The 61,085-nt window shown below is 40.8% G+C and overlaps 2 protein-coding genes across 2 annotated transcripts in view; both read right to left on the reverse strand.

Moving 5' to 3' along the window:
- Window positions 1-8,859, reverse strand: part of Zn72D (Zinc-finger protein 72D) — a 362,702-nt gene extending 353,843 nt beyond the window's left edge. Inside the window, exon 1 of the mRNA XM_071686208.1 lies at window positions 8,709-8,859. Coding sequence (XP_071542309.1) covers window positions 8,709-8,728 — 20 coding nt within the window. The 5' untranslated portion in view covers window positions 8,729-8,859. The remainder of the gene's footprint in view (window positions 1-8,708) is intronic.
- A 25,538-nt stretch (window positions 8,860-34,397) lies between these two features.
- On the reverse strand, window positions 34,398-60,548 carry LOC139761753 (RNA-binding protein with serine-rich domain 1-B-like). The gene is made up of 4 exons (XM_071686187.1): window positions 60,315-60,548; window positions 47,317-47,547; window positions 47,032-47,193; window positions 34,398-34,566 (listed from the first exon to the last, which is right to left on the reverse strand). Exons 1-3 carry the CDS (start codon window positions 60,323-60,325, stop codon window positions 47,064-47,066), a joined length of 372 nt encoding a protein of 123 aa, XP_071542288.1. The 5' UTR covers window positions 60,326-60,548; the 3' UTR covers window positions 34,398-34,566; window positions 47,032-47,063.
- Window positions 60,549-61,085: the final 537 nt, after the last annotated feature.

The raw sequence follows: 61,085 nt of genomic DNA on the forward strand, positions 1-61,085 counted from the left end.
GGTGTGAGGTGGTTTGATCGAGTGAGTAACGTAAGGGTAAGAGAGATGCGTGGAAATAAAAAGAGCGTGGTTGAGAGAGCAGAAGAGGGTGTTTTGAAGTGGTTTGGGCACATGGAGAGAATGAGTGAGGAAAGATTGACCAAGAGGATATATGTGTCGGAGGTGGAGGGAACGAGGAGAAGAGGGAGACCAAATTGGAGGTGGAAAGATGGAGTGAAAAAGATTTTGTGTGATCGGGGCCTGAACATGCAGGAGGGTGAAAGGAGGGCAAGGAATAGAGTGAATTGGAGCGATGTGGTATACCGGGGTTGACGTGCTGTCAGTGGATTGAATCAAGGCATTGAAGCGTCTGGGGTAAACCATGGAAAGTTGTGTAGGTATGTATATTTGCGTGTGTGGACGTATGTATATACATGTGTATGGGGGGGGGGGCCATTTCTTTCGTCTGTTTCCTTGCGCTACCTCGCAAACGCGGAGACAGCGACAAAGTATAATAAATAAAAATATAATAAACCAATATACAATATACTGTTGTAATCAACCCCAATATACATTATATTGTAGTAATCAACCCCAACATATAATATATTGCAGTAATCAAGCCCAGTATACAATTTAATGTAGTAATAAACCAATATACAATATATTGTTGTAATCAACCCCAATATACATTATATTGTAGTAATCAACCCCAACATATAATATATTGCAGTAATCAAGCCCAGTATACAATTTAATGTAGTAATAAACCAATATACAATATATTGTAGTAATCAACCCCAATATACATTATATTGTGGTAATCAACCACAATATACAATACAATGTACTAATCAACTCCAATATACAATATATTATAGTTATCAACCCCAATACACAATATATTGTAGTAATCAACACCAATATACAAAATTTTGTAGTACTCGACCCCATTACACAATATATTGTAGTAATCAACCCCATTACACAATATATTGTAGTAATCAACCCCAATATACAAAATAACGTAGTAATCATCCCAATAAACAATATATTGGAGTTATCAACCCAAATATACAATATAATGTAGTAATCAACCCATATGCAATACACTGTAGTAATCAACCCCAATATACAATATATTATAGTAATCAACCACAATATACAATATAATGTACTGATCAACTCCAATATACAATACAATGTAGTAATCAACCCCAATATACAATATATTGTTTTAATCAACCCCAATATACAATATATTGTAGTAATCAACCCCAATATACAATATACTGTTGTAATCAACCCCAATATACAATATATTGTAATTAACCACAATATACATCTTATCAAAATCAATATACAATACATTATAGTAATCAACCCAAATGTACAATATAATGCAGTAACCAACACCAATATACAATATATTGTAGTAACCAACCCCAATATATAATGTATTGTAGTAATCAACCCCAATATACAATACATTGTAGCAATCACCCCAATATACAATATATTGTAGTAATTAACCACAATATACGTTACCAACCTCAACATACAATATACTGTAGTAATCAACCCCAATATATAATACATTGCAGTAATCAACCCCAATAAACAATAAATTGTAGTAATCAACCTCAGTATACAATATATTGTAGTAATCAACCCCAATATACGTTATATTCCAGTAATCAACCCCAATATACAATATATTGCAGTAATCAGCCCCAATATACAACAATGTAGTAATCAACCTCAATATACAATATATTGTAGTAATCAACCCCAATATACAACATATTGTATTATCAACATGTGTACAATATATTGTAATAATCAACCCCAATATACATCATATTGCAATAAATAACCCCAATATACAATATATTGTAATCAACCCCAATATACAACATATTGTATTATCAACATGTGTACAATATATTGTAATAATCAACCCCAATATACATCATATTGCAATAAATAACCCCAATATACAATATATTGTAATCAACCCCAATATACAATATAGTGATCAACTGCAATATACAATATAATGTAGTAATTGACCCCAATATACAATACATTGTAGTTATCAACCCCAATATACAATATATTGCGATAAATAACCCCAATATAAAACATATTGTAGTAATCAACACCAACACACAATATATTGCAGTAATCAACCCCAATATACAATATATTGCAGTAATCAACCCCAATATACAATATAATGTAGTAATCAACCCCTATATACAATATATTGTATTATCAACCCCAATATACAACATATTGTATTATCAAATGTGTACCATATATTGTAATAATCAACCCCAATATACATTACATTGCAATTATCAACCCCAATATACAATATATTGAAATATTCAACCCAATATACAATATATTGTAGTTATCAACCCCAATATACAATACATTGTAGTAATCAATCCAAATATACAATATATTGTAGTAATCAACACCAATATACAATGTATTGTAGTAATCAACCCTAATATACAATATATTGTAGTTAACCCAATATACAATATATTGTAATAATCAACTCCAATATACAATATAGTGTATTATCAACCCCAATATACAATATATTGTAGTAATCAATCCCAATATACATCATACTGCATAATTAACCCCAATATACAATATATTGTAGTAATCAACCCCAATATACAATATAATGTAATCAACCCCAAAATACAATATATTGTAGTCTTCAACCCCAATATACAATATATTGCAGTAATCAACCCCAATATACAATATATTGGAGTTATACACCCCAATACAAAGTATAATGTAGTTATCAACCCCAATATACGATATATTGTAGTTATCCACCCCAATATACAGTATAATGTAGTTAACCCCAATATACAATATATTGTAGTTACCAACCCCAATATACAGTATAATGTAGTTATCAACCCCAATATACAATATATTATAGTAATCAACCCCAATATGCAATATATTGTAGTTATCAACCCTAATATACAATACATTGTAGTAATCAACCCTAATATAAAATATATTGTAGTTATCCACCCCAATATGCAGTGTAGTTATCAACCCCAATATACAATATATTGTAGTTAACCACCCCAATATACAGTATAATGTAGTTAACCCCAATATACAATATACTGTAGTTATCAACCACAATACACAGCATAATATAATTATCAATCCCAATATAAAATATATTGTAGTTATCAACCCCAATTTGTAGTATAATGTACTTATCAACCCCAATATATAATATACAGTAGTTATCCACCCCAATATGCAGTATAATGTAGTTATCCACCCCAATATACAATATATTGTAGTTATCCACCCCAATATGCAGTATAACGTAGTTGTCAACCCCAATATGCAGTATGTAGTTATCCACCCCAATATACAATATATTGTAGTTATCCACCCCATATGCAATATGATGTAGTTATCCACCCCAATGTGCAATATATTGTTGTTATCCACCCCAATATGCAGTATAATGTATATATCAACCCCAATATGCAGTATAATGTAGTTATCCACCCCAATATACAATATATTGTAGTTATCCACCCCAATATACAATATATTGTAGTTATCCACCCCAATATGCAGTATAACGTAGTTGTCAACCCCAATATGCAGTATGTAGTTATCCACCCCAATATACAATATATTGTAGTTAACCACCCCATATGCAATATGATGTAGTTATCCACCCCAATGTGCAATATATTGTTGTTATCCACCCCAATATGCAGTATAATGTATATATCAACCCCAATATGCAGTATAATGTAGTTATCAACCCCAATATGCAGTATAATGTAGTTAACCCCAATATGCAGTATAATGTAGTTCTCAACCCCAATATGCAGTAATGTAGTTATCAACCTCAATATGCAGTACAATGTAGTTCTCAACCCCAATATGCAGTAATGTAGTTATCAACCTCAATATGCAGTAACGTAGTTATCAACCTCAATATGCAGTAACGTAGTTATCAACCTCAATATGCAGTATAATGTAGTTATCAACCCCAATATGCGGTATAATGTAGTTCTCAACCCCAATATGCAGTATAATGTAGTTATCAACCCCAATATGCAGTATAATGTAGTTCTCAACCCCAATATGCAGTATAATGTAGTTTTCAACCCCAATATGCAGTATAATGTAGTTAACCCCAATACAGTATAATGTAGTTAACCCCAATATGCAGTATAATGTAGTTATCAACCCCAATACACAGTATAATGTAGTTAACCCCAATATGCAGTATAAAGTAGTTAACCCCAATATGCAATATATTGTAGTTATCCACCCCAATATGCAGTATAATGTAGTTATCAACCTCAATATGCAGTAATGTAGTTGTCAACCTCAATATGCAGTATAATGTAGTTATCAACCCCAATATGCAGTATGATGTAGTTATCAACCCCAATATGCAATATACTGTAGTTTTCCACCCCAATATGCAGTATGATGTAGCTATCAACCCCAATAAGCAGTATGATGTAGTTATCAACCCCAATAAGCAGTGTATTGTAGTTATCCACCCCAATATACAATATATTGTAGTTCTCCACCCCAATATACAATATATTGGTTATCCACCACAATATACAATATATTGTAGTTCACCCCAATATACAATATATTGTAGTTATCAACCCCAATAAGCAGTATGTGTAGTTACCCACCCCAATATGCAATATATTGTAGATATCAACCCCAATATACAATATATTGTAGTTCACCCAATATACAATATATTGTAGTTATCCACCCAATATACAATATATTGTAGATATCAACCCCAATATACAATATATTGTAGTTCACCCCAACATACAAGATATTGTAGTTCGCCCCAATATGCAATATATTGTAGTTCTCCACCCCAACATACAATATATTGTAGTTCTCCACCCCAATATACAATATATTGTAGTTCTCCACCCCAATATACAATATATTGTAGATATCAACCTCAATATACAATATATTGTAGTTATCCACCCCAATATACAAAATATTGTAGTTCTCCACCCCAATATACAATATATTGTAGTCATCCACTCCAATATACAATATATTGTAGATATCAACCCCAATATACAATATATTGTAGTTCACCCCAATATACAATATATTGTAGATATCAACCCCAATATACAATATATTTTAGATATCAACCCAATATACAATATATTGTAGTTATCCACCCCAATATACAATATATTGTAGATATCAACCCCAATATACAATATATTTTAGATATCAACCCAATATACAATATATTGTAGTTCTCCACCCAAATACAATATATTGTAGATTCAACCCCCAATATACAATATATTTTAGATATCAACCCAATATACAATATATTGTAGTTATCCACCCCAATATACAATAAATTGTAGATATCAACCCCAATATACAATATATTGTAGTTCTCCACCCCAATATACAATATATTGTAGTTCTCCACCCCAATATACAATATATTGTAGTTCTCCACCCCAATATACAATATATTGTAGTTCTCCACCCCAATATACAATATATTGTAGTTCACCCCAATATACAATATATTGTAGTTCTCCACCCCAATATACAATATATTGTAGTTCTCCACCCCAATATACAATATATTGTAGTTCTCCACCCCAATATACAATATATTGTAGTTCTCCACCCCAATATACAATATATTGTAGTTCTCCACCCCAATATACAATATATTGTAGTTCTCCACCCCAATATACAATATATTGTAGTTCTCCACCCCAATATACAATATATTGTAGTTCTCCACCCCAATATACAATATATTGTAGTTCTCCACCCCAATATACAATATATTGTAGTTCTCCACCCCAATATACAATATATTGTAGTTCTCCACCCCAATATACAATATATTGTAGTTCACCCCAATATACAATATATTGTAGTTCTCCACCCCAATATACAATATATTGTAGTTCTCCACCCCAATATACAATATATTGTAGTTCTCCACCCAATATACAATATATTGTAGTTCTCCACCCCAATATACAATATATTGTAGTTCTCCACCCCAATATACAATATATTGTAGTTCTCCACCCCAATATACAATATATTGTAGTTCTCCACCCCAATATACAATATATTGTAGTTCTCCACCCCAATATACAATATATTGTAGTTCTCCACCCCAATATACAATATATTGTAGTTCTCCACCCCAATATACAATATATTGTAGTTCTCCACCCCAATATACAATACATTGTAGTTCTCCACCCCAATATACAATATATTGTAGTTCTCCACCCCAATATACAATATATTGTAGTTCTCCACCCCAATATACAATATATTGTAGTTCTCCACCCCAATATACAATATATTGTAGTTCTCCACCCCAATATACAATATATTGTAGTTCTCCACCCCAATATACAATATATTGTAGTTCTCCACCCCAATATACAATATATTGTAGTTCTCCACCCCAATATACAATATATTGTAGTTCTCCACCCCAATATACAATATATTGTAGTTCTCCACCCCAATATACAATATATTGTAGTTCTCCACCCCAATATACAATATATTGTAGTTCTCCACCCCAATATACAATATATTGTAGTTCTCCACCCCAATATACAATATATTGTAGTTCTCCACCCCAATATACAATATATTGTAGTTCTCCACCCCAATATACAATATATTGTAGTTCTCACCCCAATATACAATATATTGTAGTTCTCCACCCCAATATACAATATATTGTAGTTCTCCACCCCAATATACAATATATTGTAGTTCTCCACCCCAATATACAATATATTGTAGTTCTCCACCCCAATATACAATATATTGTAGTTCTCCACCCCAATATACAATATATTGTAGTTCTCCACCCCAATATACAATATATTGTAGTTCTCCACCCCAATATACAATATATTGTAGTTCTCCACCCCAATATACAATATATTGTAGTTCTCCACCCCAATATACAATATATTGTAGTTCTCCACCCCAATATACAATATATTGTAGTTCTCCACCCCAATATACAATATATTGTAGTTCTCCACCCCAATATACAATATATTGTAGTTCTCCACCCCAATATACAATATATTGTAGTTCTCCACCCCAATATACAATATATTGTAGTTCTCCACCCCAATATACAATATATTGTAGTTCTCCACCCCAATATACAATATATTGTAGTTCTCCACCCCAATATACAATATATTGTAGTTCTCCACCCCAATATACAATATATTGTAGTTCTCCACCCCAATATACAATATATTGTAGTTCTCCACCCCAATATACAATATATTGTAGTTCTCCACCCCAATATACAATATATTGTAGTTCTCCACCCCAATATACAATATATTGTAGTTCTCCACCCCAATATACAATATATTGTAGTTCTCCACCCCAATATACAATATATTGTAGTTCTCCACCCCAATATACAATATATTGTAGTTCTCCACCCCAATATACAATATATTGTAGTTCTCCACCCCAATATACAATATATTGTAGTTCTCCACCCCAATATACAATATATTGTAGTTCTCCACCCCAATATACAATATATTGTAGTTCTCCACCCCAATATACAATATATTGTAGTTCTCCACCCCAATATACAATATATTGTAGTTCTCCACCCCAATATACAATATATTGTAGTTCTCCACCCCAATATACAATATATTGTAGTTCTCCACCCCAATATACAATATATTGTAGTTCTCCACCCCAATATACAATATATTGTAGTTCTCCACCCCAATATACAATATATTGTAGTTCTCCACCCCAATATACAATATATTGTAGTTCTCCACCCCAATATACAATATATTGTAGTTCACCCCAATATACAATATATTGTAGTTCTCCACCCCAATATACAATATATTGTAGTTCTCCACCCCAATATACAATATATTGTAGTTCTCCACCCCAATATACAATATATTGTAGTTCTCCACCCCAATATACAATATATTGTAGTTCTCCACCCCAATATACAATATATTGTAGTTCTCCACCCCAATATACAATATATTGTAGTTCTCCACCCCATATACAATAAATGTAGTTCTCCACCCCAATATACAATATTGTAGTTCTCCACCCCAATATACAATATATTGTAGTTCTCCACCCCAATATACAATATATTGTAGTTCTCCACCCCAATATACAATATATTGTAGTTCTCCACCCCAATATACAATATATTGTAGTTCTCCACCCCAATATACAATATATTGTAGTTCTCCACCCCAATATACAATATATTGTAGTTCTCCACCCCAATATACAGTATAATGTGGCTCGTGGCATCAAAGTTAATCCGTAATCAATAAGTTTGGATCACTAAGTTATTTAGTTGGTTTGTAGCATCGTGTATCATGTGTGAGCTTCTTGTCTTGATGCATTATAATGTATGAGCCACCAGGCAGGAGGAGTAACCTTTCCTGCTGGCTGGTGGCTTTGGTAGTTGTAATAAATGGAAGAAGAAGGTGCGCACCACAAGCAAGGCCATTGCGCAGGACTCATGCTCCCGGTCTCTTAATATTACTAGCTTTTTCTCTGAGAATATAATAGCTTATAAGTAAGTACAATGTGACATATCAACCTGTACATACCTTAGTCCACTCCAGTACATTTCAACGGCTTACTGATAATCACTAAAGATAAAAATCACCAAATAAGTCTGGAGTCAGGTAGGTAGAGTCAAACCATCAGGAGCGGCGAGCAGGAGCCGGAGCTGACCGCACAACACACTGTCATGGCCGACCTCCGCCCACACTAATATCAAGTAGTTCCCAACCTTCATTATGTATTATAACCTTAATTGTGTTTTTAGCTTTCTAGATACCATATGTTTTACATTATATGCAAAGAAAGCTTTGTAAATCATTTGACAAAAAACTTTATCATTCTCAGGGTTTCACATCTTTTGGGTCAAACCATTTCTTTCTCTGTGTTTACTATATTGACGTGTGTATATACCAACATTTATAATGTCTATATTTTCACAAAAAAACGATGTAAAAAACTATACATCATTCATATATTACCATCATCTTAAGATGGGCACCTCTTAGTTATTATCTAACTTTTGCATGTTATCATGTACAAAAAAAACATCATAATATCAACCTTTCAATTGTATATACAAGTGTTCTGAACAGAAATGTATTATAATATTATCTCCTATATAAAACTGTCATATATCATCATTATAATCATGGTATTATAACAGAAATGTATTATAATATCATCTCCTATATAGAACTGTCATATATCATCATTATAATCATGGTATTATAACAGAAATGTATTATAATATCATCTCCTATATAGAACTGTCATATATCATCATTATTAAATGGTATTATAACAGAAATGTATTATAATATCATCTATATAGAACTGTCATATATCATCATTATAATCATGGTATTATAACAGAAATGTATTATAATATCATCTACTATATAGAACTGTCATATATCATCATTATAATCATGGTATTATAACAGAAATGTATTATGATATCATCTCCTATATAGAACTGTCATATATCATCATTATAATCATGGTATTATAACAGAAATGTATTATAATATCATCTACTATATAGAACTGTCATATATCATCATTATAATCATGGTATTATAACAGAAATGTATTATAATATCATCTCCTATATAGAACTGTCATATATCATCATTATAATCATGGTATTATAACAGAAATGTATTATAATATCATCTACTATATAGAACTGTCATATATCATCATTATAATCATGGTATTATAACAGGAAATGTATTATAATATCATCTCCTATATAGAACTGTCATATATCATCATTATAATCATGGTATTATAACAGAAATGTATTATGATATCATCTCCTATATAGAACTGTCATATATCATCATTATAATCATGGTATTATAACAGAAATGTATTATAATATCATCTCCTATATAGAACTGTCATATATCATCATTATAATCATGGTATTATAACAGAAATGTATTATAATATCATCTCCTATATAGAACTGTCATATATCATCACTACAATCATGGTATTATAACAGAAATGTATTATAATATCATCTCCTATATAGAACTGTCATATATCATCATTATAATCATGGTATTATAACAGAAATGTATTATAATATCATCTCCTATATAGAACTGTCATATATCATCATTATAATCATGGTATTATAACAGAAATGTATTATATATCATCTCCTATATAGAACTGTCATATATCATCATTATAATCATGGTATTATAACAGAATGTATTATAATATCATCTCTATATAGAACTGTCATATACATCATTATAATCATGGTATTATAACAGAATGTATTATAATATCTCTCCTATTAGAACTGTCATATATCATCATTATAATCATGGTATATAACAGAAATGTATTATAATATCATCTCTATATAGACTGTCATATATCATCATTATAATCATGGTATTATAACAGAAATGTATTATAATATCATCCTATATAGAACTGTCATATATCATCATAAATCATGGTATTATAACAGAAATGTATTAACATACACTCCACATAAACTGTCATATATCCTCATACAATCATGGTATTATAACAGCAATGTATTTATTTCATCTACATATAGAACACATTCACATTATACATCATGGTATTATACAGAAATGTTTATAATTCATCTCTAATAGAACTTCAATACATAATCGGATTTCATTTTATTCATCCATAGAACGTATATCATCATAACTTAACAGAAAGTATTATACATCTCCTATATAGACCTGTCATATATCACATAATCAGGTAATACAGAAGATTAATATCACTCTATAGAACTGTCCTATACCATATAATCATGATTATAACAGAAATGTATCTGATTCATCCCTAAATAGAGTCATATTCATCATTATAATCATGGTATTAAACAAAAAGTATTATAATATCATCTCTCTATAAACTATCAATCATCATTATACATGTATATAAACAGCAAATGTATTCTCATTCTCACATATAGAACTAGTCATATCATCCTTCTACATGTCACTTATAACAGAATGTATCTAAATCATCTACTATAAAACAGCATATACATCATTTAACATGGTATATAACAAAATGTACATAATATCATCTCATAAGAACATCATATCTCAATAATCATGTATTAAACAGAAATGTTAAGATCTCTCTATATAGAACTGTCAAATCTCATACTACAGCGTAATCACTCTTCCTGTCTCACCAACACAGCAGTGCATTCATCTCCATTCCACCAACATGCCTAATAACTCTATCCTGCACATCACATACTACACAGTATGATCTCTCCTATGACACCAATACACGACATTCATACCATGCAACACAGCAGTAAACCTCTACTTCCTGTCCACCAACACCAGCAGATAACACCTCTCTCCTGTCCACCAACACCAGCAGTACATCTCTCTCCTGTCCACCAACACCAGCAGTAGCACCTCTCTCGCCCCAACACCAGCAGTAACACCTCTCTCCTGTCCCCAACACCAGCATAGCACTCTCTCCTGTCCACCAACACCGCAGTAACACCCTCCCCTGTCCCACCAACACCAGCAGTAGCACCTCTCTCCTGTCCACCAACACCAGCAGTAGCACCTCTCTCCTGTCCACCAACACCAGCAGTAGCACCTCTCTCCTGTCCACCAACACCAGCAGTAGCACCTCTCTCCTGTCCACCAACACCAGCAGTAGCACCTCTCTCCTGTCCACCAACACCAGCAGTAGCACCTCTCTCCTGTCCACCAACACCAGCAGTACACCTCTCTCCTGTCCACCAACACCAGCAGTAGCACCTCTCTCCTGTCCACCAACACCAGCAGTAACACCTCTCTCCTGTCCACCAACACCAGCAGTAGCACCTCTCTCCTGTCCACCAACACCAGCAGTAGCACCTCTCTCCTGTCCACCAACACCAGCAGTAGCACCTCTCTCCTGTCCACCAACACCAGCAGTAGCACCTCTCTCCTGTCCACCAACACCAGCAGTAGCACCTCTCTCCTGTCCACCAACACCAGCAGTAGCACCTCTCTCCTGTCCACCAACACCAGCAGTAGCACCTCTCTCCTGTCCACCAACACCAGCAGTAGCACCTCTCTCCTGTCCACCAACACCAGCAGTAGCACCTCTCTCCTGTCCCCCAACACCAGCAGTAGCACCTCTCTCCTGTCCACCAACACCAGCAGTAGCACCTCTCTCCTGTCCACCAACACCAGCAGTAGCACCTCTCTCCTGTCCACCAACACCAGCAGTAGCACCTCTCTCCTGTCCACCAACACCAGCAGTAGCACCTCTCTCCTGTCCACCAACACCAGCAGTAGCACCTCTCTCCTGTCCACCAACACCAGCAGTAGCACCTCTCTCCTGTCCACCAACACCAGCAGTAACACCTCTCTCCTGTCCACCAACACCAGCAGTAGCACCTCTCTCCTGTCCACCAACACCAGCAGTAACACCTCTCTCCTGTCCACCAACACCAGCAGTAACACCTCTCTCCTGTCCACCAACACCAGCAGTAGCACCTCTCTCCTGTCCACCAACACCAGCAGTAACACCTCTCTCCTGTCCACCAACACCAGCAGTAGCACCTCTCTCCTGTCCACCAACACCAGCAGTAACACCTCTCTCCTGTCCACCAACACCAGCAGTAACACCTCTCTCCTGTCCACCAACACCAGCAGTAGCACCTCTCTCCTGTCCACCAACACCAGCAGTAGCACCTCTCTCCTGTCCACCAACACCAGCAGTAACACCTCTCTCCTGTCCACCAACACCAGCAGTAGCACCTCTCTCCTGTCCACCAACACCAGCAGTAACACCTCTCTCCTGTCCACCAACACCAGCAGTAGCACCTCTCTCCTGTCCACCAACACCAGCAGTAACACCTCTCTCCTGTCCACCAACACCAGCAGTAGCACCTCTCTCCTGTCCACCAACACCAGCAGTAGCACCTCTCTCCTGTCCACCAACACCAGCAGTAGCACCTCTCTCCTGTCCACCAACACCAGCAGTAACACCTCTCTCCTGTCCACCAACACCAGCAGTAACACCTCTCTCCTGTCCACCAACACCAGCAGTAGCACCTCTCTCCTGTCCACCAACACCAGCAGTAGCACCTCTCTCCTGTCCACCAACACCAGCAGTAGCACCTCTCTCCTGTCCACCAACACCAGCAGTAGCACCTCTCTCCTGTCCACCAACACCAGCAGTAGCACCTCTCTCCTGTCCACCAACACCAGCAGTAACACCTCTCTCCTGTCCACCAACACCAGCAGTAACACCTCTCTCCTGTCCACCAACACCAGCAGTAGCACCTCTCTCCTGTCCACCAACACCAGCAGTAGCACCTCTCTCCTGTCCACCAACACCAGCAGTAGCACCTCTCTCCTGTCCACCAACACCAGCAGTAGCACCTCTCTCCTGTCCACCAACACCAGCAGTAACACCTCTCTCCTGTCCACCAACACCAGCAGTAGCACCTCTCTCCTGTCCACCAACACCAGCAGTAGCACCTCTCTCCTGTCCACCAACACCAGCAGTAGCACCTCTCTCCTGTCCACCAACACCAGCAGTAGCACCTCTCTCCTGTCCACCAACACCAGCAGTACACCTCTCTCCTGTCCACCAACACCAGCAGTAAGCACCTCTCTCCTGTCCACCAACACCAGCAGTAGCACCTCTCTCCTGTCCACCAACACCAGCAGTAGCACCTCTCTCCTGTCCACCAACACCAGCAGTAGCACCTCTCTCCTGTCCACCAACACCAGCAGTAGCACCTCTCTCCTGTCCACCAACACCAGCAGTAGCACCTCTCTCCTGTCCACCAACACCAGCAGTAACACCTCTCTCCTGTCCACCAACACCAGCAGTAGCACCTCTCTCCTGTCCACCAACACCAGCAGTAACACCTCTCTCCTGTCCACCAACACCAGCAGTAGCACCTCTCTCCTGTCCACCAACACCAGCAGTAACACCTCTCTCCTGTCCACCAACACCAGCAGTAGCACCTCTCTCCTGTCCACCAACACCAGCAGTAGCACCTCTCTCCTGTCCACCAACACCAGCAGTAACACCTCTCTCCTGTCCACCAACACCAGCAGTAACACCTCTCTCCTGTCCACCAACACCAGCAGTAGCACCTCTCTCCTGTCCACCAACACCAGCAGTAGCACCTCTCTCCTGTCCACCAACACCAGCAGTAGCACCTCTCTCCTGTCCACCAACACCAGCAGTAGCACCTCTCTCCTGTCCACCAACACCAGCAGTAGCACCTCTCTCCTGTCCACCAACACCAGCAGTAGCACCTCTCTCCTGTCCACCAACACCAGCAGTAGCACCTCTCTCCTGTCCACCAACACCAGCAGTAACACCTCTCTCCTGTCCACCAACACCAGCAGTAACACCTCTCTCCTGTCCACCAACACCAGCAGTAGCACCTCTCTCCTGTCCACCAACACCAGCAGTAACACCTCTCTCCTGTCCACCAACACCAGCAGTAGCACCTCTCTCCTGTCCACCAACACCAGCAGTAACACCTCTCTCCTGTCCACCAACACCAGCAGTAGCACCTCTCTCCTGTCCACCAACACCAGCAGTAGCACCTCTCTCCTGTCCACCAACACCAGCAGTAGCACCTCTCTCCTGTCCACCAACACCAGCAGTAGCACCTCTCTCCTGTCCACCAACACCAGCAGTAACACCTCTCTCCTGTCCACCAACACCAGCAGTAGCACCTCTCTCCTGTCCACCAACACCAGCAGTAGCACCTCTCTCCTGTCCACCAACACCAGCAGTAGCACCTCTCTCCTGTCCACCAACACCAGCAGTAGCACCTCTCTCCTGTCCACCAACACCAGCAGTAGCACCTCTCTCCTGTCCACCAACACCAGCAGTAGCACCTCTCTCCTGTCCACCAACACCAGCAGTAGCACCTCTCTCCTGTCCACCAACACCAGCAGTAGCACCTCTCTCCTGTCCACCAACACCAGCAGTAGCACCTCTCTCCTGTCCACCAACACCAGCAGTAGCACCTCTCTCCTGTCCCCAACACCACAGTAGGCATCTCTCTCCTGTCCACAACACCAGCAGTTAGCGACCTCTCTCCTGTCCACCAACACCACAGTAGCACCTCTCTCCTGTCCACCAACACCAGCAGTAGCACCTCTCTCCTGTCCACCAACACCAGCAGTACACCTCTCTCCTGTCCACCAACACCAGCAGTAGCACCTCTCCTGTCCACCAACACCAGCAGTAACACCTCTCTCCTGTCCACCAACACCAGCAGTAACACCTCTCTCCTGTCCATCAACACCAGCAGTAGCACCTCTCTCCTGTCCACCAACACCAGCAGTAGCACCTCTCTCCTGTCCACCAACACCAGCAGTAGCACCTCCTCCGTACCACAACACCAACAGTAGCACCTCTCTCCTGTTACCAGTACCAGCAGTAGCACCCTCTCTCACCTACCCAACACCAACAGTAGCCCTCTCTCCTGTTACCAGTACCCAGCAGTAGCACCTTCTCCTGTACTCACACCAGCAGTACACTCTCACCTCTCCTGTACCACCAGTACCAGCAGTAGCACCTTCTCAAGTACCCAACACCAACAGGAGCACCTCTCTCCTGTTACCAGCACCAGCAGTAGCACCCTTCTCAAGTACCCTACACCAACAGGTAGCACCTCTCTCTGACCCACCACAGTAGCACCCTCTCAGTACCCAACACCAGCAGGAGCACCTCTCTCTGTTACCCAACACCAACAGGAGCACCTCTCTCCTGTTACCCAGTACCAGCAGTAGCACCTCTCTCCTAGTACCACACCAACAGGAGCACCTCTCTCCTGTACCCAGACCACAGTAGCACCTCCTCAAGTTACCCAACACCAACAGAGCACCTCTCTCCTGTTACCAGTACCAGCAGTAGCACCCCTCTCAAGTACCCCAACACCAACAGGAGCACCTCTCTCCTGTTACCCAACACCAACAGGAGCACCTCTCTCCTGTTACCCTAGTACCAGCAGTAGCACCCTTCTCAAGTACCCAACACCAACAGGAGCACCTCTCTCCTGTTACCCAGTACCAGCAGTAGCACCCTCCTCAAGTACCCAACACCAACAGGAGCACCTCTCTCCTGTTACCCAGTACCAGCAGTAGCACCCTCCTCAAGTACCCAACACCAACAGGAGCACCTCTCTCCTGTTACCCAACACCAACAGGAGCACCTCTCTCCTGTTACCCAGTACCAGCAGTAGCACCCTCCTCAAGTACCCAACACCAACAGGAGCACCTCTCTCCTGTTACCCAGTACCAGCAGTAGCACCCTCCTCAAGTACCCAACACCAACAGGAGCACCTCTCTCCTGTTACCCAACACCAACAGGAGCACCTCTCTCCTGTTACCCAGTACCAGCAGTAGCACCCTTCTCAAGTACCCAACACCAACAGGAGCACCTCTCTCCTGTTACCCAACACCAACAGGAGCACCTCTCTCCTGTTACCCAGTACCAGCAGTAGCACCCTCCTCAAGTACCCAACACCAACAGGAGCACCTCTCTCCTGTTACCCAGTACCAGCAGTAGCACCCTCCTCAAGTACCCAACACCAACAGGAGCACCTCTCTCCTGTTACCCAGTACCAGCAGTAGCACCCTTCTCAAGTACCCAACACCAACAGGAGCACCTCTCTCCTGTTACCCAGTACCAGCAGTAGCACCCTTCTCAAGTACCCAACACCAACAGGAGCACCTCTCTCCTGTTACCCAGTACCAGCAGTAGCACCCTTCTCAAGTACCCAACACCAACAGGAGCACCTCTCTCCTGTTACCCAGTACCAGCAGTAGCACCCTTCTCAAGTACCCAACACCAACAGGAGCACCTCTCTCCTGTTACCCAACACCATCAGGAGCACCTCTCTCCTGTTACCCAGTACCAGCAGTAGCACCCTTCTCAAGTACCCAACACCAACAGGAGCACCTCTCTCCTGTTACCCAGCATTAGCAGTGGCTACTCTCTCCTGTTCCCAGCACCAGTAGTAGCACTTCTCTCCAGTACCCAACACCAGCAAAATGCACCTCTCTCCTGTCAACCAGCACCAGCTGTAGTAGCTCTCTCAAACAGGATGTTAGGATTTATTAACAGAAACTCTACGTATGGAAGCAAGGATGTGATATTGCCACTGGGGCAAATCAATATATTGTTTCAAATACTTAAAGGATTCAATGTTGATATTGAAAATTTCTTTACAGTAGCACCGGCATTATCGACAAGAGAAAATGGATTAAAATTTAGAGGTCATCAAGTTAATCTGGACTGTGCAAAATAATTCTTTACCAATGACATTATAATGCATGGAATAATCTCCAAAAAAGTGCTGTTCAGAGAAACACCCTTGATATCTTCAAAATCAGGCTCAACCATCACTTGTCACTCTCCAGTATTGCATAATTCATTTAATAAGTCATCATAATGCACTGGTATATTATGCTAGCTCCTCAAACACTGATCTTTCCCTAGCCATGCTACAGTAACATTCCAACATTGATTTACCCATGTCACTTGCTTTGAGAGAATACATAAGAATTATTGTAACATTCTTCAACACCAGGAATAATATAGGAATGGTAAGCCAAGAGGCAGGAGCCCAAGCGTATCCTTATAACTACATGTGAAGGGATGCATATATTCATGTTCATTCTACCTTAAGACTTTCCTATAAAAATTTCCTTCAGGCTTATCAATCCTGCAAGGTATTTTTTCTACCTTTTTTCCATTCAGTGTGTGCTGGAGGGAATAGAGGGTGGGGAGAGAGCCTTAGCTTTGCTATCCTTTTCTTCTACTTTTTGTTTTAAAGTAGCATCAAGGCCAGACCACCTCACTTATCCTTGGGTCTGTGTATCTATGTACCTCTCCCGTGTTCAACACCAGCAGTAGCAGCTGTTTCCAGTCCCCCAGCACCAACAGCTCTCTCCAGTATCCAGCAGCAGCACTTTTCTCGTCCCAAGCACTAGCAGAAGCAGCTCCCTTCTCCCAGCACCAGCAGGAACAGCTCCAGTAACCAGCACCAAAAAAAGCAGCTCTTCTGTCACCCAACACCAGCAGCAAGAGTTCTTTCCAGTATCCAGCAGCAGCACTCCTCTCCAGTACCAAGCACCAGCAACTCTCTCCTGTTCCCCAGCACCAGTCTTATTCTATTGATTTAAACTCCTCAGCTTCTGATACCTTTCTGCTCACACCATATATTCTAAATCCCTTCCACAATCTCTATCAACACTATCAAATGCTTTCTCCAGATCCATAAGTGCAACTTGTAAATCTTTATCTAAGTATTTTTCACATGCATTCTTCAAAGCAAACACACCACCCATACATATGTCATCCTTTCTCATTTTGTTTTTATGATGCACTTCTGTTGATATCCAAATTTCTCCACCAGCTTTTTAGTTCATTTGTTTCCGTATTTTCTTCTCTGGTTCAGATCTTTCCTCAAGTCTATCTCTGTATCGTTGGTGATCACCATTTCCTTTCCTTTCTTCACTTTCATTTTTTCTTTAAGCTGACTCTCAAATTTTCATAAATATCCATTGGTATTGGAAGTATAGATTTAAATTTTGCCTTTTTCTTAACTACTGATCATTCATGAAAACAAATATCCACTTGGGATATGCTTTATAGGTATATGAACATTGGTTCCCCTTCCCAGTTGCACATATGAAATCTATTTATTTTCATTTCTTATTATATTTTGTTGCTGTCTCCCACGTTAGCAAGGTAGCGCAAGGAAACAGATGAAAGAATGGCCCAACCCACCCACATACACATGTATAGATATACACGTCCACACATGCACATATACATACCTATACATCTCAATGTATACATATATATACATACACAGACATATACATATATACACATGTACATAATTCATACTGTCTGCCCTTATTCATTCCCGTCAAAGCCACCCCGCCACACATGAAATAAAAACCCCCTCCCCACAAATGTGCACGAGATAGCGCTAGGAAAAGACAACAAAGGCCCCATTCGTTCACACTCAGTCTCTAGCTGTCATGTATAATGCACCGACCCCACAGCTCCCTTTCCACATCTAGGCCCCACACAACTTTCCATGGTTTACCCCAGACGTTTCACATGCCCTGGTTCAATCCATTGACAGCACGTTGACCTCGGTATACCACATCGTTCCAATTCACTCTATTCCATGCACGCCTTTGACCCTCCTCCATGTTCAGGCCCCGATCACTCAAAATCTTTTTCACTCCATCCTTCCACTTTCAATTTGGTTTCCCACTTCTCCTCGTTCCCTTGACCTCTTACATATATATCCTCTTTGTCAATCTTTCCGCACTCATTCTCTCCATGTGACCAAACCATTTCAAAACACCCTCTTCTGCTCTCTCAACCACACTCTTTTTATTACCACACATCTCTCTCACCCTTTCATTACTTAATCAAACCACCTCACACCACATATTGTCCTCAAAAATCTCATATCCAACACATCCACCCTCCTCTGCACAACTCTACCTATAGCCCACGCCTCGCAACCATACAACATTGTTGGAACCACTATTCCTTCAAACATACCCATTTTTGCTTTCCGAGATAATGTTCTCGACTTCCAAACATTCTTCAAGGCTCCCAGGATTTTTGCCCCCTCCCCACCCTATGATTCACTTCTGCTTCCATGGTTCCATCCGCTGCCAGATCGACTCCCAGATATCTAAAACACTTTACTTCCTCCAGTTTTTCTCTATTCAAACATACCTCCCAATTGACTTGACCCTTAATCCTACTGTACCTAATTACCTTGCTCTTATTCACATCTACTCTCAACTTTCTTCTTTCATGCACTTTACCAAACTCAATCACCAGCTTCTGCAGTTTCTCACATGAATCAGCCACCAGCGCTGTATCATCAGCGAACAACAACTGACTCACTTCCCAAGCTCTCTCATCCACAACAGACTGCATACTTGCCCCTCTTTCCAAAACTCTTGCACTCACCTCCCTAACAACCGCATCCATAAACAAATTAAACAACCATGGAGACATCACACACCCCTGCCGCAAACCTACATTCACTGATAACCAATCACTTTCCTCTCTTCCTACACGTACACATGCCTTACATCGTCGATAAAAACTTCACTGTTTCTAACAACTTGCCTCCCGTACCATATATTCTTAATACCTTCCACAGAGCATCTCTATCAACTCTATCATATGCCTTCTCCAGATCCATAAATGCTACATACAAATCCATTTGCTTTTCTAAGCATTTCTGACATACATTCCTCAAAGCAAACACCTGATCCACACATCCTCTACCACTTATGAAGCCACACTGCTCTTCCCCAATCTGATGCTCTGTACATGCCTTCACCCTCTCAATCAATACCCTCCCATATAATTTACCAGGAATACTCAACAAACTTATACCTCTGTAATTTGAGCACTCACTCTTATCCCCTTTGCCTTTGTACAGTGGCACTATGCAAGCATTCCACCAATCCTCAGGCACCTCACCATGAATCATACATACATTAAATAACCTTACCAACCAGTCAACAATACAGTCATCCCCTTTTTTAATAAATTCCACTGCAATACCATCCAAACCTGCTGCCTTACCAGCTTTCATCTTCTGCAAAGTTTTTACTACCTCCTCTCTGTTTACCAAATCATTTTCCCTAACCCTCTCACTTTGCACACCACCTTGACCAAAACACCCTATATCTGCCACCCTATCATCAAACACATTCAACAAACCTTTAAAATACTCGCTCCATCTCCTTCTCACATCACCACTACATGTTATCACCTCCCCATTAGCCCCCTTCACTGAAGTTCCCATTTGCTCCTTTGTCTTACGCACTCTATTTACCTCCTTCCAAAACATCTTTTTTATTTTTATTATTTTTTTATTTTGCTTTGTCGCTGTCTCCGACGTTTCTGAGGTAGCGCCAAGTAAACAGATGAAAGAAATGGCCCAACCCACCCCAATACACGTGTATATACATGCATGTCCACACACGCAAATATACATACCTATACATCTCAATGTACACATATATATACACACACAGACATATACATATATACACATGTACATAATTCATACTGTCTGCCTTTATTTATTCCCATCGCCACCTCGCCACACATGGAATAACATCCCCCTCCCCACTCATATGTGCGAGGTAGCGCTAGGAAAAGACAACAAATGCCCCATTCGTTCACACTCAGTCTGTAGCTGTCATGTAATAATGCACCGAAACCACAGCTCCCTTCCCACATCCAGACCCCACACAACTTTCCATGGTTTACCCCAGATGCTTCACATGCCCTGATTCAATCCATTGACAGCACATCGACCCCGGTATACCACATCGATCCAATTCACTCTATTCCTTGCCCGCCTTTCACCCTCCTGCATTTTCAGGCCCCGATTACTCAAAATCTTTTTCACTCCATCTTTCCACCTCCAATTTGGTCTCCCACTTCTCCTCGTTCCCTCCACCTCCGACACATATATCCTCTTGGTCAATCTTTCCTCACTCATTCTCTCCATGTGCCCAAACCATTTCAAAACAACCTCTTCTGCTCTCTCAACCACGCTCTTTTTATTTCCACACATCTCTCTTACCCTTACATTACTTACTCGATCAAACCACATCACACCACATTTGTCCTCAAACATCTCATTTCCAGCACATCCACCCTCCTGCGCACAACTTGATCCATAGCCCACGCCTCGCAGCCATACAACATTGTTGGAACCACTATTCCTTCAAACATACCCATTTTTGCTTTCCGAGATAATGTTCTCGACTTCCACACATTCTTCAAGGCTCCCAGGATTTTCGCCTCCTCCCCCACTCTATGATGCACTTTTGCTTCCATGGTTCCATCTGCTGCCAGATCCACTCCCAGATATCTAAAACACTTTACTTCCTCCAGTTTTTCTCCATTCAAACTTACCACCCAATTGACTTGACCCTCAACCCTACTGTACCTAATAACCTTGCTCTTATTCACATTTACTCATAACTTTCTTCTTTCACACACTGTACCAAACTCAGTCACCAGCTTCTGCAGTTTCTCACATGAATCAGCCACCTGTGCTGTATCATCAGCGAACAACAACTGACTCACTTCCCAAGCTCTCTCATCCACAACAGACTTCATACTTGCCCCTCTTTCCAAAACTCTTGCATTCACCTCCCTAACAACCGCATCCATAAACAAATTAAAAAACCATGGAGACATCAAACACCCCTGCCGCAAACCTACATTCACTGAGAACCAATCACTTTCCTCTCTTCCTACACATACACATGCCTTACATCCTGGATAACAACTTTTCACTGCTTCTAACAACTTGCCTCCCACACCATATATTCTTAGTACCTTCCACAGAGCATCTCTATCAACTCTATCATATGCCTTCTAGAGATCCATAAATGCTATATACAAATCCATTTGCTTTTCTAAGTATTTCTCACATACATTCTTCAAAGCAAACACCTGATCCACACATCCTCTACCACTTATGAAACCACACTGCTCTTCCCCAATCTGATGCTCTGTACATGCCTTCACCCTCTCAATCAATACCCTCCCATATAATTTACCAGGAATACTCAACAAACTTATACCTCTGTAATTTGAGCACTCACCCTTATCCCCTTTGCTTTTGTACAATGGCACTATGCAAGCATTCTGCCAATCCTCAGGCACCTCACCATGAATCATACATACATTAAATATCCTTACCAACCAGTCAACAATACAGTCACCCCCTTTTTTAATAAATGCCACTGCAATACCATCCAAACCTGCTGCCTTGCCGGCTTTCATCTTCCGCAAAGCTTTTACTACCTCTTCTCTGTTTACCAAATCATTTTCCCTAACCCTCTCACTTTGCACATCACCTCGACCAAAACACCCTATATCTGCCACTCTATCATCAAACACATTCAACAAACCTTCAAAATACTCACTCCATCTCCTTCTCACATCACCACTTCTTGTTATCACCTCCCCTTTGCCCCCTTCACTGAAGTTCCCATTTGCTCCCTTGTCTTACGCACTTTATTTACCTCCTTCCAAAACATCTTTTTATTCTCCCTAAAATTTAATGATACTCTCTCACCCTAACTCTCATTTGCCCTCTTTTTCACCTCTTGCAAATTTCTCTTGACCTCCTGCCTCTTTCTTTTATACATCTACCACTCATTTGCAATTTTTCCCTGCAAAAATCATCCAAATGCCTCTCTCTTCTCTTTCACTAGTAATCTTACTTCTTCATCCCACCACTCACTACCCTTTCTAATCAATCCACCTCCCACGCTTCTCATGCCACAAGCATCTTTTGCACAAGCCATCACTGCTTCCCTAAATACATCCCATTCCTCCCCCACTCCCCTTACCTCCTTTGTTCTCACCTTTTTCCATTCTGTACTCAGTCTTTCCTGGTACTTCCTCACACAAGTCTCCTTCCCAAGCTCACTTACTCTCACCACCCTCTTCACCCCAACATTCTCACTTCTTTTCTGAAAACCTCTACAACTCTTCACCTTCGCTTCCAGAAGATAATGATCAGACATCCCTCCAGTTGCACCTCTCAGCACATTAACATCCAAGAGTCTCTCTTTTGCTCGCCTATCAATTAACACGTAATCCAATAACGCTCTCTGGCCATCTCTCCTACTTACATATGTATATCTATGTATATCTCTCTTTTTAAACCAGGTATTCCCAATCACCAGTCCTTTTTCAGCACATAAATCTACAAGCTCTTCACCATTTCCATTTACAACACTGAACACCCCATGTATCCCAATTATTCCCTTAACTGCCACATTACTCACCTTTGAATTCAAATCACCCATCACTATAACCCGGTCTCGTGCATCAAAACTACTAACACATTCATTCAGCTGCTCCCAAAACACTTGCCTCTCATGATCTTTCTTCTCATGCCCAGGTGCATATGCACCAATAATCACCCATCTCTCTCCATCAACTTTCAGTTTTACCCATATCAATCTAGAGTTTACTTTCTTACACTCTATCATTTCCTCCCACCACACACACAGACATATACACATATATATATATACAAATGTACATAATTCATACTATCTGCCTTTATTCATTCCTGTCACCACCCCGCCACACACGAAATGACAACCCCTTCCCCCCGCATGTGCACGAGGTAGCGCTAGGAAAAGACAACAAAGACCACATTCGTTCACAGCTCTCTAGCTGTCGTTTATAATGCACCGAAACCATGGCTCCCTTACCACATCCAGGCCCCACACAACTTTCCATGGTTTACCCCAGACGCTTCACATGCCCTGGTTCAATCCAATGACAGCATGTCGACCCCAGTATAGTACATTGTTCCCATTCAGTCTATTCCTTGCACACCTTTAACCCTCCTGCATGTTCAGGCCCGATCACTTAGAATCTTTTTCACTCCATCCTTCCACTTCCAATTTGGTCTCCCACTTCTTGTTCCCTCCACCTATGACACATATATCTTTTTTGTCAATCTTTCCTCACTCATTCCCTCCATGTGTCCAAACCATTTCAATACACCCTCTTCTGCCCTCTCAACTACACTCTTTTTATTACCACACCATCTCTCTTACCCTTTCATTACTTACTCGATCAAAGCACCTCACACCACATATTGTCCTCAAACATTTCATTTCCAACACATCCACCCTTCTCCAAACAACCCTATCTATAGCCCATGCCTCAACCATATAACCCTGTTTTAACTACTATTCCTTCAAACATACCCATTTTTGCTCTCGAGATAATGTTCTCACTTCCAGACATTCTTCAACGCTCCTAGAACCTTTGCCCCCTCCCCCACCCTGAGACTCACTTCCGCTTCCATGGTTCCATCCGCTGCCAAATCCACTCCCAGATTTCTAAAACACTTCACTTCCTCCAGTTTTTCTCCATTCAAACTTACTTCCCAATTGACTTGTCCCTTAACCCTACTAAACCTAATAACCATGCTCTTATTCACATTTACTCTCACTTTCTTTTTTCGCACACTTTACCAAACTCAATCACCTGAACCAGCCACCAGCGCTGTATCATCAGCAAACAACATTTGACTCACTTCCCAAGCTCTCTCATCCACAAAAGACTACATATTTGTCCCTCTCTCCAAAACTCTTGCATTTACCTCCCTAACAACCACATCCATATACAAATTAAAGTACCATGGAGACATTATGCACCACTGCCGCAGACCGACATTCACTGGGAACCAATCACTTTTCTCTCTTCCTACACGTACACATGCCTTACATCATCCTTGATAAAAACTTTTCACTGCTTCTAGCGACTTACCTCCCACACCAAATACTCTTAATACCTTCTAAAGAGCATCCCTATCATTTTTATCATATGCCTTCTCCAGATCCATAATTGCTACATACAAATCCATCTGTTTCTCTAAGTATTTCTCACATACATTCTTCAAAGCAAACACCTGATCCACACATCCTCTACCACTTCTGAAACAACGCTGCTCTTCCCCAATCTGGTGCTCTGTACATGCCTTCACCCTCTCAATCAATACCCTCCCATATGATCTCCCAAGAATGCTCAACGAAGCTTATACCTCTGTAGTTTGAAAACTCACTTTTATCCCCTTTGCCTTTGTACAATGGCACTATACATGCATTCCACTAACCCTCAGGGACTTCCCTATGAACCATACATACATTGAATATCCCATCAACCAGTCAACGATACAGTCACCCCCTTTTGAAATAAATTCCATTGCAATACCACCCAAACCCAACGCCTTGCTGGCTTTCATCTTCCCAAAAGCTTTCACTGCCTCTTCCTTATTTACCAAAACATTCTCCCAGACCCTCTCACTTTGCACACCACCTCGACCAAAACACCCTATATCTGCCACTCTGTCATCAAACACATTCAACAAACCTTCAAAATACTCACTTCATCTCCTTCTCACTTTACCACTACCTGTTATTATGTCCCCATTAGCCCCCTTCACCGATGTTCCAATTTGTTCTCTTGTCTCACGCACTTTATTTACTTCCTTCCAAAACGTCTTTTTATTCTCCCTAAAATTTTATGATCCTCTCTCACCCAAACTCTCATTTGCTCTCATTTTCACCTCTAGCACTTTTCTCCTGACCTCTTGCCTCTTTCTTTTATGCACCTCCCAGTCATTTCCACCACCTCCCTTCAAAAATTGTCCAAATGCCTCTCTCTTCTCTTTCACTAATAATCTTACTTCTTCATCCCACCACTTACTACCCTTTCTAATCTGCTCAACTCCCAGCTTTCTCATGCTACAGGCATCTTTTGCACAAGCCATCACTGCTTCCCTAAATATATCCTATTCCTCCCTCACTCCCTTTATGTCATTTGCTCTCACCTTTTTCCATTCTGCACTCAATCTCTCCTGGTACTTCCTCACACAAGTCTCCTTTCCAAGCTCACTTACTCTCACCACCCTCTTCGCCCCAACATTTTCCCTTTTCTGAAAACCTCTACAAATCATCACCTCGCCACCACAAGATAATGATCAGACATCCCTCCAGTTGCCCCTCTCAGCACATTAACATCCAAAAGTCTCTCTTTCAAGCACCTATCAATTAACACGTAATCCAATAAAGCTCTCTGGCTATCTCTCTTACTTACATACGTATGCTTATGTATATCTCTCTTTTTAAACCAGGTATTCCAAATCACCAGTCCTTTTTCAGCATGCAAATCAACAAGCTCTTCACCATTTCCATTTACAATACTGAACACCCCATGTACACCAATTATTCCCTAAACTGCCACATTACTCACCTTTGCATTCAAATCACCCATCACTATAACCCGGTGGCATGCATCAAAGCTGCTAATACACTCACTCAGCTGCTCCCAAAACTCTTGCCTCTCATGATCTTTCTTCTCATGACCAGGTGCATAGGCACCAATAATCACCCAGCTCTCTCCATCCACTTTCAGTTTTACCCATATCAATCTAGCTTACTTTCTAACACTATCACATACCCCTACAACACGTGCTTCAAGAGTAATGCTACTCCTTCCTTTGCTCTTGTCCTCTCACTAACCCCTGACTGTACTCCCAAGGCATTCCCAAACCACTCTTCCCCTTTACCCTTGAGCTTCATTTAACTCAAGAGCCAAAACATCCAGGTTCCTCCCCTCAAACATACTACCTAGCTCTCCTTTTTTCTCATCTTGATTACATCCACGCACATTCAGACACCCTAATCTGAGCCTTCAAGGAGGATGAGCACTCCTCATATGACTCCTTCTGCTTCCCGTTTTAGAAAGTTAAAATACTAGGAGGGGAAGGTTTCTAGCCCCCCTCCCGTCCCCCTCAGTCACCTTCTATGACATGCAGGGAATGCATGGGAAGTACTCTTTCCCCCTGTCCCCTATATATGAAATAAAAGTCAACCCTAATAAGGATGTAAAAAGTTTTTGAAAAATTTCTCATTATTCTATTTTCTTTTGTTTTTATCAGTCTTTATATTACTCACATCCAATTTCTAATTTCACCAATGTAAAGCTTGAAAATGTTGGTAGCTTTTGTTATATAACACTTATTGTGCTTGCTGAGCTTATTGAAAACATGAGTTGATTATATCAAATACTAAACCAAACAATTTACAGCCAATTTTTCTTTTTTTTGGTTTTAAGTGAAAGATCAACCAATTTTGCACAGAATGTTGTTGGTTAAAAAGAAAAGAAAAGAAAAAAAAAGAATCTGATGCTGAAAAATTTCTCTGGAAAAGCAGTACAGTACATATATTCTATGGCAGAAAGTCACAACCAACTCTGTCCATGGAAGGAAGTAATGTTATTAGTAAGTTAGTGAGGAAGGGTGTTAACAATCTCTCTATATGTCTATTGTACATGTTTGTTTATTTGTTTAACTCTTTGTTCTTTATCATCTTCTTGTTCTACATCAATTTCATCATATTCTTCCTTCCCTGTCCTATAAAATTTTGTCCACCCTTTTTTTTCATTTGTATCATTACAATGCCTTAAATAACCATAGTCTTAATCATATATTTCCAGTTGGCATTCATGTATTCCTTGTTTACAGTCTGCATATTTTGTTTCAGGTAAAATCTCTCTACTCACTGCATACCACATTTTACAATTTCTACATATGCTATGAAGAGACTTTACAATTTTTTGTATGAGCAATGTAAATTTTTTTTTCTATCTCTGTTCTATTTACCAAAGTGCTTTCGGAATCAATTTTTATCAAAACTCTTTGCAATAACCCTTTTGCTTATCATCACTTCAATTTTCAGCTTAACACCATATCTTACTTGTTGAGAGAAAGAGGGAACTTACCCACAATGAGATTTTGCAGAGCTATTAATTAGCAGTAGGTGCCTATTTTGCTTGTTTGGAGCAAGAGGCTCCTACATAAAACACATGCTTTACATTATAAGTTTAAGCTTCAAAATCATGCATGGACAGATAATTGTATAAGAAATGTGCCACTGGTCTTCAACTGCAAGTGGTAACACCACAAACGAAATTGTCATCTTTATTATGGCTGTATCATCATTAGCAGACGAAAAAAGAGTTCAGCATCACTGAGAATCTTCTCACTCCAAAGATGCCCATCTTACCCTACTCCTACATAATGTACACCCTTGAAGGTGCAGGAGCCTTATAAAAAAAAGTACCCTAAGGTTACATAATAATAAAGTTACGAGAAAACTTTTATTAAATATTCCTACCACTTTAGTAGATACAAAACTGATTTCATGAATCACTGTTATAAGTAAAAACACAGTATTCTAAACATATTCTTATCATTCTAAGGGTCATCTTCATGTCACTTAACACCCATTTGTTTCTGAAAACTGCTCTGGACGCTGAAAAGACAAAGTATATATGTGAGTATCTATAAACATCACTGCAATAAAAAATCAACAAATAAATCATCATTACTATCATCCTTATACCAAATTGTTGTTTCCTGTGTCAGAGGTAGCACCAGGAAACAGACAAAGAATAGCCCATTCACTCACATACACACATAATATATCTTTTCTTTCTTTCATAATATTCGCCATTTCCCACCTCAGCGAGGTAGCATTAAGAACAGAGGACTGGGCCTCTGAGGAAACATCCTCACCCAGCCCCCGTCTCTGTTCCTTCCTTTGGGAAAAAAAAAAAGAAAAAAGAAAAAGAGAGGGGAAGATTTCCAGCCCCCTGCTCCCTTCCCTTTTAGTCGCCTTCTACGACACGCAGGGAATACGTGGGAAGTATTCTTTCTCCCCTATCCCCAGGGATAACATAATATATATCATATTTATTATACTTATCTGCCATCTCCCTGTTAGCTAGGAAGAGCTAGGAAACAGACAAGGAATGGCCCAACCCACCCATATACACATATATATATATATGCATAAACCACCACACACGCACGCACATATACATACATATACATTTCACCATATACATACATATACATACACAGACATATACATATTCACGTGTACATATTCATACTTGCTGCCTTCATCCATTCCCGTTGCCACCTCACCACACACAAAATAGCATCCCCCCCTCATCTCCAGCGAGGCAGTGCCAGGAACAGATAAAAAAAGGCCACATTCATTCACACTCAGTCTCTACCTGTCATGGGTAATGCATCGTAACCACAGCTCCCCCTCCACATCCAGGCACCACAGACCTTTCCATAGTTTACCCCTGATGCTTCACATACCCTGGTTCAATTCAATGACAGCATGTCCACCCCGGAATACCACAGCATTACAATTTACTCTATTCCTTGCACGCCTTTCAACCTCCTGTATGTTCAGGCCCCGATCACTCAAAATCTTTTGCACTCCATCCTTTAACCTACAATTTGGTCTCCTGCTTCTCCTCCTTCCCTCCACCTCTTACATATATATCCTTTTTGTCAATCTTTCCTCACTCATTCTCTCCATGTGTCCAAACCATTTCAATACACCCTCTTCTGATCTCTCTCAACCAAAATCTTTTTATTACCACACATCTCTCTTACCCTTTCATTACTTACTTGATCAAACCACCTCACACCATATATTGTCCTCAAACATTTCACATACAACACATCCACCCTCCTCCGCACAACCCTATCTACAGCCCAAGCCTCACAACCATGTAACATTGTTGGAACCACTATTCCTTCAAACATACCCATTTTTGCTCTCCTAGATAACGTTCTTGTATTCTACACATTCTTCAATGCTCCCAGAACCTTCGCCTCCTCCCCCACCCTACGACCCACTTCCATGGTTCCATCCGCTGCTAGATCCACTCCCAGATATCTAAAACGCTTCACTTACTCCAGTTTTTCTCCATTCAAGCTTACCTCCCAATTAACTTGTCCCTCAACTCTACAGGACCTAAAATCCTTGCTCTTTTTCACATTTACTCTTAACTTTCTTTTTTCGCACACTTTACAAACTCAATCACCTGAACCAGCCACCAGCGTTTGTTTCATCAGCAAAAAAACATTTGACTCTTCCCAAGCTCTCTCATCCTCAAAAAGAATACATTTTGTCCCTCTCTCCAAAACTCTTGCATTTTCCTCCTTTAACAACCACAATCCATATACAAATTAAGTACCATGGGAATTATGCACCACTGCCGCAGCCCGGACATTCACTGGGGAACAATCACTTTTCTCTCTTCCTAACCGTTACACTTGCCTTACATAAATCCTTGATAAAACTTTTCACTGCTTCTAGCGACTTACCTCCACACCCAAAATATTTTAATCCTTCTAAAGGAGCATCCCTATAAATTTTTTATCATTGCCTTCTCCAGATCCATAAATTGCTACATACAAAATCCTTCTGTTTCTCTAAGTATTTCTCACATACATTTTCAAAAGCAAACACCTGATCCACACATCCTTTACCACTTCTGAACAACGCCCCCTTTTCCCCCCAATCTGGTGCTCTGTAATGCCTTCACCCTCTCAATAAATTTACCCTCCCATTTGTTTCTCCCAAGAATGCTAAACGATGCTTATACCTCGTAGTTTGAAAACTCACTTTTATCCCCTTTGCTTTGTACATGGCCTATACTTTTGGGGCTTCCACAAAACCCCCCGGGGACTTCCCTTTTACCATACATATCATTGAATATCCCATCAACCAGTCAACGATACAGTCCCCCCCTTTTGAAATAAAATTCCCAATTGCAATCCACCCAAACCCAACGCCTTGCTGGCTTTCATTTTTCCAAAAAGTTTTTCACTGCCTCTTCCTTTTTTTCCAAAAACTTTCCCCCAGACCCTCTCACTTTGCACACCACCTCGCCAAAACACCACAAATATCTGCCCCACTCGGTCATCATAACACATTTCACAACCTTCAAAATACTCACTTCAATTCTCCTTTCACTTTACCACTACCTGTTATTATGTCCCCATTAGCCCCCTTTCCCCGGGATGTTCCAATTTGTTCTCTTGTCTCACGCATTTTTACTTCCTTCAAAATACTCTTTTTATTCTCCCTTAAAATTTTATGATCCTCTCTAACCCCAAAAATCTCATTTTGCTCTCTTTTTCACCCCTAGCCTTTTTTTTCCTGACCTCTTGCCTTCTTTCTTTTATGCACCTCCCAAATCATTTTTCCCCCACCTCCCTTCAAAAATTGTCCAAATGCCTCTCTCTTTCTTTCACTAATAATTTTTACTTCTTATCCCCCACTTACTACCCTTTCTAATCTGCTCAACTCCCCGCTTTCTCATGCTCAGGCATCTTTTGCACAAAGCCATCCACTGCCCTTTCCCCAAAATTATCCTATTTTCCCCCCTCACTCCCTTTATGTATTTTGCTTCACCTTTTTCCATTCTGCCCCTCCCCAATTTTTCCTGTACTTCCTCACACAAGTTCCCTTTTCCCAAACTCACATTTCCTCTCACCACCCTCTTCGCCCCAACATTTTTCCCTTTTCTGAAACTCTACAAATCATCACCTCGCCTACCACAAGTTAAAGATCAGGACATCCCTCCAGTTGCCCCTCTCAGCACTATAACATCCAAAAGTCTCTTCTTTCAAGACCTTTCAATTAACTCGTAATCCCTAGCTCTTGGCTATCTCTCTTACTTACAACGTTATGCTTTTGTAAAATCTCTCTTTTTAAACCAGGTTTTCCAAATCACCAGTCCTTTTTCAGCATGCAAATAACAAGCTCTTCACCATTTCCATTTACAATACTGAAACCCCCTGTACACCAATTATTCCCTAAACTTGCCACTTTATCACCTTTGCATTTTTTAAAAACCCATCACTTTTAAACCCCGGTGGCATGCATCAAAGCTGCTAATACACTCACTCAGCTGCTCCAAAACTCTTGCCTCTCATGATCTTTTTTCTCTTGACAGGTGCATAGGCCACCAATTTAAACCCCAGCTTCTCCATCCACTTTCAGTTTACCCATATCAATCTAGCTTACTTTCTAACACTATCACATACCCCTACAACACGTGCTTCAAGAGTAATGCTACTCCTTCCTTTGCTCTTGTCCTCTCACTAACCCCTGACTGTACTCCCAAGGCATTCCCAAACCACTCTTCCCCTTTACCCTTGAGCTTCATTTAACTCAAGAGCCAAAACATCCAGGTTCCTCCCTCAAACATACTACCTAGCTCTCCTTTTTTCTCATCTTGATTACATCCACGCACATTCAGACACCCTAATCTGAGCCTTCAAGGAGGATGAGCACTCCTCATATGACTCCTTCTGCTTCCCGTTTTAGAAAGTTAAAATACTAGGAGGGGAAGGTTTCTAGCCCCCTCCCGTCCCCCTCAGTCACCTTCTATGACATGCAGGGAATGCATGGGAAGTACTCTTTCCCCCTGTCCCCTATATATGAAATAAAAGTCAACCCTAATAAGGATGTAAAAAGTTTTTGAAAAATTTCTCATTATTCTATTTTCTTTTGTTTTTATCAGTCTTTATATTACTCACATCCAATTTCTAATTTCACCAATGTAAAGCTTGAAAATGTTGGTAGCTTTTGTTATATAACACTTATTGTGCTTGCTGAGCTTATTGAAAACATGAGTTGATTATATCAAATACTAAACCAAACAATTTACAGCCAATTTTTCTTTTTTTGGTTTTAAGTGAAAGATCAACCAATTTTGCACAGAATGTTGTTGGTTAAAAAGAAAAGAAAAGAAAAAAAAAGAATCTGATGCTGAAAAATTTCTCTGGAAAAGCAGTACAGTACATATATTCTATGGCAGAAAGTCACAACCAACTCTGTCCATGGAAGGAAGTAATGTTATTAGTAAGTTAGTGAGGAAGGGTGTTAACAATCTCTCTATATGTCTATTGTACATGTTTGTTTATTTGTTTAACTCTTTGTTCTTTATCATCTTCTTGTTCTACATCAATTTCATCATATTCTTCCTTCCCTGTCCTATAAAATTTTGTCCACCCTTTTTTTTCATTTGTATCATTACAATGCCTTAAATAACCATAGTCTTAATCATATATTTCCAGTTGGCATTCATGTATTCCTTGTTTACAGTCTGCATATTTTGTTTCAGGTAAAATCTCTCTACTCACTGCATACCACATTTTACAATTTCTACATATGCTATGAAGAGACTTTACAATTTTTTGTATGAGCAATGTAAATTTTTTTTTCTATCTCTGTTCTATTTACCAAAGTGCTTTCGGAATCAATTTTTATCAAAACTCTTTGCAATAACCCTTTTGCTTATCATCACTTCAATTTTCAGCTTAACACCATATCTTACTTGTTGAGAGAAAGAGGGAACTTACCCACAATGAGATTTTGCAGAGCTATTAATTAGCAGTAGGTGCCTATTTTGCTTGTTTGGAGCAAGAGGCTCCTACATAAAACACATGCTTTACATTATAAGTTTAAGCTTCAAAATCATGCATGGACAGATAATTGTATAAGAAATGTGCCACTGGTCTTCAACTGCAAGTGGTAACACCACAAACGAAATTGTCATCTTTATTATGGCTGTATCATCATTAGCAGACGAAAAAAGAGTTCAGCATCACTGAGAATCTTCTCACTCCAAAGATGCCCATCTTACCCTACTCCTACATAATGTACACCCTTGAAGGTGCAGGAGCCTTATAAAAAAAAGTACCCTAAGGTTACATAATAATAAAGTTACGAGAAAACTTTTATTAAATATTCCTACCACTTTAGTAGATACAAAACTGATTTCATGAATCACTGTTATAAGTAAAAACACAGTATTCTAAACATATTCTTATCATTCTAAGGGTCATCTTCATGTCACTTAACACCCATTTGTTTCTGAAAACTGCTCTGGACGCTGAAAAGACAAAGTATATATGTGAGTATCTATAAACATCACTGCAATAAAAAATCAACAAATAAATCATCATTACTATCATCCTTATACCAAATTGTTGTTTCCTGTGTCAGAGGTAGCACCAGGAAACAGACAAAGAATAGCCCATTCACTCACATACACACATAATATATCTTTTCTTTCTTTCATAATATTCGCCATTTCCCACCTCAGCGAGGTAGCATTAAGAACAGAGGACTGGGCCTCTGAGGAAACATCCTCACCCAGCCCCCGTCTCTGTTCCTTCCTTTGGGAAAAAAAAAAAGAAAAAAGAAAAAGAGAGGGGAAGATTTCCAGCCCCCTGCTCCCTTCCCTTTTAGTCGCCTTCTACGACACGCAGGGAATACGTGGGAAGTATTCTTTCTCCCCTATCCCCAGGGATAACATAATATATATCATATTTATTATACTTATCTGCCATCTCCCTGTTAGCTAGGAAGAGCTAGGAAACAGACAAGGAATGGCCCAACCCACCCATATACACATATATATATATATGCATAAACCACCACACACGCACGCACATATACATACATATACATTTCACCATATACATACATATACATACACAGACATATACATATTCACGTGTACATATTCATACTTGCTGCCTTCATCCATTCCCGTTGCCACCTCACCACACACAAAATAGCATCCCCCCCTCATCTCCAGCGAGGCAGTGCCAGGAACAGATAAAAAAAGGCCACATTCATTCACACTCAGTCTCTACCTGTCATGGGTAATGCATCGAAACCACAGCTCCCCCTCCACATCCAGGCACCACAGACCTTTCCATAGTTTACCCCTGATGCTTCACATACCCTGGTTCAATTCAATGACAGCATGTCCACCCCGGAATACCACAGCATTACAATTTACTCTATTCCTTGCACGCCTTTCAACCTCCTGTATGTTCAGGCCCCGATCACTCAAAATCTTTTGCACTCCATCCTTTAACCTACAATTTGGTCTCCTGCTTCTCCTCCTTACCTCCACCTCTTACATATATATCCTTTTTGTCAATCTTTCCTCACTCATTCTCTCCATGTGTCCAAACCATTTCAATACACCCTCTTCTGATCTCTCTCAACCAAAATCTTTTTATTACCACACATCTCTCTTACCCTTTCATTACTTACTTGATCAAACCACCTCACACCATATATTGTCCTCAAACATTTCACATACAACACATCCACCCTCCTCCGCACAACCCTATCTACAGCCCAAGCCTCACAACCATGTAACATTGTTGGAACCACTATTCCTTCAAACATACCCATTTTTGCTCTCCTAGATAACGTTCTTGTATTCTACACATTCTTCAATGCTCCCAGAACCTTCGCCTCCTCCCCCACCCTACGACCCACTTCCATGGTTCCATCCGCTGCTAGATCCACTCCCAGATATCTAAAACGCTTCACTTACTCCAGTTTTTCTCCATTCAAGCTTACCTCCCAATTAACTTGTCCCTCAACTCTACAGGACCTAAAATCCTTGCTCTTTTTCACATTTACTCTTAACTTTCGCCTTTCACACACTTGACCAAACTCAGTCACCAGCCTCTACAGTTTCTCACCCGAATCAGCCACCAGTACTGCATCATCAGCCAACAATAACTAACTTCCCAAGCCCTCTCATCCAGAACAGACTGCATACTTGCCCCTCTTTCCAAAACTCTTGCATTCACCTCCCTAACCACCCCATCCATAAACAAATTAAACAACCATGGAGACATCACACACCCCTGCCACAAACCAACATTCACTGGGAACCAATCACTTTCCTCTCTCCCTACTTGTACACATGCCTTACGCCCTTGGTAGAAACTTTTCACTACTTCCAGCAACTTACCTCCCACACCATATACTCTTAAAACCTTCCACAAAGCATTTCTATCAACCCTATCATATGCCTTCTCCAGATCCATAAATGCTACATACAAATCCCTCTGTTTTTCTAAGTATTTATCTCCAACATTCTTCAAAGCAAACACCTGATCCACACATCCTCTACCACTTCTGAAACCACACTGCTCTTCCCCAATCTGATGTTTGTACATGTCTTTACCCTCACAATCAATATCCTCCCATATAATTTCCCAGGAATACTCTAAGAAAGTTATGTCTGTAATTTGAACACTCACCTTTATCCCCTTTGCCTTTGTAAAAAGGCACTATGCATGCATTTCACCAATCCTCAAGCACTTCACCATGATCCATACATATAATGAATATCCTTACCAACCAATCAACAACACAGTCACCCCCTTTTTAATAAATTCCACTGCAATACCATCCAAACCTGCTGCCTTTCCAGCTTTCATCTTCTGCAAAGCTTTCACTACCTCTTCTCTTTTTACGAAACCATAATCCCTGACCCTTTCACTTTGCACACCACCCCAACCTAAACACCCTACCCTATATCTGCCACTCTACAATCAAACACATTCAACAAATCTTCATAATACTCACTCCATCTCCTCACTTCATCACTACTTGTTATCACCTCCCCATTTGCCCCCTTCATCGATGTTCCCATTTGCTCTCGTCTTACGCACTTCATATACCTCCTTCCAAAACATCTTTTTCTTTCTTTTCTTTCTTTTAAAGTATTCGCCATTTCCCGCGTTAGCGAGGTAGCTTTAAGAACAGAGGACTGGGCCTTTGTGGAATATCCTCACCTGGCCCCACTCTGTTCCTTCTTTTGGGGAAAAAAAAAAAAAAAAAAAAAAAAATCTTTTTATTCTCCCTAAAATTTAATGCTAATCTCTCAACCCAACTCTCATTTGCCCTCTTTTTCACCTGTTGCACCTTTCTATGGACCTTCTGCTGCTTTCTTTTATGCATCTGCACTACCTCCCTGCAAGTATCGTCCAAATGCCTCTCTCTTCTCTTTCACTAACAATTTTACTTCTTCATCCCACCACTCACTACTGTTTCTAATCTGCCCACCTCCCATCTTTCTCATGCCACATGCATCTTTTGCACAAGCCATCACTGGTTCTTTATATACATCGCATTTCTCCCCCACTCCCCTTATGTCATTTGCTCTGACCTTTCAACATTCTGCACTCAATCTCTCCTGGTGCTTACTCACATAAGTCTCCTTTCCAAGCTCACTTACTCTCACCACTGTCTTCTCCCCAACATTCTCTCTTCTTTTCTGAAAACCTCGACAAATCCTCACCTTCACCTCCTCAAAATAGTGATCAGACATATGGAAGGTGAAAATGTGATCTTGGAGAGCAAAAATATGTATGTTTGAAGGAATAGTGGTTCCAACAATGTTATATGTTTGCGAAGCATGGGCTACAGATAGTGTTGTGCAGAGAAAGGTTGATGTATCAGAAATGAAATGTTTAAAGACAATGTGGTGTGAGGTTGTTTGACCAATCAATTAATGTGGAGGCTATGGTGAAGATTTGTATAGGTTTCCAGAAAAGAAGAGTGAATGTTGGGGTGAAGAGGGTGGTGAGAGTAAGTGAGCTTGGGAAGGAGACTTGTGTGAGGAAGTACCAGGAGAGACTGAGTACAGAATGGAAAAAGGTGAGAACAATGGAAGTAAGGGGAGTGGGGGAGGAATGGGATGTATTTAGGGAATCAGTGATGGATTGCGCAAAAGATGCTTGTGGCATGAGAAGAGTGGGAGGTGGGTTGATTAGAAAGGGTAGTGAGTGGTGGGATGAAGAAGTAAGAGTATTAGTGAAAGAGAAGAGAGAGGCATTTGGATGATTTTTACAGGGAAAAAATGAAATTGAGTGGGAGACGTATAAAAGAAAGAGACAGGAGGTCAAGAGAAAGGTGCAAGAGGAGAAAAAAAGGGCAAATGAGAGTTGGGGTGAGAGAGTATCATTAAATTTTAGGGAGAATAAAAAGATGTTCTGGAAGGAGGTATATAAAGTGCGTAAGACCAGGGAGCAAATGGGAACTTCAGTGAAGGGCGCAAATGGGGAGGTGATAACAAGTAGTGGTGATGTGAGAAGGAGATGGAGTGAGTATTTTGAAGGTTTGTTGAATGTGTTTGATGACAGAGTGGCAGATATAGGGTGTTTTGGTCGAGGTGGTGTGCAAAGTGCGAGGGTTAGGGAAAATGATTTGGTAAACAGAGAAGAGGTAGTAAAAGCTTTGTGGAAGATGAAAGCCGGCAAGGCAGCAGGTTTGGATGGTATTGCAGTGGAATTTATTAAAAAAGGGGGTGACTGTATTGTTGACTGGTTGGTAAGGTTATTTAATGTATGTATGACTCATGGTGAGGTGCCTGAGGATTGGCGGAATGCGTGCATAGTGCCATTGTACAAAGGCAAAGGGGATAAGAGTGAGTGCTCAAATTACAGAGGTATAAGATTGTTGAGTATTCCTGGCAAATTGTATGGGAGGGTATTGATTGAGAGGGTGAAGGCATGTACAGAGCATCAGACTGGGGAAGAGCAGTGTGGTTTCAGAAGTGGTAGAGGATGTGTGGATCAGGTGTTTGCTTTGAAGAATGTATGTGAGAAATACTTAGAAAAGCAAATGGATTTGTATGTAGCATTTATGGATCAGGAGAAGGCATATGATAGAGTTGATAGAGATGCTCTGTGGAAGGTATTAAGAATATATGGTGTGGGAGGCAAGTTGTTAGAAGCAGTGAAAAGTTTTTATCGAGGATGTAAGGCATGTGTACGTGTAGGAAGAGAGGAAAGTGATTGGTTCTCAGTGAATGTAGGTTTGCGGCAGGGGTGTGTGATGTCTCCATGGTTGTTTAATTTGTTTATGGATGGGGTTGTTAGGGAGGTGAATGCAAGAGTTTTGGAAAGAGGGGCAAGGATGAAGTCTGTTGGGGATGAGAGAGCTTGGGAAGTGAGTCAGTTGTTGTTCGCTGATGATACAGCGCTGGTGGCTGATTCATGTGAGAAACTGCAGAAGCTGGTGATTGAGTTTGGTAAAGTGTGTGAAAGAAGAAAGTTAAGAGTAAATGTGAATAAGAGCAAGGTTATTAGGTACAGTAGGGTTGAGGGTCAAGTCAATTGGGAGGTGAGTTTGAATGGAGAAAAACTGGAGGAAGTGAAGTGTTTTAGATATCTGGGAGTGGATCTGGCAGCGGATGGAAACATGGAAGCGGAAGTGGATCATAGGGTGGGGGAGGGGGCGAAAATTCTGGGAGCCTTGAAGAATGTGTGGAAGTCGAGAACATTATCTCGGAAAGCAAAAATGGGTATGTTTGAAGGAATAGTGGTTCCAACAATGTTGTATGGTTGCGAGGCGTGGACTATGTATAGAGTTGTGCGCAGGAGGATGGATGTGCTGGAAATGAGATGTTTGAGGACAATGTGTGGTGTGAGGTGGTTTGATCGAGTAAGTAACGTAAGGGTAAGAGAGATGTGTGGAAATAAAAAGAGCGTGGTTGAGAGAGCAGAAGAGGGTGTTTTGAAATGGTTTGATCACATGGAGAGAATGAGTGAGGAAAGATTGACCAAGAGGATATATGTGTCGGAGGTGGAGGGGACGAGGAGAAGAGGGAGACCAAATTGGAGGTGGAAAGATGGAGTGAAAAAGATTTTGTGTGATCGGGGCCTGAACATGCAGGAGGGTGAAAGGAGGGCAAGGAATAGAGTGAATTGGAGCGATGTGGTATACCAGGGTTGACGTGCTGTCAGTGGATTGAATCAAGGCATGTGAAGCGTCTGGGGTAAACCATGGAAAGCTGTGTAGGTATGTATATTTGCGTGTGTGGACGTATGTATATACATGTGTATGGGGGTGGGTTGGGCCATTTCTTTCGTCTGTTTCCTTGCGCTACCTCGCGAACGTGGGAGACAGCGACAAAGTATAATAAAAAATATAAAAAAAATATTTATGGATCTGGAGAAGGCATATGATAGAGTTGATAGAGATGCTCTGTGGAAGATATTAAGAATATATGGTGTGGGAGGCAAGTTGTTAGAAGCAGTGAAAAGTTTTTATCAAGGATGTAAGGCATGTGTATGTGTAGGAAGAGAGGAAAGTGATTGGTTCTCAGTGAATGTAGGTTTGCGGCAGGGGTGTGTGATGTCTCCATGGTTGTTTAATTTGTTTATGGATGGGGTTGTTAGGGAGGTGAATGCAAGAGTTTTGGAAAGAGGGGCAAGTATGAAGTCTGTTGTGGATGAGAGAGCTTGGGAAGTGAGTCAGTTGTTGTTCGCTGATGATATAGCGCTGGTGGCTGATTCATGTGAGAAACTGCAGTAGCTGGTGACTGAGTTTGATAAAGTGTGTGAAAGAAGAAAGTTAAGAGTAAATGTGAATAAGAGCAAGGTTATTAGGTACAGTAGGGTTGAGGGTCAAGTCAATTGGGAGGTAAGTTTGAATGGAGAAAAACTGGAGGAAGTAAAGTGTTTTAGATATCTGGGAGTGGATCTGGCAGCGGATGGAACCATGGAAGCGGAAGTGGATCATAGGGTGGGGGAGGGGGCGAAAATCCTGGGAGCCTTGAAGAATGTGTGGAAGTCGAGAACATTATCTCGGAAAGCAAAAATGGGTATGTTTGAAGGAATAGTGGTTCTAACAATGTTGTATGGTTGCGAGGCGTGGGCTATGGATAGAGTTGTGCGCACGAGGGTGGGTGTGCTGGAAATGAGATGTTTGAGGACAGTGTGTGGTGTGAGGTGGTTTGATCGTGTAAGTAACGTAAGGGTAAGAGAGATGTGTGGAAATAAAAAGAGCGTGGTTGAGAGAGCAGAAGAGGGTGTTTTGAAATGGTTTGGGCTCATGGAGAGAATGAGTGAGGAAAGATTGACCAAGAGGATATATGTGTCGGAGGTGGAGGGAACAAGAAGTGGGAGACCAAATTGGAGGTGGAAAGATGGAGAGAAAAAGATTTTGTGTGATCGGGACCTGAACATGCAGGAGGGTGAAAGGAGGGCAAGGAATAGGGTGAATTGGATCGATGTGGTATACCGGGGTTGATGGGCTGTCAGTGGATTGAATCAGGGCATGTGAAGCGTCTGGGGTAAACCATGGAAAGCTGTGTAGGTATGTATATTTGCGTGTGTGGACGTGTATGTATATACATGTGTATGGGGGTGGGTTGGGCCATTTCTTTCGTCTGTTTCCTTGCGCTACCTCGCAAACGCGGGAGACAGTGAAAAGAAAAAAAAAAAAAAACGTATATGTGTATATGTGTATGTCTCTCTAGTAAAAAAAGCTACTCTCTTTGGTTCCCATTTCTCCCCTAACTCCACACTGGATAACTAATATTTTTGCAGGGAAGTAGTGCAAACAACTGGGAGATGTAAAAAAAGAAAGCAGCAGGAGGTGAAGAGAAAGGTGCAAGAGGTGAAAAAGAGTAAAAATGAAAGTTGAGGTGAGAGTATCATTAAGTTTTAGGGAGAAAAAAAGGTGTTTTGGAGGGAGGTAAACAAAGTGCATAAAACAAGAGAACAAATGGAAACATTGGTAAAGAAAGCAAATGGAGAGGCAATAAAATGTAGTGATGAAGTGAGAAGGGGATAGAGTGAGTATTTTGAGGGCCTGTTGAAGATGTCTGATGATAGAGTGGCAGATGTTGGGTGTTCCAGTTGGGGTGGTGTCCAAAGTGAGAGGGTCAGGGATTATGGTTCGGTAAAGAGAGAAGAGGTAGTGAAAGCTTTGTGCAAGATGAAAGCTGGCAAGGTGGTGGGTTTGGATGGTATTGCAGTGGAATTCATTAAAAAAAGGGGGTGACTGTTTTGTTGATTGGTTGATAATGATATTCAGTGTATGTATGGATCATGGTGAAGTGCCTGAGGATTGGCAGAATACATGCATAGTGCCTTTTTACAAAGGCAAAGGGGATAATGGTGAGTGTTTAAATTACAGAAGCATAAGTTTGTTGAGTATTCCTGGGAAATTATATGGGAGGGTATTGATTGAGAGGGTAAAGGCATGTACAGAGCATCAGATTGGGGAAGAGCAGTGTGGTTCCAGAAGTGGTAGAGGATGTGTGGATCAGGTGTTTGCTTTGAAGAATGTTGGAGAGATATACTTAGAAAAACAGAGGGATTTGTATAGAGCATTTATGGATCTGGAGAAGGAATATGATAGGGTTGATAGTGATGCTTTGTGGAAGGTTTACGAGTATATGCCATGGGAGGTAAGTTGCAAGAAGCAGTGAAAAGTTTTTACCAAGGATGTAAGGCATGTGCACAAGTAGGAGGAGAAGAAAGTGATTGGTTCCCAGTGAACGCATGGGTGCATGATGTCTCCATGTATGTTAAATTTGTTTATGGATGGGGTTGTTAAGGAGGTGAATGCAAGAGTTTTGGAAAGAGGGGCAAGTATGCAGTTTGTTCTGGATGAGACAGCTTGGGAAGTGAGTCAGTTACGCTGATGATACAGCACTGGTGCAGTCACCAGTGCTGTATCATCAGTGAGAAACTGCAGAAGCTGGTGACTGAGTTTGGTTAAGTGTGTGAAAGAAGAAAGTTGAGAGTAAATGTGAATAACAGCAACGTTATTAGGTTCAGCAGGGTTGAGGGACAAGTTAGTTGGGAGGTAAGTTTGAATGGAAGAAAACTGGAGGAAATGAAGTATTTCAGATATCTGGGAGTGGACTTAGCAGCAGATGGAACCATGGAAGCGGAAGTGAGTCACAGGGTGGGGAAGAATGTGTGGAAGGCAAGAACGTTATCTCGGAGAGCAAAAATGGGTATGTTTGAAGGAATGGTGGTTCCAACAATGTTATATGGTTGTGAGGCATGGGCTACAGATAGGGTTGTGCGGAGGTTGGATGTGTTGGAAAAGAAATGTTTGAGGACAATATGTGATTTGACTGAGTAAGTAATGAAAGGGTAAGAGAGATGTGTGGTAATAAAAAGAGTGTGGTTGAGAGAGCAGATGAGGATGTGTTGAAATGGTTTGGACACATGGAGAGAATGAGCGAGGAAAGATTGACAAAGAGGATATATGTGTCAGAGGTCCTTTTTTGTCTTTTCCTGGCATTACTCGTTTTGTTTTTTTTGGAGGGGGGTGTTTGCTCTTTCATGTGTGGCAAGGTGGTGATGAAAATGGATGAAGGGAGCACATATGAATATGTACATGTGTACATATGTATATGTATGTATTTGTTGAAATGTATATGTATGTATATCGAAAAGGATCACAATTTTGCTCATGATCAAGGATATTCCTGAGTCCACGGGGAAATGAAACACGATAAGTTCCCAAGTGCACTTCCATGTAATAATCACATCGTCAGGGGAGATACAAGAAAGAAATATAAGTCAGCTGATATACAATGAAGAGACGTAGCAAGGATGCCATCTGGTAAACAAGTGACTGTCCAAGGCAGACAACGAGCATATCATAAACTTATTACGTGGACATGAAGGGGAATTAGTTTACAAATCTTATCAACAATAAAGCTATCCAGTTTGTACAGATTTTCACTAATATTTAGGTTATAATTGCATTAAAAAGTAAAATATTCTTTCATAATTTCAATGCAATTTGGTTTAGGTATGTAGAAGATTTTCACTAATAATAAGGTTATAATTGCATTAAAAAGTAAAATATCCTTTCATAATTTCAATGCAATTTGGTTTAGGTATGTAGATGATGTTCTTTGTGTTTGGCCAACAAATGAAAATTTACTTGACAATTTAGTACCTTCCATCAAATCTACTGTAGAAAATGAAAATAATGGTATGTTTTCATTTTTAGATTGCATGATCCATAGGCAAGGAAACAAGTTTAAGTTTAGCATATACAGAAAACCTACCAATGTATGCTCATATGTCCATTATTACTCATCTCAACATGACAGAGTTAAATTATCATCATTTCAATCTATGTACCTTAGGGCATTACGTCTTTGTAGTCCACAGTTTATTAATAATGAGTATGAGAAGATATATTCTACTGGATCTATGTTAATGTACCCTAGATCTTTCATTGATAAATCCCTTAAGTTAGCAAAGAAATCATTTTATAGAGTTGAACCCAAACCTCCCATTTTAGTTCTATCTTTTAATAATAATTTTACTTTACTTCCCATGTTGCTTAAATCCTTTAATGTAAATGTTGCCTTCAGCAACAATAATACTATAAAGAATATCTTAATCAGGGACTCAACAGAAAATTCTCCCGGATGTATCTATAAAGTGCCATGTAGAAATTGTGATAAGTTTTACACTGGGCAGACTGGTAAGGATCTTTCTGTTAGACTTAAGCAACATAAATATAGTATAAGAACAGGAGGAGTGTTTACAGAAAAAGTGCTGACATGTGTGAGAGAAGTATGTGGCATGTAAGAGGTGGAAAGTTAAAAAGGATAGTGAACGGTTGGATGCCAGAGTAAAGTTGCTAATGAAAAAAAAGAAAAGAAAAGGGGGGTATATGGGTGGTACTTACAGGGAAAGGGTGCATATGACAGGAAGATGTATATGAGAAGGCAGCAAGAGGTCAGGAAGAAGGAATAAGGATTGAAAGAGATGGCAAACAAGAGATGGGGTGAGTGAGTATCAGGAAACTTCAGGTAGAATAAGATGTTTACGAAGGATGTTTATTGTGTGAGAACAACAAGCAATATTAGTGAAGAGGATGAATGGGGAAGTGGTAACTGGTAATGATGAGGTGAGCTGGGGATGGAGTGAGTATTTTGAAGGAATGCTGAATGTGTTTGATGACAGCATGGCAGATGCAGGGTGTTTGGGTTGGGGAGGTATGTACATTGATAGTCATGGGAAGTGGTTGGGTGAAAAGAGATGTGGTGAAAACCTTTTGTAAGGTGAAATGTGGGAAGGTGGGTGAGGTGGGTGGCACTGCAGTTCGACTTCTTAAGGAAGAGGGTGACTGTGCAGTTGAAATGGATAGTTATGAGTTTCAATGTATGGAATGGTGTCTGAGGAGTGGAGGAATGCATGTATAATGCCAGTGTATAAAGGTAACTACAAACGTCTGTGGAGTGTACCAAGAAAGACGTATGAAAGTGGTGAATATGATGGTTAAGGCATGTACAGAACATCAGATTTGGGGAGGAACAATGTGGTTTCAGAAGTGGGAGAGGATGCATGAAATGAACCAGGGTATTGAAGTGGCCACAGAAAACCATGGAAAGGTCTGTGAGGCCTTTTTGTGGATAGGGGGCTGTGGTTTCAGGGCACTACACATTACAGACAGAGAATGGATGTGAGCAAACAGGGCTTTCCTATGCCTGTTCTTGGCTGCATTCTGCTTTAAATTAAAGACTGAGTGTGGGAAATGGAGAAAGAGAAAGATGTGTATGTGGCAGTTATTGAGTTGGAGAAAGCATATAAAGGACTGATAGGGATGCCTAATGGAAGGTCTTACGTACATATGGTATGGGAGCTGCGAGAAGCAGAGTAGTTTTTACCATGTACAGGTCTGCAGCAGGTGGGTGTGATGTCAAAATGGCTGTTTAATTTAATTATGGATGGGTTGGTGAAGGAGGTATACGCAAGAGTCTTCGAGGAAGGTGTGAGTAAGTAGTCTGTAGGTGGTCTGGGCCTAGGAAGTGAGTCAGCTGTTGTTTGCTGATGACATAGCACTGGTGGCAGATTTGAATGAGAAACTGCAGAAGTTGGTCATTGAGTTTGGAAGAGTATGTGAAAGGAGGAAGTTGAGAGTAAATCTGAATAAAATCAAAATTATTAGGTTTAGCAGAGCATAGGAAAAGAAAGAAATGAGTCATAGGGTGAGTGAGGTGAATGTTCTGGGAACATTGAGGAATTTGTGAAGGTCATTATCTGGGAGGGCAAAAATGGATATGTTTGAAGGTACAGTAGACCCAAAAACGTATAGGATGTGAGGCAAGGGATATAAATAAGGATATGCAAAGGAGGGAGGATGGGTTGGAAATGACATGTATGAGGTCGGTATGTGGTGCAAGGTTGAATAAGTTACAAAAGAGTTAAGAGAAAGGTGTGGAAATAAGGACAGTGGCTAAGATATGCAGAGAATGTGCTAAAATTGTTAGAACATATGGAAAGAAAGAGGTAGAAGAGGTTGAAAAAGATGATATATATGTGTCAGAAGTGGATGGGACGAGGAGAAAGGGGAGAGAAAATTGGAGATGGATGGATGGAGTGAATAGGATTTTGAGAATGTGGCCTGAACATGCAGAAGGGTGAAAGGAATGCACATATCAAAATGAATTAGAATGTGGCCTGAACATGCAGAAGGGTGAAAAGCATGCACAGATCAGAATGAATCAGAGTGTAAAATGGTCAACATGCTGTGAATGAAACAAACAAGGGTATTGAAGTGGCTACAGAAAACCATGGAAAGGTCTGTGAGGCCTTTTTGTGGATAGGGGGCTGTGGTTTCAGTGCACTGCACATTACTGATAGAGAATGGATGTGAGCAAATGAGGCTTTCCTCTGTCTCTGTTCTTGGCTGCATTCTGTTAATGCAGAAAATAGTGAACAAGTATATAAAAAAGAAACATATCTGACTGCATATTACATACACAACTATTTGTTCAGCCTCTGTAGAACAGGTTCAACGTGAAGAGGAAGAAGATGAACGTGAATATCTCCTGCGTCTAGGGGGACTACGTGAACGTGACCGAGGAGATCTCCGACGTGGTGGAGTACGCCGGCGCATTGGTGGAGGTGATCGGCGGCGCATCCTGGGGAAAATAGTCATAAACTAGAACTAAAAAGAAATTGCCAAGTTATATAAATATCATGAGACAATTTCAGACTCATCATCAACATACTTTTTAAGGGCTTAGCATTACAAGGGTACTTACATGTTATACCTAGGAGGAGTCCGCCATCGTGGTAGCGGACCTCTCCGAGGAGGCATAGGAAGGGGAGAACGTCGACGAGGAGGAACCTGGCGAGGTATCAGCACAGGAGCAGCAGTGATCTCCTGACCATCTATTTGACCTCCATCCATGTGCTTCATAGCATTCTCTGCATCCTCTGGTTTCTCAAAGTCAATGTATCCATAACCTCGATTTAGTGAAGAATTAACTCGGCTGAAAAATATTAATGTCTGAGCCTTTACATTCAATATTAATATAACTTGTTCATACTTCATTACATACCTCAGTCCTCTGGCAATGAATCTATCTCTAAGCACAGTCCCTTAAAAAGCTATTGCTGTTTTTTCACACAAGCACAGGAAAGAACATTTATCAAATATATCTCTACCCTTCAATAACTGGAATGTGTGGGTTACATGATTAAATGAAAAATCTGGACAAAAATAAATATGCTTTTTAAGTATATGATGTGATGTCACCATGGTTGTTTAATGGTTTATGGATGGGATGGTGAGGGAGGCAAATGTGTGAGTCTTAGAGAGAGAGGCGAGTATGCAGTCAATAGGGGATGAAAGGCCTGAGAAGTGAGTCAACTGCTGTTTTTTGATGAAGCAGCACTAGTGGAAAATTCAAGAGAGAAACTGCATAAGTTGGTGACTGAGTTTGGAAGTTTGTGTGTGAAAGGAGGAAGTTGAGAGTAAATATGAGTAAAAGCAAAATCATTATGTTTAACAGGGGTGAGGAACACCTAAGTTGGGGGTATGAGTATCAACAGAGAAAAATAGGAGAAAGTGAAGCATTTTAGACCCTGGGAGTGGAAATGTCAACAAATGTAATGATGGAAGTTGAAGTGAGTCATAGGATGGGTTAGGGGGCAAAGGTTCTGGAAACACTGAAGAATGTGTGGAAAGAGAGACTGCTATCTGGGAAGGCAAAAATGGTTATGTTTAAAGGTATAGCTGTCCCAACAATATTACATAGATGTGAGGCATAGGCTACAGGTAAGGCTGTGTTGAGGGTGGATGCGATGGAAATGAAATGTTTGAGGACATTAAGTGGTGTAAGGTGGTTTGATTGAATAAGTAATGAAAGGGTAAGAGAGAGGTGTGATAATAAAAAAACTTAGTGTGGTTGAGAAAGCTGAAGAGGGTGTACTGAAATGGTCTGGACTTATGACAAGAATGAATGAGGAAAGGTTGACAAAGAGGATATATGTGTAAGAAGTGGAAGAAACAAGGAAAACAGGGAGACCAGATTGGAGATGGAAGGGTGAAGAGAAAAGGATATTGAGTGAGTAGGGCATGAACATGCAGGAGGGTGAAAGGCATGCACAGGATGAAATGAATTGGAATGACATGGTATACATGGGTTAACATGCTGTCACTGTACTAAACCAAGGTATGTGAAGTGTCTGGGGTAAATCAGGGAAAGGTCTGGTTGTGGTTATGGAGCTGTGGTATTATTGCATTACACAAGAGATAGAGAACAGATGGGAGTGGATGAGGCCCCCTTCATCTGTTCCTGGAGCTACCTCGCCAATGTGGGAAACTGTGATCAAGCATGAAAATAAAAGCACACACCATGGTAAAAAATCAAAGCGAAGTGACTTTGTCCCTGCCTCATTGAATTTCTGTCTCTACAAAACTGAGACTGTCACTCTTACTCATTTACATACATTCATATGGTATACAAATTGAGATCAATCACCTTAAGAAACAATAAAGGGAAATTAATGTCTGTTCCTCCCCTCTTTTTTGTGCGTGAAGTGAGTAAGCTTGGAAAAGAGACATCAAGTGTGAAATAACAGGGGAAACTGGGTGTAAACTTGACAAAGGTGAGAGTAAATGAAGCAAGAGAAAGTGAATGAGGAATGGGAGATATTTAGGAAAACAACTCTGGCATGTACAGCATAAATGTGTGGCATGAAGATGGGGAAATCAGCAGGTTAGAAAGGGTAGTGTAAGTGGTGGAATGATAAAGAAATTTACCAGAGGAAATGAAAAGAGAGGCACATAAGAGATACTAAGGAGAGAGGGAAAAGAGGTAAACATTAGATGTACAAAGAAAACAGCAGGTCAAAAATGGTAGAGTAATAGCAAGATGTAGTAGGTATGATGAATAGCTATGAAGTGGCAGGTTGGAACATTAAGTAGAAGCCTCTAAAATCACTGAACTAGAGTTGTACCATCGTCCTGAGTAAGGTGTGTTAAAGTGGTGCCCAGGACCATCTCACACTCACCATGCAAGGAATACTAGTCTTACCTTCTTTCTCATCAAAATGGGATTACCAGGCTAGTCCTGTCATCTCCTTACAAGCAAACCTCACTTATTTCTTCACATCAATTCTCTTGATAGTGGGTAGCAGGCAGGCAATGACCAGGAAGGTATATTATCAGTGCTGGGTATTGGGAGGGTTAGTGATGGCAGCAAAGTGAGCCAGCACTTCAGTGCTTGTCATATTACACTCCTCTGACTTAGGTAGCAGTCTTTTCTTTCCACCTCACCCACACATGGACTACTTGTATTCTGTCCACAAACATACAATCTCTCCTTGTTACACAAAACACTTGACAATACTTAACACATACAACTCATTTTTCATAACTCTAGACTTTCCTGTGGTGTGAACTACGCACTAGCCCTGCCTTTTGGCAAAATGGTAGAAGCAAAAGATACAAGTAGGTAGGAGCATTTATGCAAGAGGATTAGGTAGATACATGGGTAGAAGTAGTAGGTAGGAACATTAGGCAGAAGCATTATGTAAGAGTGGTCAGTAAGAACATTAGGTAGGAGCCCCTGCAAACAATGCACAAGAGTTGCCCTCTGTCAGTGGCCTGTTAAGAAAGAGGCATTAAAGGCTAAGCAGCAGCACTGGAGTTCACTACTTATAGAGACTCAATTGCTGTGGGGAACAGGCGTCAGAGATATAGGTTGACAGAAGTTTTCTTGTCATCTCCTGTCTGCATGATCGCTTTTTTTCCTTAGCTGACAGACCTTCCTATCACTATTCACTATACCATTATTTGTGGCCCCTCAAGTAATCTCTCTTCTGTTGAATATCATCTCTCTAGTACTTCTAATATCTTACATCTCTCTAAGGCCCAATCATCTAATGATGTTCTCACTGGCCCTTTTCCATATCCATCTATAAACTCCACTCACGATCCTGGCTCAAAAGTGGTCTGTGCTTATTCCAACATCAGCACACAACTCCAAAATCTCTTCACCATTTTAATTCACAACACTGAATACCCTATGTGTCCCAATCATACACTCAACTACCACACCACTCACATTTAAATCGCCCATCAATAATATGTGGCCTCTTCAACTGGTCCCAAAACACTTCCTTCTCATGATATTTCTCTTCATGCCCAGGTGCATAGGCACTAATAATCACCTATCTCTCATCAAACACTCATTTTTACCCACATCACTCTAGAATTTACTTTCTTACACTCTATCACACACTTCCACAAATCCTGCTTTGGGAGAAGTGCTACTCCTTACTTAGCTCTTGTCCTCTCACTAATGCCTGGCTTTACTTCTAAGACATTTCCAAACCATTCTTTCCCTTTACCAGTGAACTTTGTTTCTCTCAGAGCCAGAATAACCAGGTTTCTTTTCTCAAACATACTATCTATCAATCCGCTCTTTTCATCTTGGTTACATCCATACACATTTAAATACTCCAATCTGAGCCTTCAAGGAGGATGAGCACTGCATAGCTGGCTCTTTTTTCTGTTCCTTCTTTTAGAAACTGAAATAGAAGAAGAATGGGTTTCCAGCCATCTACTCATGAACCTTTGGTTAATTTCTATAACACACAGGAAATACAGAGGTAAAATTTTCTCCTCTACTCCAGGTATTTTAACCCTATGGCAGGTGTGTGTGATGGGGTGGTTAGGGAGGTAAATGCAAGAGTTTTGGAGAAAGGGGCAAGTATGCAGTCTGTTGGGGATGAGAGAGCCTGGGAAGTGAGTCAGTTGTTGTACACTGATGATACAGCACTAGACTGGTGGCTGATTCGAGTGAGAAACTGCAGAAGTTGGTGACTGAGTTTGGAAATGTGTGAGAAAGGAGAAAGTCGAGAGGAAATGTGAATAACAAGGTTATAAAGTTCAGCAGGGTTGAGGGACAAGTTATTGGGATGTGAGTTTGAAAGGAGAAAAATTGGAAGTAAAGTGTTTTAGATATCTGGGAGTGGACTTAACAGCGAAAGGGACCATGGGAGTGGAAGTGAGTCATAGGGCGGGGGTGGGGGCAAAGGTTCTGGGAGTGATGAAGAATGTGTGGAAAGAGAGAACATTATCTCAGAGCAAAAATGGGTATGTCTGAAGGAATAGTAGTTCCAACAATATCATACGGTTGCAAGGCATGGGCTATTGATATAATTGTATGGAGGAAGGTGAATGGGTTGGAAATGAAATGTCTGAGGCCAATATGTGGAGTGAGGGGGTAATGAAAGTAGGTAATGAAAGGGTAAGGGAGATGTGTAGTAATAAAAAAGAGTGTGGTTGAGGGAGAAGAGGGTGCATTGAATTGGTTTGGACATAAGGAGAGAATGAAAGAGGAAAGGTTGACAAAGAGGATATATGCATCTGAGGTGGAGGGTATGAGGAAAAGTGAGAGACCAAACTCCAGGTGGAAGGATGGAGTTAAAAAAGACTTTAAGCAATCAGGGCCTGAACATGCAGGAGAGTGAGAGGTGTGCAAGGAAAAGAGTGAATTGGAACAATGTGGGATACCGGGGTCAACATTCTATCAATGGACTGAACCAAGGGATGTAAAAAGTGCAGGGTAAACCATGGAAAGGTCTGTGGAGCTTGGATGTGGATAAGGAGTCACATACATACATGTCCACACACGCACATATACATATTTATACATTTCAATGTATACATACATATACATAAACAGATATATACATATATACACAGGTACATATTCATACTTGCTGCCTTCATCCATTCCCCTCGCCACCCCACCACACATGAAATGGCACCCCCCCCCTCCCAAGTGTGTGAGGTAGTACTAGGAAAAGACAACAAAGGACACATTCATTCACAGTCTGTATCTAGCTGTGATGTGTAATGCACAGAAACTTCAGCTCCCTTTCCACATCCAAGCCCCACAAAACTTTCCATGGTTTACCCCAGATGCTTCACATGCCCTGGTTCAATCCATTGACAGCATGTCCACCCCGGTATACCACATAATTCCAATTCATTCTATTCTTTGCATGCCTTTCACTCTCCTGTATGTTCAGGCCCCAATTGCTCAAGATCTTTTTCACTCCAACCTTCCACCTCCAATTTGGTCTCCCATTTCTCCTTGTTCCCTCCACCTCTGACACATATATCCTCTTCGTCAATCTTTCCTCATTCATTCCCTCCATATGACCAAATCATTTCAATACATCCTCATCTGCTCTCTCAACCACACTCTTTTCATTAACACGCATCTCTCTTACTCTTTCATTACTTACTTGATCAAACTACCTCACACCACATATTGTACGTATATGTATATATTATATTATTATTATTATACTTTGTCGCTGTCTCCCGCGTTTGCGAGGTAGCGCAAGGAAACAGACGAAAGAAATGGCCCAACCCCCCCCCCCCATACACATGTATATACATACGTCCACACACGCAAATATACATACCTACACAACTTTCCATGATTTACCCCAGATGCTTCACATGCCTTGATTCAATCCACTGACAGCACGTCAACCCCGGTATACCACATCGCTCCAATTCACTCTATTCCTTGCCCTCCTTTCACCCTCCTGCATGTTCAGGCCCCGATCACACAAAATCTTTTTCACTCCATCTTTCCACCTCCAATTTGGTCTCCCTCTTCTCCTCGTTCCCTCCACCTCCGACACATATATCCTCTTGGTCAATCTTTCCTCACTCATTCTCTCCATGTGCCCAAACCACTTCAAAACACCCTCTTCTGCTCTCTCAACCACGCTCTTTTTATTTCCACACATCTCTCTTACCCTTACGTTACTCACTCGATCAAACCACCTCACACCACACATTGTCCTCAAACATCTCATTTCCAGCACATCCATCCTCCTGCGCACAACTCTATCCATAGCCCACGCCTCGCAACCATACAACATTGTTGGAACCACTATTCCTTCAAACATACCCATTTTTGCTTTCCGAGATAATGTTCTCGACTTCCACACATTTTTCAAGGCCCCCAGAATTTTCGCCCCCTCCCCCACCCTATGATCCACTTCCGCTTCCATGGTTCCATCCGCTGCCAGATCCACTCCCAGATATCTAAAACACTTCACTTCCTCCACTTTTTCTCCATTCAAACTCACCTCCCAATTGACTTGACCCTCAACCCTACTGTACCTAATAACCTTGCTCTTATTCACATTTACTCTTAACTTTCTTCTTCCACACACTTTACCAAACTCAGTCACCAGCTTCTGCAGTTTCTCACATGAATCAGCCACCAGCGCTGTATCATCAGCGAACAACAACTGACTCACTTCCCAAGCTCTCTCATCCCCAACAGACTTCATACTTGCCCCTCTTTCCAAAACTCTTGCATTTACCTCCCTAACAACCCCATCCATAAACAAATTAAACAACCATGAAGACATCACACACCCCTGCCGCAAACCTACATTCACTGAGAACCAATCACTTTCCTCTCTTCCTACACGTACACATGCCTTACATCCTCGATAAAAACTTTTCACTGCTTCTAACAACTTTCCTCCCACACCATATATTCTTAATACCTTCCACAGAGCATCTCTATCAACTCTATCATATGCCTTCTCCAGATCCATAAATGCTACATACAAATCCATTTGCTTTTCTAAGTATTTCTCACATACATTCTTCAAAGCAAACACCTGATCCACACATCCTCTACCACTTCTGAAACCACACTGCTCTTCCCCAATCTGATGCTCTGTACATGCCTTCACCCTCTCAATCAATACCCTCCCATATAATTTACCAGGAATACTCAACAAACTTATACCTCTGTAATTTGAGCACTCACTCTTATCCCCTTTGCCTTTGTACAATGGCACTATGCACGCATTCCGCCAATCCTCAGGCACATCACCATGAGTCATACATACATTAAATAACCTTACCAACCAGTCAACAATACAGTCACCCCCTTTTTTAATAAATTCCACTGCAATACCATCCAAACCTGCTGCCTTGCCGGCTTTCATCTTCCGCAAAGCTTTCACTACCTCTTCTCTGTTTACCAAATCATTTTCCCTAACCCTCTCACTTTGCACACCACCTCGACCAAAACACCCTATATCTGCCACTCTATCATCAAACACATTCAACAAACCTTCAAAATACTCACTCCATCTCCTTCTCACATCACCACTACTTGTTATCACCTCCCCATTTGCGCCCTTCACTGAAGTTCCCATTTGCTCCCTTGTCTTACGCACTTTATTTACCTCCTTCCAGAACATCTTTTTATTCTCCCTAAAATTTAATGATACTCTCTCACCCCAACTCTCATTTGCCCTTTTTTTCACCTCTTGCACCTTTCTCTTGACCTCCTGTCTCTTTCTTTTATACATCTCTCACTCAATTGCATTTTTTCCCTTGCTGCAAAAATCGTCCAAATGCCTCTCTCTTCTCTTTCACTAATACTCTTACTTCTTCATCCCACCACTCACTACCCTTTCTAATCAACCCACCTCCCACTCTTCTCATGCCACAAGCATCTTTTGCGCAATCCATCACTGATTCCCTAAATACATCCCATTCCTCCCCCACTCCCCTTACTTCCATTGTTCTCACCTTTTTCCATTCTGTACTCAGTCTCTCCTGGTACTTCCTCACACAAGTCTCCTTCCCAAGCTCACTTACTCTCACCACCCTCTTCACCCCAACATTCACTCTTCTTTTCTGAAAACCCATATGTGTGTATATGAGTGGATGGGTTTTTCTTTGTTTTCTGGTGCTACTTCACTGATGTGGGAAACAGCGATCAAGTATAATAATGATAATAATAAAAAAATATTTTCTTTTTTATCATTTTGCTTTGTTGCTGTCTCCCGCATTTGCGAGGTAGTGCAAGGAAACAGACGAAAGAAATGGCCCAACCCACCCCCCTACACATGTATATACATACACGTCCACACACGCAAATATACATACCCATACATCTCAATGTACACATAAGTATACAGACACATACATATGTACACAGACACATACATATATACACATGCACACAATTCACACTGTCTACCTTTATTCATTCCCATCGCCACCTCGCCACACATGCAATAACATCCCCCTCCCCCCTCATGTGTGCGAGGTAGCGCTAGGAAAAGAAAACAAGGGCCCCATTCGTTTACAACGAGTCTCTAGCTGTCATGCAATAATGCCCGAAACCACAGCTCCCTTTCCACATCCAGGCCCCACACAACTTTCCATGGTTTACCCCAGACACTTCACATGCCCTGATTCAATCCACTGACAGCACGTCCACCCCGGTATACCACATCGATCCAATTCACTCTATTCCTTGCCCGCCTTTCACCCTCATGCATGTTCAGGCCCCGATCACATAAAATCTTTTTCACTCCATCTTTCCTCCTCCAATTTGGTCTCCCACTTCTCCTTGTTCCCTCCACTTCTGATACATATATCCTCTTTGTCAATCTTTCCTCATTCATTCTCTCCATATGACTAAATCATTTCAATACACCCTCTTCTGCTCTCTCAACCACACTCTTTTCATTACCACACATCTCTCTTACTCTTTCATTACTTACTCGATCAAACCATCTCACACCACATATTGTATGTATATGTATATATGTGTGTATATGAGTGGATGGGTTTTTCTTTGTTTTCTGGTGCTACCTCACTGATGTGGGAAACAGCGATCAAGTATAATAATGATAATAAAAAAATATTTTTTTTCATTATTTTGCTTTGTCGCTGTATCCCGCGTTTGCGAGGTAGCACAAGGAAACAGACGAAAGAAATGGCCCAACCCACCCCCCTACACATGTATATACATACATGTCCACACACGCAAATATACATACCCATACATCTCAATGTACACATATATATACACACACAGACACATACATATGTACATATGCACACAATTCACACTGTCTGCCTTTATTCTTTCCCATCGCCACCTCACCACACATGGAATAACATCCCCCTTCCCCCTCATGTGTGTGAGGTAGCGCTAGGCCCCATTCGTTTACAACGAGTCTCTAGCTGTCATGCAATAATGCCCGAAACCACAGCTCCCTTTCCACATCCAGGCCCCACACAACTTTCCATGGTTTACCCCAGACACTTCACATGCCCTGATTCAATCCACTGACAGCACGTCCACCCCGGTATACCACATCGATCCAATTCACTCTATTCCTTGCCCGCCTTTCACCCTCATGCACGTTCAGGCCCCGATCACATAAAATCTTTTTCACTCCATCTTTCCTCCTCCAATTTGGTCTCCCACTTCTCCTCGTCCCCTCCACTTCTGATACATATATCCTCTTTGTCAATCTTTCCTCATTCATTCTCTCCATATGACTAAATCATTTCAATACACCCTCTTCTGCTCTCTCAACCACACTCTTTTCATTACCACACATCTCTCTTACTCTTTCATTACTTACTCGATCAAACCATCTCACACCACATATTGTATGTATATGTATATATGTGTGTATATGAGTGGATGGGTTTTTCTTTGTTTTCTGGTGCTACCTCACTGATGTGGGAAACAGCGATCAAGTATAATAATGATAATAAAAAAATATTTTTTTTTCATTATTTTGCTTTGTCGCTGTCTCCCGCGTTTGCGAGGTAGCACAAGGAAACAGACGAAAGAAATGGCCCAACCCACCCCCCTACACATGTATATACATACATGTCCACACACGCAAATATACATACCCATGCATCTCAATGTACACATATATATACACACACAGACACATACATATGTACATATGCACACAATTCACACTGTCTGCCTTTATTCTTTCCCATCACCACCTCACCACACATGGAATAACATCCCCCTTCCCCCTCATGTGTGTGAGGTAGCGCTAGGCCCCATTCGTTTACAACGAGTCTCTAGCTGTCATGCAATAATGCCCGAAACCACAGCTCCCTTTCCACATCCAGGCCCCACACAACTTTCCATGGTTTACCCCAGACACTTCACATGCCCTGATTCAATCCACTGACAGCACGTCCACCCCGGTATACCACATCGATCCAATTCACTCTATTCCTTGCCCGCCTTTCACCCTCATGCATGTTCAGGCCCCGATCACATAAAATCTTTTTCACTCCATCTTTCCTCCTCCAATTTGGTCTCCCACTTCTCCTCGTCCCCTCCACTTCTGATACATATATCCTCTTTGTCAATCTTTCCTCATTCATTCTCTCCATATGACTAAATCATTTCAATACACCCTCTTCTGCTCTCTCAACCAAACTCTTTTCATTACCACACATCTCTCTTACTCTTTCATTACTTACTCGATCAAACCATCTCACACCACATATTGTATGTATATGTATATATGTGTGTATATGAGTGGATGGGTTTTTCTTTGTTTTCTGGTGCTACCTCACTGATGTGGGAAACAACGATCAAGTATAATAATGATAATAAAAAAATAATATTTTTTTTCATTATTTTGCTTTGTCGCTGTCTCCCGCGTTTGCGGGGTAGCACAAGGAAACAGACGAAAGAAATGGCCCAACCCACCCCCCTACACATGTATATACATACATGTCTACACACGCAAATATACATACCCATACATCTCAATGTACACATATATATACACACACAGACACATACATATATACATATGCACACAATTCACACTGTCTGCCTTTATTCTTTCCCATCGCCACCTCACCACACATGGAATAACATCCCCCTTCCCCCTCATGTGTGTGAGGTAGTGCTAGGAAAAGACAACAAGGGCCACATTTGTTCACAGTCTCTAGCTGTCATGCAATAATGCCCGAAACCACAGCTCCCTTTCCACATCCAGGCCCCACACAACTTTCCATGGTTTGCCCCAGATGCTTCACATGCCCACGTCAACCCCAGTATACCACATCGATCCAATTCACTCTATTCCTTGCCCGCCTTTCACCCTCCTGCATATTCAGGCCCCGATCACTCAAAATCTTTATCACTCCATCTTTCCTCCTCCAATTTGGTCTCCCACTTCTCCTCGTTCCCTCCACCTCCGACACATATATCCTCTTTGTTAATCTTTCCTCACTCATTCTCTCAATGTGCCCAAACCATTTCAAAACACCCTCTTCTGCTCTCTCAACCATGTTCTTTTTATTTCTACACATCTCTCTTACCCTTACATTACTTACTCGATCAAACCACCTCACACCACACATTGTCCTCAAACATCTCATTTCCAGCACATCCACCCTCCTGCGCACAACTCTATCCATAGCCCATGCCTCACAACCATACAACATTGTTGGAACCACTATTCCTTCAAACATACCCATTTTTGCTTTCCGAGATAATGTTCTTGACTTCCACACATTCCTCAAGGCTCCCAGGATTTTTGCCCCCTCACCCACCCTATGATTCACTTCCGCTTCCATGGTTCCATCCGCTGCCAGATCCACCCCCAGATATCTAAAACACTTTACTTCCTCCAGTTTTTCTCCATTCAAACTTACCTCCCAATTGACTTGACCCTCAACCCTACTGTTCCTAATAACTTTGCTCTTATTCACATTTACTTTTAACTTTCTTCTTTCACACACTTTACCAAACTCAGTCACCAGCTTCTGAGTTTCTCACATGAATCAGCCACCAGCGCTGTATCATCAGCGAACAACAACTGACTCACTTCCCAAGCTCTCTCATCCCCAACAGACTTTATACTTGCCCCCTTTCCAAAACTCTTGCATTCACCTCCCTAACAACCCCATCCATAAACAAATTAAACAACCATGGAGACATCACACACCCCTGCAGCAAACCTACATTCACTGAGAACCAATCACTTTTCTCTCTTCTTACACGTACACATGCCTTACATCCTCGATAAAAACTTTTCACTGCTTCTAACAACTTGCCTCCCACACCATATATTCTTAATACCTTCCACAGAGCATCTCTATCAACTCTATCATATGCCTTCTCCAGATCCATAAATGCTACATACAAATCCATTTGCTTTTCTAAGTATTTCTCACACACATTCTTCAAAGCAAACACCTGATCCACAAATCCTCTACCACTTCTGAAACCACACTGCTCTTCCCCAATCTGATGCTCTGTACATGCCTTCACCCTCTCAATCAATACCCTCCCATATAATTTACCCGGAATACTCAACAAACTTATACCTCTGTAATTTGAGCACTCACTCTTATCCCCTTAGCCTTTGTACAATGGCACTATGTATGCATTCCGCCAATCCTCAGGCACCTCACCATGAGTCATACATACATTAAATAACCTTACCAACCAGTCAACAATATAGTCACCCCCTTTTTTAATAAATTCCACTGCAATACCATCCAAACCTGCTGCCTTGCCGGCTTTCATCTTCCGCAAAGCTTTTACTACCTCTTCTCTGTTTACCAAATCATTATATATCATAATATATCTCAATGTTAAGAAATACTGTCATCAAGGATGCATTTCCATTTATGCAGTGGCATAATGACCCCACAGAGAGCTGTCTCACTTACCATGCCATTTTCCAGTTATGTATCCTATGTGCTAATCAGGGTATTATTGCTCCAATAACTGCACTAATCTGTTTACCTTCCCTTTCCTAATATAGCAGCAAACCACTTCATTAAAATATTCTATCTCTAAATAAAAGAAATCTTAATATCACCTGTTACATCCACTTTAAATATGTCTCTGTAAACATCCACAAATTGATCAAAGTTACTGAAACTTACATATCATACATTGGGAGGTTCACACTCTTTACTGTTCCATAAACGGTGAAGATTTCAAGAAGATGGTCTCTATTAACATTACGGGTTAGACGACCAACATGGATTCTTGTGGGTCTTGGAGTGGGTGAACGAGGCTTTCTCCTGGGACGGGGGGATCCTGACCTGTGAAACAATACTAATGAATGATCTGCAGTGGACAAGGAAGATTACAAAGATGCAGCTGAATTCAAGCATCTACAAAAATGGATTTCAACACCTCAAATTACACAGTGCATACAGCAAATATGTAATTGGTTTGTGCAAAAATTATCTGAAATTTTCAGAACAAGTGTCCAAATGGGAGGAACAGTGAAGGGACCCATTTGGGGAAGTAATAACATGCAAAGAAAAGATGAAAATTGGTTAGATTATTTTGAAGGGTTTTTGGATGTTAAATGATAGGGTGGCAGATACGGCATCATTACCTATTTGTACTGTACATGGGTGGAGAATTACACTCACATGGATACATATATGGAACTTTCTCTACTATCATATAATTTCTTAAATTTATGTATGCTGTTTACATAAACCATATCTTCTGTCAATGAATTCCATTCAACCATCACTCATACTTCCTTCCATCCATTTAACAGATTTCTTGCTTCTACTTATTCATCTGTATCTCTAATGCCCATTCCCTCTGAGAAATCCCATCAAAGGGGTGACCATAGCAAAAGTCTCCATTTATCCCAGTCCTTACACATCTCCCTTGCACACACCATTCCGGCA

Source organism: Panulirus ornatus, chromosome 41, assembly GCF_036320965.1.
Source record: "Panulirus ornatus isolate Po-2019 chromosome 41, ASM3632096v1, whole genome shotgun sequence".
Lineage (NCBI taxonomy): Eukaryota > Metazoa > Arthropoda > Malacostraca > Decapoda > Palinuridae > Panulirus > Panulirus ornatus.

Coding starts and splice junctions, on each gene's coding strand:
- LOC139761753 (XM_071686187.1), bottom strand. Junction 47,194..47,316: donor ACTCCTCCTAGGTATAACAT/GTAAGTACCCTT, acceptor TATTTTCCCCAG/GATGCGCCGCCGATCACCTC.